At 35.7% G+C, this 70,152-nt stretch overlaps 8 protein-coding genes and 1 non-coding gene across 14 annotated transcripts; 7 read left to right on the top strand and 2 right to left on the bottom strand.

Annotated features, from left to right (window-relative positions):
• The first annotated feature begins 7,508 nt into the window (after positions 1-7,508).
• On the top strand, positions 7,509-11,217 carry LOC113733255 (protein ABIL1-like). Of its 2 annotated transcripts, none has more exons than XM_027259526.2 (9): positions 7,509-7,952; positions 8,876-8,958; positions 9,215-9,365; positions 9,478-9,577; positions 9,712-9,816; positions 9,895-9,979; positions 10,089-10,141; positions 10,235-10,341; positions 10,611-11,217. In XM_027259526.2, exons 1-9 carry the CDS (start codon positions 7,857-7,859, stop codon positions 10,767-10,769), a joined length of 939 nt encoding a protein of 312 aa, XP_027115327.1. In that variant the 5' UTR covers positions 7,509-7,856; the 3' UTR covers positions 10,770-11,217. The 2 variants fall into 2 exon arrangements, with proteins under 2 accessions (XP_027115327.1, XP_027115328.1); XM_027259527.2 differs by having other exon boundaries at positions 7,511-7,952; positions 9,712-9,801.
• Positions 11,218-12,875: 1,658 nt separating this feature from the next.
• Positions 12,876-16,122, top strand: LOC113733256 (UDP-D-xylose:L-fucose alpha-1,3-D-xylosyltransferase MGP4). Its single transcript, XM_027259528.2, has 4 exons — positions 12,876-13,536; positions 13,777-13,938; positions 14,703-14,918; positions 15,439-16,122. Exons 1-4 carry the CDS (start codon positions 13,027-13,029, stop codon positions 15,646-15,648), a joined length of 1,098 nt encoding a protein of 365 aa, XP_027115329.1. The 5' UTR covers positions 12,876-13,026; the 3' UTR covers positions 15,649-16,122.
• Positions 16,123-16,290: 168 nt separating this feature from the next.
• Positions 16,291-16,362, bottom strand: TRNAG-UCC (transfer RNA glycine (anticodon UCC)). The gene has a single exon. It is a non-coding gene; the product is annotated as a tRNA-Gly (tRNA).
• A 3,579-nt stretch (positions 16,363-19,941) lies between these two features.
• LOC113733257 (uncharacterized) lies at positions 19,942-31,690 on the top strand. Of its 4 annotated transcripts, XM_072081229.1 has the most exons (15): positions 20,923-20,950; positions 21,199-21,285; positions 22,439-22,521; positions 23,302-23,411; positions 23,741-23,791; positions 24,576-24,747; positions 25,305-25,622; positions 25,757-25,960; positions 26,747-27,232; positions 27,330-27,539; positions 28,157-28,345; positions 29,054-29,226; positions 29,859-30,011; positions 30,143-30,221; positions 30,849-31,690. In XM_072081229.1, exons 4-15 carry the CDS (start codon positions 23,386-23,388, stop codon positions 31,299-31,301), a joined length of 2,514 nt encoding a protein of 837 aa, XP_071937330.1. In that variant the 5' UTR covers positions 20,923-20,950; positions 21,199-21,285; positions 22,439-22,521; positions 23,302-23,385; the 3' UTR covers positions 31,302-31,690. The 4 variants fall into 4 exon arrangements, with proteins under 4 accessions (XP_027115331.1, XP_027115332.1, XP_071937330.1 ...); XM_027259530.2 differs by lacking the exon at positions 22,439-22,521 and having other exon boundaries at positions 19,942-20,950; XM_027259531.2 differs by lacking the exon at positions 22,439-22,521 and having other exon boundaries at positions 19,943-20,950; positions 29,063-29,226.
• A 919-nt stretch (positions 31,691-32,609) lies between these two features.
• Positions 32,610-33,763, top strand: LOC113729676 (mediator of RNA polymerase II transcription subunit 21-like). Its single transcript, XM_027253931.2, has one exon. It carries the CDS (start codon positions 33,085-33,087, stop codon positions 33,568-33,570), a length of 486 nt encoding a protein of 161 aa, XP_027109732.1. The 5' UTR covers positions 32,610-33,084; the 3' UTR covers positions 33,571-33,763.
• Positions 33,764-34,113: 350 nt separating this feature from the next.
• On the bottom strand, positions 34,114-39,953 carry LOC113733258 (uncharacterized). Its single transcript, XM_027259532.2, has 3 exons — positions 39,705-39,953; positions 36,653-38,718; positions 34,114-36,123 (listed from the first exon to the last, which is right to left on the bottom strand). Exons 2-3 carry the CDS (start codon positions 38,612-38,614, stop codon positions 34,315-34,317), a joined length of 3,771 nt encoding a protein of 1,256 aa, XP_027115333.1. The 5' UTR covers positions 38,615-38,718; positions 39,705-39,953; the 3' UTR covers positions 34,114-34,314.
• A 2,116-nt stretch (positions 39,954-42,069) lies between these two features.
• Positions 42,070-45,033, top strand: LOC113733259 (uncharacterized). Of its 2 annotated transcripts, XR_003458989.2 has the most exons (10): positions 42,127-42,372; positions 42,469-42,534; positions 42,654-42,759; positions 43,396-43,438; positions 43,601-43,673; positions 44,084-44,171; positions 44,424-44,480; positions 44,567-44,645; positions 44,748-44,865; positions 44,973-45,033. XR_003458989.2 is itself a non-coding variant. In XM_027259533.2 (9 exons), the coding sequence occupies exons 1-9, from the start codon at positions 42,302-42,304 to the stop codon at positions 44,759-44,761; spliced, it is 597 nt and encodes a 198-aa protein (XP_027115334.1). In that variant the 5' UTR covers positions 42,070-42,301; the 3' UTR covers positions 44,762-45,033. The 2 variants fall into 2 exon arrangements, 1 of the variants encoding a protein (XP_027115334.1); XM_027259533.2 differs by having other exon boundaries at positions 42,070-42,372; positions 44,748-45,033.
• A 3,569-nt stretch (positions 45,034-48,602) lies between these two features.
• Positions 48,603-50,296, top strand: LOC113733260 (uncharacterized). Its single transcript, XM_027259534.2, has one exon. It carries the CDS (start codon positions 48,907-48,909, stop codon positions 49,795-49,797), a length of 891 nt encoding a protein of 296 aa, XP_027115335.1. The 5' UTR covers positions 48,603-48,906; the 3' UTR covers positions 49,798-50,296.
• Positions 50,297-63,819: 13,523 nt separating this feature from the next.
• On the top strand, positions 63,820-66,814 carry LOC113733261 (F-box/kelch-repeat protein At3g61590-like). Its single transcript, XM_027259535.2, has 2 exons — positions 63,820-64,302; positions 65,386-66,814. Exon 2 carries the CDS (start codon positions 65,402-65,404, stop codon positions 66,614-66,616), a length of 1,215 nt encoding a protein of 404 aa, XP_027115336.1. The 5' UTR covers positions 63,820-64,302; positions 65,386-65,401; the 3' UTR covers positions 66,617-66,814.
• Positions 66,815-70,152: the final 3,338 nt, after the last annotated feature.

The raw sequence follows: 70,152 nt of genomic DNA on the forward strand, positions 1-70,152 counted from the left end.
CATTTAGAGAAGATATTCTACACCTAACTAGGCCCTTTTGGGTATGTTCCTTCATATTTACTGGGAGAGAATATAATTGCATTGGTTATGGTTTGGCGACATTTGCCGTTAACCAAGTTAATGATGCAGGTGGAAGTCATATTTTCCTGCGTGGCTTAGTTACGAAAGAAGCACATAGTTGATTCTCTGGCATTATATATATAAAATCTATATCCAAGAATCCAATGATCTTGCATTCACGTCATTCAGACAGATCACTAATCCTATGCTTCAACGTGGAATTCAAGTCTTATACCTTGCAACTGAAACATGACAAATTGCTATGCTCTGAAGCCCCGTGCCTACTTATACAAGTTGGCTTTGTACTAGCCTATTTTATCTTGACGCTGGAGATTTCATTTCACCCATCCCCCAAGATTCCAATTAGGAGGGCTGCATAGCTACGGCAACCATTGATATAAACCTTGAAAGAACCCACCTCAATAGTTAGATGACATCAAGAATTAGTCTTAATCGATTTGAGTGGCCTTCAAGCCAAACGTAAGACAACTTTTTTTTTCTTTTTGATTTTGGGGGAGGGGGTAGGGGTAGGGGTAGGGGTAGGTGGGAAGAAGACGAGGTAAAATGCATTTTCCAAATGAGAGGAAAAGAAAATGGGAAGAGGGTCAAATTTAAAATTGGTTGTGAGACTGACAAGTGATAACTGGGTCGCGGTCCTCGCGGAGGCACATGTCAGCCAGCAAATAATGAGGGACGGGACAAGTCGCCGTAGTTAGTTTAATATCCATCCTTCGCGGTCCACCGTCTTTCCACTGGTGGAGTCTGGGTGGCCTGCGGGTCTCTGCTCGGTTCAACCGTCTGCTCTGTGTTATCTTCCCACCGTAACAATAAATACTGCTGTACTACACATGCACAAAAATTTAAGGACAGGTGCATCATACGTGGTAAACTGATTCAAGTCCAGTTTTGATTATTTTGTGAATGAGTTTTAATTTATTTCTTTATACAATTATAAGATTATCTAGTGTAATTATAAGGAAAATGTGCCAAATTTTTCATGTCTATACATACTATTTGACAAACAACTATAATAATAATTTTATCACTATGATATGATACTTTTGATGGTATTTTATTATGGATTTAGATTTATGAGATAGAAAAAAAATGTTAAAATAATTAATTTAGAGTTTATAAATTTGTCAAGTAGTGAGATTATTATAATTTAGTAGTGGTTTTGGACTATTTCTTTTTTATTTATTATTAATTTTAATACCAAAAAATATAAACAAATATTAGCAAAAAATATTGGATTACATATAAAGTTAACTCACAAAAAAAATCACCAGCTCAACATTTTGTTACAATATAAACTAGAGGTAATAGCGGTAGTTCTATAATTTTATTGGCAAAAAATTAAAATAAAAATGAATAAGAAGGAAAAAGAATGAAAAAATAATTTTAAAAGTCATTCTAAGTACAAGTGTATTACACATGAGAATTTCATTAAAATATATAAGTGTAGTATTATCATTTTAAATGATATGAGAGGTATCTGTAATTTTAAAAATCTCAAGGAAACTAAATAAAATTGTTAAAAATATCAAGGGAGGTTTATGAAATTATCCCTTTGTGAAATTATATTTGCTTGTCTCTTGTTTAAGAAGTCTTGATGTTCGCACTAAGTTTGAAACTTCAAAAAATTAAAAATTGTCGATTCAATTCTCCTCTCCTCCTTTCTTATTGGTTTTTTAAATCTACCTTCCCCTTCTAAAAAAGAAATATATAAATTTCAAATCATATAGTATATATCAAATTCAAAGTTTAGAAGTTATCACACAAGAAATTCGACCCGTGCATCTTCATTTTGAAAGTTAAATAATAATGCTATTTTACAACAAAAAAAAAAGAAGCTATGTGAACATAAAATTTTAAAATATATAATACAATTTCGTATTAATATAAATTTGTATCAAAGTATTTTACGTTAAAACTCCTAAACAGATTGAAAGATACTAAAAAATGCACAAAAGTACTTTAAGAAACACCCAAAATTAAAGCACACTAAAAAAATACATAATCACCATTTCTCTAACTCCTTTGTATTCTCACCATTTTTCCCACCCTGCAGCTCTATCCGTAATTACCTCCTACACCACGTTTCCATTTATCCTGTATGATAACCTTATATTTCTTGTCATTAATTGGCTAATATCACTCTCGCCTACCCATTCCCGTAGCCTTATTCATGTCTTATTCTACCATTCTTTCTCTCATATATCTTGTAGCTAAAACTTTGTCTTGATTATAGTGTGCCCTTCCCCAATTTTATGGTCATACGTTTCAACCTTTTCGTTGTTCACAACTCGCTTTCTCATTTGCAAGCTTTTTTTTACCAAATCAAAAGATGGAATTTTGATTATAGAGAAAATTTGAATTTGAAGTGTAAATTTTGTGAAATTTTTACTACCTCTTGATATTTTTCTATGAACAAACATTCTGAAATGGTTTTTAAATAAATATTTGTAGTAAAAAAAAACTTTAAAAAAAAAGGCTTCTTCCAAAAAATAACCATCAAAGCACCCATTTCTTTATTTATATATGTATATGCACTTTTGTTTATATGTACTTTTTAATACATTTGTGTTATATGAATATCTAGTTTTTTGGATGATATTTATAATAAGTTTAGGTTAAGTGCAATTAAATGGTAAATATATATATATGTATCCAGATAAAATGTTTGATGAACATGTTTGGTCGAGTCACTTGAATTGCTTAGCATCGTGCATAACAAACTTGGAGTAATCCCGTATGTTAAAAGTAAAACATGCATTGGTATCTAGATAAGACAACGAAATCCGTGTTCAACCATGTTTTTTTTCCTCTGAAGGATGACATGTTCGACCATGTGAAGAGTCCGCGTTCAGCTAATTTCTTTACTGTCAATTGTAAAGGATAACATGCATATGCACAACAACTAACAATTTGAAATGAAATTATTTTAAGAAATAATTAACGATTTTAAGGGCTCATTTGGAGTTGCGGTAGCTGATTAAAAAATACTTCTCTAGTAAAATTTTTAATAAAAGCACATATCAACTGTTTAATGTTATGAAACAACTAAAATGTGGATGTCCTTTTGTATTCTCAAGAGAATTAATTCATGATTTATGGCTACATTATGTATAGAAGTTACAATCCATAAATCTATTCATGTAGTGGAGAAACCGTTTCATAGGTTTTTTCATATTCTTGTAGTAGTGGGTATTTAATAGGATTAATGTATCTTTAATCTTGTAGTACCTATATATAGAGGTACATTGACACCCTTTGTGAGAACTTTTGTATTAGTTGGAATAATAAGATAATCACTCTCTATTTCTCTACTTCTTTTTCTAATATCTCCAATATTTCACTTGATATTATAGTGGTTTATTTTATTAGTTTTACAATACGTTATCAGCACGAGTCTCTATTTTTGAGTAAAAGGTGAAAACGGAGGCTTTACTTTGAATAAAAGTGAAACACGAGATTCTGCCCATGTTTTTTTTTCGCCAACATTTGTTTATTTATTGAGGTAACCTATAAATTTATTTCAATTTATTTCAATTTATTATGGTTAACCTTTGAATGATTGCAAAATACAAGTGTCTACTACTGAGCAACTACTAAACAAGAACATATATTCTTTGACATCTTTGAGGTAATATTTCATTTTTTAATTCTACTTATTTATCTTTAGAATTATTTGTTATAAATACTTATATTCTGATGCATTGAGTTTTGGAGATGCTATTATAGAAAATCAATTATGCTTGAGGATCCACTTGTTCTTTGAAATACTAAAAGAAAAATATGGTCATTATTTTAAAGTCTGGTATGATAAATTTACTTATGGTTGCAAGTACATAATTCTGCTATGTTTAGAATTATTTCTTAGTTGAAAATAATATTCTCTACATATTTCTCAAATATGCTACTGTAGTAGCAATATTGAGAGAAAATTTGAGAAATATTTTGTACTTATTGCATACTAGTTCTAGTTCATTCCTAGAAGTGAATGCGACTAAATTTCAATTTATTAGTTATGGTTGTTGCCATGACTATGATTTTGGTAAATATATATTTTACCATGACAAGAGAAAAAATTATCACTTGAAATGGGATAATAATGATGAGGACAAGAAAGTAAAGATCCTGAAAATAAATGTCTCGAAATACATATGAGGAATCAAAATTGTAATAGCATCTTCACATGGCCAATTTCTTTAAACACCCTGAAAGTGTATGATGCTTGATTTAATTTATGATAGTAATTGACTTTTCTTCCTGAAGAAAAAATTGATGTTAAATATTTGAAAATCAAAGGATTATGGTGACGATATTTGTCCCATAAGAATTATGGTGACAATGATATGTGTCTCATTAATAAGTGCTACTATATACACTATATTCTAATGAGAGAGACAAACACAATCAGTTGTAGTGTTTAAGTGATTGAAAACTCCAGAAGAGCCACTACTATATTTCTCCCTGTAGGAGAAAAGTTTATCATAAATCAAGCACTACTTTTTACCATGTCTCGAAAAATTTATTGAATTTGAATATCCGTTGAAATGGATATCTAATTGAGACAATAATAGAGATCATGTTTAGAAATCAAATGAGATAAAGGTTAATTATATCATAATAACCATTCAAGAGAGAAATGGTTATCGATCTAGTTGTCTTCATTCTTATTTGATTTATAATTATCACCTGCAGTAAATCAGAAGTTTACTGATCCCAATGGATATATGATTTGACAAATGTGAGAATATTTGAGAGTCGACAAGTATTTATACATACCCCTTTATATTATATACGACTCTAAAAGAAATTTAAAATTTATGTCGGGTATGAATCATCTTTTACGATTAAATATCGTAAAATATTGATGAGTGATCAATTGAATGATTTATTTATTCTTATGAACTACGATTCCCGACATTAGGGGGAGGAAAAAATCAACCGAAAGGAAATCACCTGAAAAATTGAATTTCCTCGATTCTCATACAAAATAATGTGAATTAGAAATTCAAGAAATTCTTCATTTGTAGAAAGTTATATTTATCGACTCCAAAAGAGTCATTAAATCAACTATTCCTGCAGGAAATACTCTGGTTAAAATTGATGTCTCTGAAGGACATGCACAAGTGCTATAAATAAATTTAAGGCCGGCCTACCTAAATAAAGTATAAACTGATTTCGAATAACTCCGGAGATTAAATAAATGTCATGACAAAATTCAACCTCTTGAAGAGATCGCTCCCGAATAGCCAACTCCTGAAGAGAATGAAATCATAGAAAATTTAATTGGAGCATAATAAAATGTAGCATTTGATATTATAGAAGTTGATGAGAATTATGAATCTAAATCGATTGATGAATGTCGGTATAGAAATGATCGGCCAAAATGAAAAGATGTGATCCAATCTGAATTAGACTCACTGGTTAAAAGAAAAGTTTTGGACTTGTTGTCCAAACACTTGAAAGTGTAAAGCCAGTAGAATATAAATGGATATTTGTGATAAAGAAAAATGAGAAAAAAGAAATTGTGAGGTATAAAGCAAGACTTGTAGGTCAAGAATTTTCACAAAGGTCTGGATTTGATTATGATGAAACGTATTCACCTGTAGTGGATGCTATCACATTTATATATCTTATGAGTTTTGCAATACATGAAAAATTAGATATGCGTCTAATGGACGTCGTTACTGCATATTTATATGAAAATCTTGAAAATGATATTTATATGAGAATCCCCGAAAGATTCAACATGCCTGAAGCATGCAAATCAAATCCTAAAGATATTTATTCTATTAAATTACAAAGGTCTTTGTATGGTCTCAAACAATCTGGACGTATGTGGTATAACTGCCTCAATGAATGTCTAACTAAAGAAGATTATACCAATGATCCAATATGTCCATGTGTTTTTATCAAGAAAAATGGATCAAATTTTGTGATAATTGCTATATATGTTGATGATCTAAATTTGATTGGAACTCCCGAAGAGATTCAAAATAATATTGAATATTTGAAGAAGGATTTTGAGATCAAGAATTTTGGAAAAACAAAATTCTACCTTGATTTACAAATTGAGCATTTGAAAAGTGAAATTTTTGTCCACCAAACTGCTTATACCCGAAAGTTATTAAAACGGTTTTATATGGATAAAGCACATATATTAAGTACTCCAATGGTTGTCAGATCATTAGATCCTATTAAGGATCCTTTTAGACCGCGAGAGGAAAATGAAGAGATATTTGGTCCTAAATTACCATATCTCAGTGCAATTGACGAAAAATATTGGAATGCAACGATTAAAAGATCTCAAATGATATTTGCATCAGGGGAGAAATTAATATACAGGAATAGTGTACTCTTTTTCATTCACTAGGGTTTTTATCCCGATGGATTTTTTCCTTGTAAAGTTTTAACGAGGCATATTTTTTGTGTAATGGACATCCAAGGGGGAGTGTTATGAAACAATTAAAATGTGGATGTCCCTTTGTATTCCCAAGAGGATTAATTCATGATTTATGGCTACATTATGTATAGAAGTTACAATCCATAAATTTATTCATGTAGTGGAGAAACCGTTTCATAAGTTTCTTCATATTCTTGTAGTAGTGGGTGTTTAATAGAATTAATGTACCTTTAATCTTGTAGTACCTATATATAAAGGTACATTGATACCATTTGTGAGGACTTTTGTATTAGTTGGAATAATAAAATAATCACTCTCTATTTCTCTATTTCTTTCTCTAATATGTCCAATATTTCACTTGATATTATAGTGGTTTATTTTATTAGTTTTACAACATTTAAATACTTTTAAATATATTGTTTGGAGATATAGTTCAATAAGTACTTATAGTATTGAATAATATGTAATTTTAATTTTTTTTAAAAGTATTTATCTCTTCATTTGGTGCGTAATATATGATAAAATGATTAAATTTGATGTTTTATTTTTTAAATCACCAAAACTACTCTAAAAGCACTAAATTTGAGTTTTCGCTAATAGTACTTTTAACACCAAAAACTCTATTTCTAATTTTCTAAAATGATATTTACCAAATACTTTAAAAGTACTTTTAACACTTAAAAATGCATTTTTTTTTTATCAAAATAACCTCAATTTCAAACGGGTCTTAAATGTGAAGAGTAATGTGGGAGTCGAGAGGAATATATTTTATAAATTAAATTAAATGTAAAATGCTAAAGAAAAGAAATTGGGAGTTTGAAGTTGCGAGGAAACTTGTTCCGAAAACCTTCTAAAATTTACATAGATTTAGATAGATATCCACTTTACTTTGATCTATTAATAATAATCTAAGAAGATGGGTTAATTAGTTGAGCACCTGAGCTAATAGTAGTCTTTTTTCGGTTGGGATGGATACATTAGTAATATTACATAAATAAACACAGACGTCATTTTCACTTGGAAATAACTCCAAAGCTCATCATAACAACGAGACTAAGAGAGAAATTCGCACTTCCCGGGGGTTTGCTTCCGCTACACACACTCATAAATTCTTCCCACCACCAAAATCAAATGCTACCAAACCAACCTTAACCGAAAAATCTAACTATTAGTACAAACCAATCCACCGCCCTTTAAAAAAAAAAAAAGAAAGCCACACTGCTCTATATATACAGATACTTACATCATCGGCATTAATATTCAAATCTAAATGTTCTTAGGGTCTCTGCAGGAGTCCCATTTGATCTCTCACCTGAAATTCGTTACTTGCTGTGGCAGTGTTTGACTAAAAATTGAAAAAAAAAAAGAAATATAGAAGAAGATGGAACTGGAGCAAATTGGGGCGGAGAAGCCCCGGCCGATGACCTACGATGAGGCGTCAATGGAGCGTAGCAAGAGCTTCGTCAAGGCTTTACAGGTCCACGGATTTATGATTTTTCCTTTTTTATTTGGGATTATTTAGTATCATTGATTCTAGATAGTTCCCAAGCAGATCTGGTTTTATGCATGCACATTAAGTTGTTCGCAAAGACTTGGAGTTGATTCTTCTTGTAGGTAGTTGACTTTTACGTTTGATAATCTTTGTCTGGTTTTTTGATTGAAAGTAAGCTCAAATGGAGGTAATGCAACAAAGGCCGTTGGAGTTTTGAGCTTTCCACCTGCAATTTGTCGTTTTTAATTTAGAAATTTTGTTTTGGTTCTTTGGTTGATTATTTAGCCCCTGGGAATCAATTGGGTTATTTATTACGCGGCATTCTGATTGAACTATTAGATATTAAAGTGCGGATTTTGCTTTCAGGACTAGGTCTGTTGGTCTCAACCTTAAGTATAATGTGTCTTTGGCATCATGGGACATATTTGCTAAACTACGGAACTCTAAAGATGAGAACTATAGCTCAGTTAGTAGCATTTTGATAGAGCTGATTTCCCATGTCTTGATTACTAAAGCCCTGACAGGCCTTGGAAGTAGATGTTACGTAGTTGGAGTTTGGTTTAATAGCTTAACTGTATTTGGAGTATTTACCTGAAATCAAATAGTGCCATTTTGGAGTACTCTTTTTCTTTTTTCTTTTTTTTGGGTCGACATGTCTTTTTTTTTTTTTAATAAATAAAGAGCTTACTATGTCCAATGCTATATGGAGCAGTCACCAAATGATAACATGCGTTGGGTGCTTGTTTAGATCATACATTCATCATATGATTTGTCTTAATATAACTTCATTGGTTGTCTTGATATGTCCTTTTCAAGTTGATTCTTCTGCATAATTTGGCTGATCATGTTGTGTCTTTTTGCAAGGCATGTTATACCTGACTATGGTTTTGCTGTTCTGGCTATTGCAGGAACTCAAAAACCTGAGGCCTCAACTATATTCTGCTGCAGAATATTGTGAAAAGTCTTATTTTCATAGTGAGCAGAAGCAAATGTATGATACATTGCTGCTATCAAATTGCCATTGCAACTCCATTGCGGTTTATTTTAATTGAAGCCCTTCATGCTTTTCAGATTTCATGTATTTTGTAGTTCATATGTGAAAGTCTCTTTGAGCTTATGAAAAAAGGAAAAATAATAATCACTTGCTAGTGTAAGTTCTTTTCAAGATTTAGCCAAAGATTCTTCCTATGGCATCATCTCTGAGTGCTTTTTTTTTTTCTATGAAATAAATTTGACTTCTGCATCAGGGTACTGGATAACCTGAAAGATTATGCTGTACGAGCTCTTGTGAATGCTGTTGATCACTTGGGGACTGTTGCTTATAAATTGACTGACCTCCTTGATCAACATGCCATGGATATTTCATCAATGGAGCTAAAAATCACATGTATAAATCAGGTAAAATTTTATTCCCGTGCTTGTGAATTAGCTACTTTAAGAGAACTGTGATATCATAGCGGCTGATTTTAGTCTTCTTTTTTTTTAAAAAAAAATTAATTTATTCTGTAAGCAACTTCTTACATGCCAAACATTCACGGAGAAAGAAGGCCTCAGGCAGCAGCAGTTATTAGCAATCATTCCAAGGCATCACAAGCATTACACTTTGCCAAGTATGAATAGTCACAATTAAGTTTACCAAATAATGATCATGATTAAGTACTCAAGAAACACTTACCATTTCTACAATTTAAATCCATTCTGTTTGCTTGTTGTATGTTTGTTCTCCTGTTGGTTTCTTCGGTAGATGCTGTTAACAAAAAGGTACACTTCAGCCCACAAATTCAGATGGATCCGAGACAACAAGTTCATGTAAAACCGCGTCTTTATCCTTCAGGTAGCTGTTTTCTAGGTTAGCAATGTTCATTCTATCAGTCTCAGCTGGGCCTTTGAGAACAATTTTTTGGTTATTAATCACATTCAACTTCAGGTACACCTGCAGCAAAAACTCTTTCATGGCATTTAGCTTCAGAAACCAAGTCTTCGTTGAAAGGAACTCATCGAGCATCTTTAAGGTTAGTCTGTGGAGTTCATCTTGTAATCAGGCCAAAAATTGGCTACCGTGCATCAAATTTCCAACTGATGATTTCATTGGAGATTAAATGGTATTTGATTAATCTGCAGTTCTGAGGACTCAAAAAGTTCTGGGAAAAGTTCCATTGGGTTCAATTTGTTAGGTATGCGAAGCATCCAGTAAAAATTACTCTTTGCAGACATTACATCTTCCATTAGATAAATGCATTGCTATTGTTTCCTCTCTGTTTTAGCAGATGCTGAACAGAGTGGCAGGATAAAGTCCCCAAAACCTCATTCTCAATTGCCGAGTGTGGGACCTGCTTCAACTGTAGCTATAAAAACGCTAGGCATCTCACGGCTGGTAATTGAGGAAATCCATGGAGCTTAACACTTTTCTTTGAGTGGATATTTTATTATCTTATGGGATTGGAGCTTTTGAATTCCTGGCATGCTTGAACTTCTATGACTACTGCAGATGTTCTTGGTTATTGTTGAGCAAGTCCTTTTGCTTCATTCTTTCCATAAATCATAATTTTTGGGCTTAATATGCCTAAGCCCTGTGGCATGGGCAATTAGTAGCAATGTAGACAAATCTGTTTACTAATGGTTAATCTAATGACTCTATTGCAGGATGCCGTGGAAGGCTCAAAACCTATGACTCCATTTAGATCTTTTGGTAACACAACTCGGCAGGAGATTGTTCGGGTGCCTGCTCGGAGCAAGAGTGTACTATCGGCCTTCTTTGTCAAGCAGAAGACGCAGAAACTGAAGGCCAGTGCTATGTCATAAATTTGTACATAAGGAGTTAAAATGAAGTATACAAACCACAGGAAGTCGTGCATCATCTCCTATACTTCATGGTGATTGGGTTCTCCCCTGACCATTTATTGACTAACCAGACCATTTACCTTTTGTCGTCCAAACCTTTGTTTCAAGCTGAAAGGTGTATATTTTTAGGAGGGAAATGTTGATTTTCTGCTTAGCAAGCAAATGGCCCGGAACGATCGTTGTATACCTGATGCTTGCAGATTAATGAAGCTTGGTGCTGAATGCTGCACGGTGGCTTGCAAATAATCTCTGTTATCTTCTATATTCACACGCATTCATTTTGTCCCTTGTTAGTTGTCCTTGTTATTTTGAAGACTTACTAAAGATACCGATGTTACAGTGGATCATATCTTACGGGAAAAATATGAAAGGCTGCTTAAATACACTGAATGTCAAGCAAATTTGAACACTTCGAGGTCTTGTTTGGATTTCTGTATTTCGATTTTGCGAACTTGTCACAGGATTTAGGCCCCATTGTGTCATATGCTGAAGTTGTGTTGGGGTCGAACAGCCTCTGCTGGTTTAAAGATTTGCTTGGATGCAACTCATGTCTAGCATTTACAGTTCTTGTAGTGACTTGCTATTCGCTGATTAAAATAGAGAAAAAGGGAATGGCAAAAAGGTCAAATGTAGTCAAATAAATTCCAACTATTGCAGGTCAATAACGGTGGAAAAGGAAAAACTTCTGAACGAATAATCATGAATTCAAACCATTGCCCGCACAGTAGTCCCCCTTCCTTTGTCAAAGAGGATCATTTATTTCCAATCAGTCGTTAAATGTGGTTCGGTAGGTTTCAAATGAGCTAGGGTCCCAAAAGTCCGAGAAATAAGAGATTTTATGATCATTAATTCATGTTGAGTTCTTTTCTAATGGGATATTCGGAGACTGAGGAAGAGGAGGAACTTATCTTTATAGGGGACTTACAAAATGGAGATGCAGTTAAGGTTGATACTCGCTTCTGTAGTAATGTAACATGCTTGTCTTCTCATCCAAATTTTTTTTTTTTTTATAAGTGGAAGATTTTGAATTCAGGACCTTCTACTTATAATTTTTTTAAGTGTACTACTCAACTAAATACTCCCCCCTCTTGTTTTTCTGGGCATCCAAGTGCTTTGTTCATCAGGTATTACTATAGAACAGGTATTGGCGCATAATAAAATCCAAAGAAATCACCTGGCAGAAAGTAAGTAATTGCCATTTGGTCGTGTTATTAGACTTGGTTGAGCCAATTAGGGGTGCCAACGGGTTGGGTTTGAATTCGGACCCGACTCAGATCTGATAAATTTTTCTGAATTTGGGTTAAAAATAATTCTAATACCCGGATCCGGATCCGTTTACTCTAATAAAAAAAGGGGTGGAATACGGAATATAGGATTCGTTCTGTATTCGACTCGGATCCAAACAATATATTAATAATTATAAATATAAATATTTATGAATACATTATTTTACCAAATTAACAATTTAGTAATGACTTTGTAGATTGATTTGTGACTAGTTTCGGATTGACTATTGCAAGTTTTTTGTGATTTAGTTTTGTAATTTGATTTGTTTAAATTTGGAGATTGAATTTGTAATTGGTTTTGAATTTAATTTTAAATATTTAAATTTGGACCTTTTAGACCTGGAATCGATCTTGACCCGTCGGATCCGGATTCAGGGCTCTAAGGTTAAGACCCGTCGGATATACGGGTCTTGTCCGGATCTACTGCATAAAAATGGGTCTAAGTCCGGAATTTTCAATTCAGGCCCGAGCCCGACCCGTTGACACCCCTAGAGTCAATATAATTACGGGCTGTTCGGTATAAACCTAGATGAGAAGCATGTAGCCATTCCAATTTAGTATGAAGAGGCAAGCTTACAAAATAAGTACTAGTTGTGTCTGGAAGGAGACGAGGCTGGCCCAAGAGTTAGATGGACGGGCTACTACTAGTCGGGCCTTAAGATGCAGAGAGTTAAGAACAATTATCAAAGCCCTGTTTCTGTCGGAACCGGGACACGATTCCTCCCTCCCTTCCCAGCCCTTTTCCAGATTCTCCCAATCTCCACGTCCTTCATTGCTAGAGAATTGAGATCTGTCTTTTGATCATTGCATTCTTCAGAGAAATTATAAAGGAAAAAATAACAGAAAAACCTCAAATTCTTGGCCCTGTAATCCTTCTTCTGTCTATCAACAGAAACCAAAATAGAAATCAAGCATTGAAATCAAGCATAAAAATGTCATCTTTTCTGCACCAAAGGCCACTTCACAACATTCTCACAGACCAGTATCCATTATCCCCTCGATCTCCCCAAAATTCTCAAAAACCCAGCATTCTTTTCAACCGCACTTCTCTCGTCCTCCTCCTTTCTCTCCTCATAGTACTTGGTATCCTCTTCCCCTGGATTCAAATCCCACAAGGAGGCCTCTTTAGCAGCAGCATTAGTAGTTCCCGCAGCGGTAATCCTAACTTTTCTGAATCAAAGTGGCGTGCCTACACGCTCTCTGAGGCAGCTGCCAATGTGGCAAAGAACAATACTCTTATTGTTTGTGCCGTCAGTGAGGCTTATTTGCCATTCTTGAACAACTGGTTGATTAGTATTGTCAGGCAGAAGCACCATGATCAAGTGCTGGTGATTGCAGAGGATTATCCGACGTTGTTTAAGGTCAATCAGAAGTGGCCTGGCCATGCTGTGCTCATCCCTCCTGCACTGGAATCTCAAGCTGCTCATAAGTTTGGTTCTCAGGTTGTATACTTTATCCACTGTTGGGATGATTTTGACCTTAAATTTTTCCTCTTAATGTTGGGTTTTTTAGATTTTAGGATTTGGAAGTTGTTTTTGAAATTTGATCTTGAGGTGTTAAATTATACTAGTACTTCTTGAGATAGGAACTAATTTATTAGTAATCCCTATTGAATTAATTTGACACTGCACTGTCTAACTGATTTCCCATTTTGAATTAACCGTGTGAGTTCTACTTCACAGGGGTTCTTCAATTTTACATCGAGAAGGCCCCGCCATCTGCTGCAAATTTTGGAGCTTGGCTATAATGTTATGTACAATGATGTTGATATGGTTTGGTTAGCAGATCCATTTCCTCATCTGCAAGGGGAGCATGATGTGTACTTCACTGATGACATGGCTGCTGTAAGTGTCCTGAAAAGTGATGTTGTATCCCATTCCAATAAATTATTAGGTTTTGGTCAAAACCACGGGAATTGTACATCATTTGTCAACATTAATGGGTTTGGCAAGAATCTGCTGAAGAATGCATGATAATTTTCTCTAAATATCATCTCACTCTTAAGAAGTTTTTAGCACTTGGTAAGTATAATGGAACTGCTGCTCTATTTAAAGAAGTTCATTAATCCAAACTGTTTAACAATTTCCTGGAATTTGGAATTCCTTTGGATTCTAAATTCTCTTAGTTCGTTATAAGTCAATTAGATGTTATGTTTACAATGAATAAATGGCTCGTGTTGAAATTTTTATGATTTATCTTTATTTCCTCATTGCAAAGAACAACTTAAATTTCCTTGCTGAAGACTATATTTCCTAAAATGTTGTTTACTATCATAAAGTAAATGTTATGACTTCAAATTTATGTCAAAAGAACATATGCTAAAACAACGTAGGAATGGGTATATTTTAAGTCTGGAGAAGTACGTATGTATACCATAGTGAAGTTGGACATTTAATTATCTCTGATTGTGCATAACTCCTGACATTGTATGTTAACATTCCAGAGCATGATTATTAAATTTGTTTGGTCAAAATCTAGTCCTGCTTGCAGACGATCAAGAGCTATGCATAACTAATTCTTGCTTCTGCTTTTAGCAGGTTGTGTATTATGTTCTTGACAAGATATGACAAATTACAGTTTTCTGCTATTCTCTATGTTTCTTGAACAGGTGAAACCTCTGAACCATTCCCATGATTTGCCACCTCCAGGAAAAAAAGGTCGTACTTACATCTGTAGCTGTATGATTTTTCTGCGACCCACTGGTGGAGCAAAACTAGTCATGAAGAAGTGGATTGAAGAGCTTCAGGCTCAGCCATGGTCCAAGGCCAAAAAAGCCAACGACCAGCCTGCATTCAACTGGGCACTGAACAAAACTGCTGGACAGGTATGGGCTCCTTGTTGATTTTGGCCCCTCCTTGGATGACCTATTAGGCACTCATGTCCAGAATAAAAATAACATTTATGAGTCAAAATTACCAGCATTCCATTTTATTCAGTATCGGAAACCTTTGCACACCAGAAGCATATTGATCAAAATACAATTATAGTTGAATTATGCCTGAGTTAGACACATGCACACGCATATTGTCTGGCCAGGAGATTTCAGCTTGAACCCCTTGCCTGGACCAGTTGAGGTACGAAAGTGCCTCTTTGACATGTTCTTTGATGTTTTGGCCTTAGCTTACTCCCGTTTTGGACTCGTTTTTGTTTTAGCTTTATTTACATAGTTCATTGTACTTTGACGATGATGTTTGCTGCACCTTTAATCTATGAAAGCTTCGATTTTTAAATATTTGCAGTGGATGGTTTTCATTGGACGTGTTATATTGACGTTAATAACTCGGGCTTTGTCACTGCTTATCGGCTGGGGAAACAACTGACTCTCTGTTTTAAAATAACTGCAGGTAGACTTGTATTTGCTTCCTCAGGCTGCATTCCCAACGGGCGGTTTGTACTTCAAGAACCCGACATGGGTACAGGAAACTAAGGGAAGGCATGTCATTATTCACAATAACTATATTACTGGTTTTGAAAAGAAGATAAAGCGATTTCGTGATTATGGTCTCTGGTTGGTAGATGATCATTCCTTGGAGTCACCGCTTGGGAGATTATGATGTGATTTGAGGATTGTGCTTGTTGGCAAGGGATAAGCTCAAATTGTTTATACCCATCTCCTTCAACAACAACCCGGATGGTACATTTCAGCTAACTTGCAGTTAGCCCTTTATTGAGTCTAAGCGACTAATATGAAAGAGAAAAGCCCTTTATTGCAGTTAGCCCTTTACTGCAGCCAACTTGCAGTAAACAGCACCGGCGGCTCTCAGATTGTCTTCCATGCAAGTTTGAGAATTACTGCTATGAAGCACAGGCGCTCACCTAATGTTTCCTAGCGGGTCGATGATTCTTAATTTCTTGTCCAGAGGAATTCTTTGCAGTTTTGTTTTCTATTAGTCATGACTCAGATTAACTCGCTCGTGCTATATACCTGTAACTTTCAAAGATGATGCTGTATCCAAAAAGGATGACTTAATTACAGCAATATGTTAAAGGTACTGTGAAATACAGCAATTACTGGCAATTTTTTCTTATTTGATGACTTAATTTTCTAGTACGATAACTAAATTCTGTCCGTTTCATATATCCTTACGTTTCTCGAAATTATAAAAAAAAATCCATCAATTCGAATTTCAATTTCAATGAGAAGGGAATGGAATGATATAAAATTAAAAACTAAACGAAAGAAAAAATACTTCAACTGCGTTTGCCGGGAGTCGAACCCGGGTCTATTGCTTGGAAGGCAATTATCCTAACCGTTGGACTACAAACGCTAGTTGGGAAAGGCGCTGAACATTTGTTTCCTACTATTAAGGCAGATAGTGTCGGCACGTCCACTACACCAAAATATCCTTCCATCACAGTATTTATTCTGACCGACTGCACTCCCAGATGATGATGAATGTCTTTTGCTAACAAAACCAGTAAGAATTTTTTTTTTTTAAAAAAGACAATAAGAAGGTAAATAATCCAGAAAAAAAAACAATACATTTATTAAAAAAAAAAAAAAGAAGGTCCACTATATTCTAGTAAACAGATTCATCTCTAACTAATAGTTTCCCTCTTTTACCTTGACAGAAGAGTGAAATTGTTAGTAATTGATTCTTGAACACGGAATAGATAAATATCCTTGTGAATCTTGCTTTGACCAAAATGCTTTTCGTGACCGTATTAAAGAATCAAGCTCCTCACGGGGAGCGTGAGCCCACATATATTTATTGCTGATTGATATGCGCAAACGTCTGACTAATATCATCATGGAGGAGAAAGAATAAACATTTAGCTTCCAGGAAGTAGAAAATTTTGATTGGATTAACTTTATTCTCCATTATTAGCATACTGACTTGATTGGAAAAACTTTTCACTCTCTCCTCTTCTTCTTCTTTTTTATTTTTTCAATTTCTATCTGCTTCTTATTTTGGATAAAAAATCTCAGTAGCCATTAAACTATATTTCGCATCTACTTTGGAAGATCAAACTATTTATCCTTTCAATTCAGCCACTCATCTAACTAATTAGTAAAATAGAATAGGAGTAGTACGTAGTGTACCCGTCTGATCCGATGGTGATTCAGTCCCTTGACCCAGTTGAGTCCTCCTTCTTAGTATAGAATAGAGTAGGAGTAGGCGTAAAATAGATAAGTGCTCGTTGATAAAAAAAAAAACACTAATTAATTAGTACACCTGTGGCTATTTGTCAAATTTACCAAACTATTTATCGTTTCAATTCAGCCACTCATCTAACTAATTAGTAAAATAGAATAGGAGTAGTACGTAATGTACCCGTCTGGTCCGATGGTGATTCAATCCCTTGACCCAGTTGAGTCATCCTCCTTAGTATAGAATAGAGTAGGAGTAGGCGTAAAATAGACAAGTACTAATTGATAAAAAAAAAACACTAATTAATTAGTACACCTGTGGCTATTTGTCAAATTTTGCTCTTAATCTAAAGAATAAATCAAGTGTAAATCACCTGTCAAGATCTAAGGGTAAATATGTCACTAAATAGGGATATTTTGGTGAAGATATCAAGCATGAGATTTCTGTTCTAAGTAATGCGAAATGCAATTATTAATTGACCGACAACTTTCTATGCCAAGCCATCCGTTTTTTTTTTTTTTTTTTTCCTCGATGGCTTCTATTTCTAGTTATCTAGTAAAGCATTATTATTCTCATATTATCAATCACGGACGAAATTGAATAATCAAACAATTTTAGGCATACTGCTGATTTAAACCATCTTTCAAGATATTTTACTCCTGATTTAATGCTTGACTTGTTTGGTATACTAGAGGATTGTTTATTTGTCCCACGCAAAATCTCAGCACTTTCATTGGTGATATTGCAACAAAAAGAGGAAATAAAATTAAAAAAAAAAAAAGAGAAGGAAGAAACATGGAAATAGCCGAAGCCTCCAATGCGTATTTGGCTGGGCACCAAAGTCAAAACCCTTTAAGCCAAGGTTACCTAAATCACCATCAACCTTCAAAATTGTCGCGAGATAAACATTCAAAATTTACTAGACAAATTTTGACAAACAAACCCTTTTGACATTAACGAGGAAATCCATTCATTAATTAGATTTTCACGAGGGAAGATCATTCAAAATGTTCTTCATATTTTGTAAAATGATTTTATTTTTTATTTCTTATTTTTAAAAGTGTAATTTTACGTTTTTTATAAATTCATATATAGTCAAATTTGGTTTCTACTTAGATTTTCAATTAGTTTTTTATCGGAATCCACCACGTGCCCTACCCGAAATTATTTTTTATGAGCAAATTTGTCCAATTATATTTCACATAATTCGATCCATAATCCCTTACATTTCACGAAATGAATTTTTTCATTACTCATTGATCAGGTGTACGAAAAAAACTATTTATATACATAATCAATGAGGGATGAAAAAATTTATTTTATGAGATATGAGGGATAAAAAAAATTATTTTGTGAGATGCGGGGGATAAAAAAAATTATTTTGTAAAATATGAGAACTAGGGGTACTATCAAGTCAAATCACTCGCGAGTAGTTTGCGAGCGACTTGGATCGAACTTGATTTGATCGAGTTCAAATTCGAGTTGCTTGTTATATGTAACGATTCAAGTTTGAGTATCAGAAGTAAATACTAGAGTATTCGACGAGGTTAATCGAATATTTATATATATTTATATATTATATATTTTGTGTCATAAAAAATGATCATGTTCAACGCATGTGATGGATTTCAACAAAAAAAAACTAATCGAAAACTAGATAGGGATTAAATTTGATCAATATAAATTTGTAAGAGACGTAAAATTACATTTTTAAAAATGAAAAATAAAAAAAGTTATTTTGTAAAATGCGAGAGATTTTTTGAACGATTTTCCCTCTCTCTTCTCTCATAGTCTCATAACTCCCAATATCTCACGATCCCACACCAAAATTGTCACAAGATAAAACATTCAAACTTTAATTTTGACAAACAAACCCTTTTTGACATTAATGAGGAAATCCATTCATTAATTAGATTCTCATGAGGAAAAATCGTTCGAAACGTCTCTCACATTTTGTAAATAATTTTTTTTCATCTCTTATATTTTAAATGTGTAATTTTATGTTTCTTACAAATTTATATTAGTTAAATTTGATTCCTATCTAGATTTTCGACTAATTTTTTTTATCGAAATCTACGACATGCCTTACATGTGATCATTTTTTAGGAGCAAATTTGTCAAATTATATTTCACATAATTCGATCCATAATCTCTCACATTTCACAAAATAAAATTTTTTATCCCATATTGATCATGTGTACGAATAAGACATTCATACACATGATCAATGAGGGATGAAAAGATTCATTTTGTAAGATGTTAGGGATGAAAAAAATTAATTTGATCACGTTCAACGCACGTGATGGATTCCAATGAAAAACTAGTCAAAAAATTAGAAAGAAACTAAATTTGATCAATGTAAATCTGTAAGAGACATAAAATTATACTTTTCAAAGTGGGAGATGAAAAAATTTACTTTATAAAATGTGAAAAATCTTTGAACGATTTTCCTACTCTCGTAGTCTCATAAGTCCCAATATCTCACGATCCCCCACCAAAAATCTCGCGTCTTTTCAAGTCTGACTCCTTTTCACACACAACACATAGTAGTTTGTATTTTTTTTTTTCGAAACTATTTGCAGTATTTTGTAAGTAGTAGCAGTAAATAATACACTGTAGATGTCGTTGACTCATCATACTGGATGACGACCATTGCTACCTTATTGACGAAAGAGGACACCTCGCGGCATGCTCTGCCGCTGGCATCTCTCCATAGTCCATCCCCTCTAATTATTCAAATTTTCTTTTTTTTTTTCCCCTTTTTTAAGCTCTTTCCAATTCCTCCTCTCTTACCTTTTTAGCTGCGTACGGAATATTGAGCTGTCTTGAGCAGCTTATAAATAAAAGGAGAAACGTCTCACAAGCCATCTTATCCTGCTGCTAATTGATTTCTTTAATGGTGTAAGAACCAGACAAACTCTGTTAATCTTATCAATCCACTTGTTCCATCATCATCACCTTTGCTCTCTTTCTCTCGTCTGGTACTTACATTCAAGTATTAGATACCAGTAAATCCCTCTACTCCGGCCAGACTCCTCAAGATAGCTTTCTTTTTTGTTATTTTTTCTTTTTCTATCGATCAGTGCTTAGTTTAATGGATATTTGAAGTGCGGAAAACTATTGTTTTAAGTACTTTTCGGGCTTGGATTTTTGGGATTCGAAAAGGGTTCCCTTGATCATAAGTAAGTATATTAAAGAATCGCATTGCTCCAGGCATCTCAAGAAACCCATCCTTTTTCTCTTTCTTAATGCTTGTACGGGATTGAAGGGTCGAAACTAGTGGTTGAAGTACCTTTTTGGCATTGAATTGATGGGATTGTAAATGGGTTCTCTTGAAAGTGGGCTTCAATTGAAGAGAGATCAGCATTTACTTCGGTCTTCATCTACTACAGGGAGGAGCTTTAATCAGAGGCAGCAGGCTGCTAGATCAAGATTTGCAAGATTGTTTTTCTTCAAGAAGTTTGATTATCTAATATGGATTTGTACGGTAGCTGTGTTTCTTTTCTTTCTTGTACTTTTCCAAATGTTCTTGCCCGGCTCAATTATGGAGAAATCTGAGACTTTCTTGAGAGTGAATGACGGAGTTGGTGATGTAGATTTGGCATTGTTGAAAGGGTTTGGTGGATTGGATTTTGGTGAAGATATCAAGTTTGAGCCATCAAAGCTATTGGCCAAGTTTCGGAATGATGCTATACTGGCTAATCGAACTGTTGTTTCAAGGAATCATCTGACATTTGGTTATAGAAAACCCAAGCTTGCTGTGGTGAGAGCTCTTTCTTGTATTGTTTTAACTTCTGAAGAATTTAAGTTATAATCTCAACGTTCTTTACAATAGATTCAATTATTTAGTTAGTTGTTATCAGCTGCAGATCGTTACACACTTTAAGGATTTTCCTGTTTCAAGTGTTTTTTTTTGGGGGGATAAATAGCTCGTTAGTTGTTGCTCCTTCTGTCTTGGGGCCTTCTCTTAGTTGCATAATACTCTTTTCTTATTTTGACTTGTCCACATAGGTCTTTGCCAATCTTTTGGTTGATCCCTATCAAATACAAATGGTTACTATTGCAGCTGTATTGCGGAGAGTAGGATATGAAATTGAGGTAAATATGCTGACTTCGCAAATGAAATGTATAGCATGTTCTGAATTTCATTTCGTCCATGATGCACAGATAACCAGTTTGGTTAATTCATGTAACAAGTTCAGGGTTTAGCTTTCCTGTTGCTTGAATTTCTGAATGTCATTTTATATTATCATTTTGGTTCATCTAAACAATCTGCTCATCTTCTACTTCAAAGCATGGATTTTCCCTGGGAAATTGAGCACCATTTACTACCTTACTCTTGGTACGGTAGCAGCAGAAACTCCTGCATCATGGTTTACTTTGTTTAACTTCAGTTTGTCAGTCACTTTCTAAGCTAGGGGCAGCCTTATGAAATAATAATTTGTTACCCACCGACAGTATGAGACAAATTTAATCTTAACAATTGTAAGTTGTTTTTATTTGGCACGGTCTAACAGAATGATTTGCTAATTGTCCCCAGGACCCAGCTTAGCTGGTAGGGACATTAGCCAGTGACCATGGTCCCTAGTTCGACATTTGCTAATTGCTAATCGCCCATTCTCCCTTGTAAGGTTTTCAATGTCCTCTTGAACCCCAAAAAAAAAAAAAGAATGGTTTGCTAATCTCTCTTGCAAGCTATCTTGGTGTGGCGGAAGATTGGACATGGACTCTACCAGTTTTAACAATAGAAATTTAATTGACTAGAAAGACTGAAAACTTTACCAGTGTAAATTTGAAAGACAAAGACTTCTTACATTTCTTGGCAGTTCTATAATACTAGGTTATGCCTGAGTTTTGCCATCCCTCCAGCCATCTATGGACCAAGCATCAACACGTTAAATTTTCTTCTCTAAAATCACTGTGTAAATTTGTGATAGTCATTATCCTCTCCCAAGGGTGGCTGTTACTAACTTGTAAATGGAGACCAGACTTCAAGAGTTAGGCTGAATAATAAGTTTTTGAAAGCCCTCGGAATGATGGATGGATCCAATACTTGAGTGCTTTTATTTCAGCTCTCAAGCCTGTAAGTTCGTAAAAAAACATGAAAAGCTGTGCTCATTCCCTTTACTGTTGCTTAAATATTCTCTCTAACTGAAACCTGGATTCCATTTTGAGTAGTTATCCACTTGTTATTACCAGTCAACTTTAGACAACAAAAATGCTGACATTGTGCACCTCTACAATCATGCAGAACCCCAATGCTACAGGAGAACCTAAATGGGAATGAGTGCTAGTGTGGTCTTTATGATGAGCAATCCTTTTCAAGACCTTTGAGTTTGAACCTTTTCTCAGAATGCATAACTAATCTCCTGTAGTTGACTGCTTTCCTGGGGCTTAATTCATTATATTTGGCTCTCTTTCCATGCTTATATGACTAATTTCCTTTAGTAGACTGCTTTTTCCTGAAGCTTTATTCATTATATTTGGGCACTTTTTTCCAACAACCTGTCTATTAGCCTGTACAGAGACTGATTCTCTATCACCTTAACCCCATTGCCAACATAGTTCAACAAAATGAGAGCATAAAGTACTTCCATTCCTTATGTTCTCTTTCCTTAAATTTTTCCATCGTCCTTTGCTATTAAGCTTCGGTATGTTATTTGAGAATCTTTCTCAACTAACCTACTACAGAATCCGAATATCAGTTGAGCAACACAACTGCATGTACGGTAGGATGTGAGTGGAAGTTTAGATGCAGGCTTCAACATTTCAATTTTGTCTTGATTTTCCAAGCCCGAATGTGCATTTGAAGCTATCCTAAAAGGACACTCCCCTATACCCACTTGTAGGCTTCAGTATTTCAATTCCATCTTGATTTTCTAAGCCCAAATGCGTGCATTTGAAGCAATCTCAAATGGACCCACTCCCCCTCCCCCCCCCCCCCCCTCCACACACACAAAAAAAAAGAAAAAATTTCGGGCAGGCATTAGTTTTCTTCTTGTTAGATGTCAATTTTAAACTTTCTTCTGAAAAATAAGGAGTGTCTTATTTGAAGCTTTACCTTTTAATCACATGTCTGATGGCCTTACCGGTGTTTGTCTTAAACATTTGCAGGTGTTCTCCCTTGATGATGGTCCTGTACATGCTATTTGGAGAGATTATGGCTTTCCACTCCATGTCATTGAAGTCAATGAGACCATGAAGATAGCTGTTGATTGGTTGAAGTATGCTTGTTATTTCAATTTCTTTGAGATTATGTGAAATTTAAGTGATTATAAGACTTGAGCTGGTGTAAGTTATTTGTTAGGTGATGATTTTCCCTGTGGTTAGTGCAAAAAATACCTTTTATTTTCTGATTTTTACCTTATTTACTACATGGGATGTGGTTTTGATTAGTTGAGGTCAATTTTTTTCATGGCTTTTGTTCAGCTGGCTTGCAGATTCCTTCCTAATAAAGATAAAACAATTCTCCAACTTTGTCAAACACTTGGATGTACTAGTAAATGATGAAATATCGAAATTTCTTTGATTTTGGCTCTGTGTTTGGCTGCAGCTACGATGGGATACTTTTGAACTCTCTTGAATCTTTGGGGATTTTCTCTTGGTAAGCATCATAATCTTGTAAAGCACAAATTCTCAATTTCTATATCTTCTGTTCTCTTTTGTTCTTTTGCTCTGCGGTTGCGTACTTTGCTGGCTGTCACAGATGAAGAATCAATTTCATGATGCTCAAAAATTTACTCTTCAAAGTCCTATAAAGATTTATCAATAATAACATCTGTTGATCAGTAGCTTTGATACACTTTTGGAACTTTTTGATGATTATTACGATTTTGCCGTGGTTCATAAATCGATTGGGATCAGTTGAAAATTGCTATAGACATGTTTTGCAACTTCAATAAGACATAATCTTGAACCTTGTTTGAGCTCCTGCTTGTAGAAATATATGTTATATGTTTGTTATCCTTTACTTTTATGTTTTCTCCAGTCAAGAAAGAAAGCATCCGGTTCTACTGTCGTGTAATTACTTTTAGTGTAGATCCTAGACTAGAAGCTATTTTTGGCATTCCATTAATAGTTGAATCAAATATTTAATGTTTTAGTTGACCTAAGGGTACATAAAGTGCACCTTAGAATCTTGAATCTCATGTATAAGTTTAAATTACAACATTCTGGTTAATTTTCATTTTCTTGCCTCTCCTGATGTTTTTTTTTTTTTTTGAATTTTCATGGGAGATGCATCTTTAAATGCATTTAATTCATGAAACAAAGATACAAATAGACATGATTTATATTTCTTGAATACATCTTGTTCCCCTCGAGTGCTGGCCCATTATTACATCTTATGATTATTCTCAAAGAGAAATGAATGATTTTACTTGTGTCAGCCTAATGCAGGAACCTTTTAAATATGTTCCCCTTATATGGACCATCCATGAACAAACACTTGCTGATCGTTTGAGAAACTATGCTCTTACTGGGCAGAATGAGATTGTTGAAAGTTGGAGAAAAGTCTTCAGCCGTGCGACAGTGGTTGTCTTCCATAACTATGCTCTGCCGGTATTTTTTCTTTGCTTCTTGACTCACCAAACCCCCTGGTCAAATCAAAGTTATCTGTCTTATCTTATATGAACTTGCTAAAGAGACTTGGGAAATGGTTTCTAGTTCTTCCTAAGTATTCGAATCTATATTGCAATTAAAGTTGGGTATAGCCTCCACAAATTTAATTCCAACCCACACAGATTTTAGTAGCTCTTTTTGGAGTAATTTGTGGATTGTGCATATGATTTTGCTGTACAAATGTGTATTGTTGTGCTATCCCTTTGATTTCTTTTCCTTGAGGAATAATTGGAAAATCATGAAGTAAAACAATGATGTTGCTTTCAATTCTTAATCCTAACATTTTTTATCTGATAACCTTGAGTCTACCTTCTTCACTTTTTCTTTCTATGCTTCTGCTCCTAAAGAATACTGAGAGTTGAAATTATCTTGTCTATAGAGATTTTGACTTGTTTAAACTCTGATTGACATTTTAAATGCCATGTTTAAACCATATGTATGGCTAAAGATTAATAGACTTTCCTAAAGGCTAGTTTTCTTATGGATTCATCTTGTAGATGATTTATTCGGCATGTGATGCTGGAAACTACTTCGTCATTCCGGGTACTCCTGAAGAAGCATGGGATGCAGCTAATATGCTTACTGTTGACAAAAGTAACATGCATGTAAAGATCGAAAAGAGGTCCAGTGACTTCAATATTTTGATTGTGGGATGTCAACTTTTGTATAAAGGTCTATGGCTGGAACATGCCCTGGTATTAAAGGCATTACTACCAGTCGTTAAGGAATTTCGCAGTAATAGCAGTATAGATACTCATTTTAAGATCATTTTCGTAGTTGGGGATTCGAATAGCAACTACAGTGCGGTTGTGGAGGTAATGGGCCTGGTATCCCATATTTGTTCTTAGTAATTTTGTAAAGTAAGACAAATTTATCAAGATTATTATTAAAAGTTCGTGATGCTTGTAGTTTCTCTACAAATACATTTTTGATACTGTTTGTTTTACAGACCATTGCTGCAAATTTGACTTACCCAGATGGAATGGTGAAGCACGTGGCATTTGATGAAAATGCAGACAAAATTCTTAGTACAGCTGATCTTGTCATATATGCATCCTTCCGTGATGAGCCATCTTTTCCAAACATATTGCTAAGAGCCATGTGCTTTGAGAAACCAGTAATAGCACCAGATATATTTATCATCAGGAAATATGTAGGCATTCAAACTCTACAATCTATTCAAAGCTTCCATGTCCTGCATTTACATTCTCAACTTATATCATGATTTATGTTGTAAAGCTTCCTTTATTCTTTGATTGGTTCAGCTTACCTAATACTAATCTCATTTGTTCACCATACTGGTTGAATATCCCAGACTAATGGGCTTAGGAAAGGATGTGAGTTCTCATGTTTGCGTGCTTGATGTCTCTGCTGATTTCAAATTATTGAAAGTCATGGTTTTGAAACTTTTTTCAGTGATAAAATTTGCGGCCTTTATCCTTTTCTTTGACAGTAGGGTATGTAATTGGAAGATATGAACTAATGACGTAGATGATTTATGCAGAAATTTAGTTTTTGGGTAGAACATTACTTAGTTTAAATCAAGCGTAATTTTTCCTACTTAATTTACATTTAGTTTAAATCAACATTAATTTTTCCTACTTAATTTACATAATTCAAGCTTAAGAATAAGCTCATATGGAGATCTAAATGCTTTAATGCTACATAAGCTTGTGGAACTGGAAAATTTTCAAAGAAAAATATTGTAGTTCATAAAAGTGGAAGGAAAACTAGAACTTGTTAATCTGTCTGGTATCCTTGAAATTTGAGCCTTTACCAAAAATTTGTTCATTAGAAGTCTCAATGGTAGATTAGGTAAGTGGAGATGTCTTATATGAGGTTATAAATTTCCTTTGATGACTTCTAAAGCTACCTTTATTTCTTGTTAATTCTGTTTTCCTCTGTGTTTACTGCTTGCTGGCTTTTGAAAACTTGTTAGGTTGATGACAGAGTGAATGGCTTTTTGTTTCCAAAAGAGAATATCAGAGTGCTGTCACAAATAGTAATGCAAGTGGTCTCAAATGGGAAATTATCTCTTCTAGCTTTAAATGCTGCTGCGATTGGAAGACAAACTGCAAAGAACCTTATGGTTTCAGAAAGCATTGACGGCTATGTTTCACTATTGGAAAATGTTCTCAAATTTCCATCTGAGGTTGCAAGTGTACAGTCTGTTCTTGAGATACCTTCCAATCTGAAAGCTTCATGGCTATGGCATCCTTTTGAACATATCAGAAATTTAAGTGAGCACAATAAAACAAAGAGGATTAATAGATTCTTAGACAAGTTTGAAAGGCAGTGGAATCATACTCAAAGAGATGGTTCTCTACCTGCAGCTCTGACAGGTGAAAATTTTGTTTACAGTATCTGGGAAGAAGAAAAATCTATTCAGGTTGCTTACATGAGGAAGAGGAGAGAAGACGCTGAGGTAAGCAACATGTTTAACATAGTCTTGCTTTTGCATTTTCTGAAATCTAGCCAGCTACTTCTCGAAGGATCCTTACACCCTTTGGAATTTGATACAGTTAAAGGATAGAACTGATCAACCTCGGGGGACTTGGGAGGATGTATATCGTAATGCTAGAAAGGCTGATCGCATTAAGAATGAATTGCATGAAAGGGATGAAGGAGAGCTTGAAAGGACAGGACAGCCATTAACTATCTATGAACCATATTTTGGGGAAGGAACTTGGCCTTTTCTGCATCGCACTTCACTCTATCGGGGCGTTGGAATGGTAATTTTTTGTGATTACACATTAAAATGACATATTTTTTCCATTTTTTACCGTCTATTTTATTTGAGCTGAAAACTTACTCAATGTTAGTAAATCCCAAGAACATTTTTCTTTTTATTCTTAATTATAGTAACTTCCTGACTTGTGGTTTCTGTCCAAAGTGCAGAATGTTAACTGCATATGCCAATGAGTTCATATGCTCGTGGGATTTAGATTTTTAATCTGTATACAGCCATGTACATTGTCTGCTGTTGTTGTTTTTTTTTTCTTTTGTTTTAATGTTGTTGTTCTAATAAGTGAAAGCTAATTATTGCTAGGAGAATCCTGGTGTGGGTAGAATGGAGGGTGATATTACAGCCTAGTTCACAAAAATTTGTTTCCCTTGTTGGCTAGAAGTTAGTTGATCCAGCTGCATTTGAGAAGTCTTAGGCTTTATTTTAGTTGCCTGATTCTAGAATTACATGCCAGCATAAGGTGTGACTGTCAATTTGTTAATCAGCTTTAGGTTAAATGTTTTAGAACTTGGGAGGTATTGTGAGTAGTATGCTGCCTAATTTGTTATATAATGGACACTAATTTTTCATATCTGATTTGACACATGGAATTGATGATTGTAGTCTACTAGAGGTCGGCGAAGCGGGGCTGATGATGTTGATGCACCTTCTCGGCTTCCTCTTCTACATAACCCGTATTATCGAGATGTGCTTGGTGAATATGGAGCCTATTTTGCAATTGCAAACCGGATTGATCGCCTACATAAAAATGCTTGGATAGGCTTCCAGTCTTGGAGAGTAACTGCAAGGAAGGTACTTTCTTGATTCTGATTCTGTCTTCTTGATGATAGTCCATTTGAATGTCTCATGGTGTCTTATTTCGTCAATCTTTTAGGAAAGGGGTTCATTTGCTTGCTGATGGAACAGTTTTGGATACTAATTCTTCAAAAGTGATCTCTACAGTCCTCTCTGTTTCTTGACGTGCAACTATATCTTAACATGGTGAATGAAATTAATTTGGTTGTTAAAATGTTGAAGAAGTCTGTTCCACTATAGCTGCAATCAGGATTTGATTATATCTTAACATGGTGGATGAAATTTGATTATTCAATATCTGGTAGGCAGCTATAGCTTTCCGAAACTACTCTTATCTTCTTTTCTTTAGATACATGAAATGAAGTTGATTCGATCGCCTTACAGTGCTTCAGTAACTTGTTGGAGCTTGCATCTCAATAATTACAATCTACTCATCTAGTGTCGGACATGCAAAAACCCTTAAATTTCACCGAAATTGATTTCTGTTCTTTGGTTGCATCTTATTTCTGTTACTAAGTTCAAAATTGAATTTGTATATCTTTGTTAGTGTGTTCGGTAATGTATTAATGAAATTCCAAAAACAAAAATAGAAAAGAAAAGAAAATCTGAATTCTGCAGTCAACCTGATTTCCTGTCATTGTTTTCCTATACTATAATGAGTACAATATATGGTCTTTCCATCTTGTGCTTGAGTACTTAGAACAGGCTTCACAGGAATCTCTGTCAAGGACTGCAGAAATTTCACTGTTAGATGCCATCCAAACTCGAAGACATGGTGATGCACTGTACTTTTGGGCTTGCATGGACATGGATCCGAGAAACCCTCTGAAACATGATTTTTGGACATTTTGTGATGCTATAAATGCTGGGAATTGCCGGTAAGGCTGCTTCTTAGTAGCTTCTCTTCCATGAATATATATATATATATATATATATTCACGTTACATAAACACGTGCATATAGACGTGCAAACTGACTACACATAATACATACTACGCACATAGATATTGAAACACGTCAAGTGGTAAGCATCTTAAGTCTATGCAGCCTTTCCTTCTATTTTGTCTTTAAAAATTAAGGTTGATGATTTAGCATAGGGTTAAATCTACATATATAAGGTTGATAATTTTTCTCTTCCACATCCTTTGAACGTCAATTGCTGATTTTATAGCACAAATTGTTCTCTTGAATGCACAAGGCTGGTTTCCAATTACTGGACCTGTATTCTCCAACAAATAGACCCTTATATCATCATAAAGATATGAAGAAAGATAATTTAAGCGTGGAAGGGTCAATAGCCAATCAGTTCCTATTACTAGTTTTAGGACTTTTCTGGCTATTTGAAAGATATAGTATGTAATTGTCATAATGAAAGGAAAAGAAAAATGTTTTATGGGACTTGATGTTCCCTAATACTCCAATAGGACTCATAGCCAATTTTCTTATGTACTTTTGTTCTAGATTCTCTCCATGGACTTGAATTTTCTCTTACTTCTGTACCAATTTGAAGGTTTGCATTCTCTGAGGCTCTAAAGAAGATGTACGGCGTAAAGCATAACTTGAGTTCTCTACCTCCAATGCCTACAGATGGAGATACATGGTCTGTCATGCATAGTTGGATTTTGCCAACTAGGTCCTTTTTGGAGTTTGTTATGTTCTCAAGGTTTGAACAATTATTTTCTATGATTAATATGCACCCAATATTCAATATCTTTCTTATTTTCCATTTTCCTGCTATTCCCTTTCCTGAGTATGGGAATTGATATACCAATGTAATTGCTTTTGTAAATGCAGGATGTTTGTAGATGCGCTTGATGAACAATTTTATGAGGAGCACCATCGAAATGGACATTGTTATTTGAGTTTAACAAAAGTAAGTCTTGCAGTCATTAATTTCCAACCTGCTTGTGATAGGAACTGGTTCGTGCACAACATTATTTCCAACCTAATTTCAGTAGGGCTTGAAATTGAAGCATATACATTAATTTTTTGGTGTACATTGACTTCTGTAACTGTTTGAATTGGGTGACCAGTTGGCGCATCTTCCTTGACGAAACAATGAGTTGGTCATGTGTAGTCAATATTGTCACCAAAGGTTTTATTTTGCCGAAATTGTGCATCAGGACAATTTGGCACATATTTCGTCGAACAAAGACTCGACATTTAAATGGTTTCTAACCATCAAGAAGGGTGAGGGGCAATGAGACCAGATATCCAAATATCTATAAATATCCCAGCACGTATAAGATGCTATCATCTTTCCTTATGCATCAAGAGAAAATAAAGGCTTTTGGGTGATGTACATATGGACCAGGGCAATTTAGATATCATGCCCTGGGGGTATTAAAAAAGGAAAGGAAGGAAGCAAAACCTAGCCCAGGTCTTAAGTAAATCTGCCAACATGTAGAATTACATCTTTTTCATTGGATTTCATTCAATCATTGGTCTTTCCTTTGGGATGAGGTGATTGACCGTTTCTTCACTCTTTCCATCTTGGCAGGACAAACATTGCTATTCACGGGTGCTTGAGTTACTTGTAAATGTTTGGGCCTATCATAGTGCAAGGCGAATGGTTTATGTGAATCCAGAGACCGGCATGATGCAAGAGCTGCACAGGCTTAAGAACCGAAGAGGTCAAATGTGGGTCAAGTGGTTCCAATATAACACTCTCAAGAGCATGGATGAGGACCTAGCTGAGGAGGCAGATTCAGACCACCCAAAAAGACGATGGCTGTGGCCATTGACAGGTGAGGTTTTCTGGCAAGGTGTATATGAAAAGGAGAGGAATCTAAGAAATCGAGAGAAAGAAAAGAGGAGGCAACAAAGTAAGGATAAAATTTCTCGAATTCGGAGAAGGACTCGTCAGAAGACAATAGGAAAATATGTAAAGCCTCCACCAGAAGAAATGGAGAAGTCAAACTCAACAACAATGAAAACCAAGCTCTTAAGGTAGCATTCTCTTAGTGTACTTAGTGTCTGTAAGAGTAGTTTAGTTTGGTATATTACAATTATTTTGCCTCAAAATTCACCCTACCATTGTTTCATTTTTGTTTAGAAAGGGTGCCTAGGTTTCATGTATTTCATTTGAGGTCTTGTATGTATATGGCATCCTTCTGATATTTGCCGCCCAGGTCCTGAAAATGTATACAAATTCATTTGTTTTCGTACTTCCCCCACCTTTTTGGTGTCTTGTCTTCCTGACTTCTTTCTTTGAGACATTGATCAGGGAAGCAGGCACATTTCCTTGTAATCTAACTGGCAACAATGTGCTGAGCATCTGTGAATGATGATATCATTGTAACTTCAGAAGTGATCTATAGAGAGAGTACTTTGTTATAGAAAGCGCGGCGAGTTGAGTACAAAATTGCAATGACAGATAAATATGCTGTTGCTTCTTTGCAGAACGGATGTCTTATGGAGGAATAAATCTCTCATTTATCACTTTTTGTTTGGTTTGTATGTGATTGCATTATCTATCACGGAATCGCAGCATTCCCACTTTTACAGTAAAACAACCGAGCACTTTTCTTCAGTTGCTATTCAATTCATTCCGACATCAGAAAGTTGGTTTTGATGATAACTGGAATGAAATTCCTCGGACAACATATAAGACTGGTTGAATTCCTGAAGTTGGTTTTGATACTTGTATCTCATTTGATCTACCCTTTTCATGGATTCAAATAGGAAAGTTGAGCCATTTTCACCACTATCATAAATTAAAACTTCAAATTCGAAGTCACAATGCACTATGGCTCATCAAACATCGCTGATACTGTCCGTCTTCACGAGCTTCTTCCTTCTTGCCATACCAAAGGGCTCACATGGTGATGAAGAAGGTAGTCTTCTTGAAACTTGCAAAACCAGCCCAGTATGGAATTATAAGGCTCGCGTTTTTGTCTCATTAAAGTTTACGAGTTAGTAGGTGTTAAGGTGCTACTTTCAATTGGCGGCCCTGGAGATGGCTACCATCTTTACTCTGCTGACAATGCCAGGCAAGCTTGAATCAACTTTAAACCACAACACGTACTACGATACCACTAATTACACCAACTATTTGCCACCATTTTACTTCTGAAACTTTATCAAGATGGAGTTTAAAGAAGATACACTAGCAAACTAGTTAAGGGTTGAATCTATTTCGTTTCTCATGTCTCATTCAAATTTTATATTGCTTTTCCATGGCCAGATCAATGGCTGAGTGCCACTCTTCAAAATGTTTACTTTGATTATGTTTGGGGTTCGATTTTACAACGATAAATCTTGTGAGTATTTTGAGAACTGGGAAAATATAAGGAAATTGTAGCGATTGTGGGCGGCAAACATATTCGTCCCCAAGATGTATTTGGGATTGCCTGCATCGCCTCTGTCAGCTGAGAGTGGCTTTGTTGAACCCAATGATCTAAATTTCTTTTCTTCCATCCATCAAAGATTCTGCAGAATATGGGGGTCTGATGCTCTGGTCTAGATATTATGCCCAAGCCTAAGTGCATGTGTTTATGTAGTCGAATGGATCAAATAATGAAGCGAACTCAGCCTAAGTGCCGAGTCTGGGCTCTTTCTTTAGTTTAAGCTTCTTTAACCTCCTACTTTAATTTTTTTAAAAAAAAATTTATTTTGCTTGTCCACCATATGTCCTTCTGTGTACTGCATTTCTCCATGAGATGACATGTAAAAGCAGCTAAAAATACTAAAAGTGGGATAATACAACTGGAATTAGCATCCAGCCATACAGAATTATGGGTAATCATCATCCTGTTGCAAGTTGCAACTCTTCTAGCACCGTTAACAAGGACCTGGTCATTCTTGTGGATATAATATCCCAACTGCAAGAACAGGTGAATACAATTGCAGGTCTTGCCTTTAATACCTTTGGGTTGCTTCAGACTCAGAGGGATGCTCCTCCAGTTAGGTTGTCTACTAATTTTCCAGAACCTCCTGCTACTCCTGCTAGTAATGCAGAGGATGCTACTAATCTTGCTGAGCAGCCAAAGAACACGAGTGCAGGACTTGTCAAGGCTGCCAAGCAGTTTGATTCGTTGGTAGCTGCCCTTCCGGTGGCTGAGGGAGGCAAAGAAGCTCAGCTGAAAAGAATTGCCAAACTTCTGGCTGAAAATGATGTCTTAGGCCAAGAACTACTAAAACAACTGGAAGCTGCGGAAAAGGAATTAAAGCAAGTGCAGGAGTTGTTCAGGCAAGCAACAGACGACTGCTTGAACTTTTAAGAAACCGGATTGAAGGCTAGGCAATTTTTTAGCATAATTTTGATGAGTATGTTGCCGTAATATGTTTGGTAACGTGCTCAAATAGATGCTTTTCGCACTGCAAAATCTCGTCCGAGAAGCCGTTTCCTAGTATCTTGCTGATAATTTTGAGGTTCAGTATATGAAGGAATGGAAGATGGGTTATTTACAGATATTTCAATACGTAATTTCATTGCTTCATAAGCGATTTATTTCAGCTTTTAGATCTTATCCGTTGTCTCTGTTACTTTAATTAAATTTGATATGAGGAACTTAAGGCAATTGCATGCCAAATTTGATAATATTCTTTTTCTTCAATCATGAGCTTAAGGAATATTATCCCAGAATCTTCCTCCTCCTTAACCAGCCCCAACGCGCTGAGTTACTAATTTGTTTCTTAAGGTGTTTCTGTTTCCCATGGCAGTAGAAATTGCAAGTAAAATTACAATTCGATTTCTACTGTGTGTGTGAATTAGAACTAGAATTGAACTGGGAAAAAACTTGCTACTAAGAGAACCTGAAAACTTCAGCACCAGGGAATTGGGTGGTATCATAGTATAGACTTCAAGATTAGTAGAAAAAGCAAAACACAGGCTTTGTTGTACTTGATATATGAACTTTTACACACAATTCAAATACAGTGATTGCCACTCTACTGACTTGGCATGAACCACATCTACATTGCAAGCGGGACAGCTTTCTCATTCAAAGGATCATTATATGGTTTCAAACAAGACGGTCCAGATGTATATCGAGTTGTACATGTCGTCTCATCTTCAATTTCTTTTTCCTAGACAATTTCTTCTCCAGATCTTTGACTCTTCCAGAAAGGTTGGAAATTGCAGTCAATTGCTGTTGTCCTGCTTCAATTAGTTTCTGCATCATCTCCCGCAGCTTGTCATTTTCTTCAACCAGCTTTCTTTCATGTTCTGTGGATCCATTACTCCCAAGAGAAATCTGGCTGGCAGTTGGCGATGATGGAGGAACCTCTCCTTCCTCTGTTTCCTTTGCATCCGGTGGAACAGACATCATCTGATCTACAAGATCTTGTTCCAAAACAGCAGAGTCACAATCCTGCGCAAAGAATTTGTTATCTACCATACCTAATCCAGATGCCTCCACACCAATTCTCTCATCTAGCAGCTTCTGTTCAGTACTTACATCATTCCATGATTTGGTAAGTACCTTAGGAGCATCACACGCTTGAGCTACAGCTATTGCATCTTCGCAACTTGAAGAGTAGTAGTTTTCAGCAACCCCATTTTCCTTTGAAGACTCATTTTCAGTTTCAGCTTCAGTTTCCATGGCAGCAAGCTCCTGCAGAACCTCTTCCTCAGCTTTATAAACTTCTACAGGCTTAGTTGAAGTAGTGAGCTCTTCCCTTTCCATCTCTGCAGAGCACGTGTGCAAGTCATTCATGTAACTACCTAAAACATTGGCATCCATCTCTAGTACAACTTGATCATGCATCTCAGAGATATCCCCCAGTTCAGAAACACAGCTCTTGTCCTCTTCTAGAGCTTGCACTGGAAATTCCTGTGATTTCAAATCCACCTTCTTACAGAGCTCCATGTTGTTGTCCAGATTTTCATGACATGCCAAAGTTACATTAGATTTGGAAGTGACCGTCTTCTTGACCATAGGCTCCTGCCACTGCTCTGCTTGATCCATATTTAGAACCTCCTCATCAGGTACCTCTGCATTAATATCCCTGGTCACGTCATCTTTCACGAATTTGTCATCCTCCTTGTCAAGAATCACGTGCTTTCGGGACTTGTCAACGTCATCATCAGGCACTGCTTGTGGCAACTCTGTTAACTCCTTTAAATGTAAATTATCCTCCATTACCTCTCCATCTTGCAGAGCTTTGTCATCCACTGCTTCGGACAGCAGAAGACTATCGTCTTGTGACATAGTATCAGACTCGAGTACTCCTTTCGGCAACTCTGCTAGTTGCTTGATATTGGGAACCTCATCTGTCACGAAGGCTCCTCCTCCTCCAACCCAAGGATGGTTCACCTCTTCGGAAAAAGGTTGAGGTTGAAACTCAGAGGACCATCTTTCACCGTCATTGCATACCAGATTCAGCGAATCATCTCTAGCCCTATTGTCAGGTAGGCATCCTGTTTCACTTTTTTGTGTTGTATCAATCTTTAATAAATCTGTAATGGGTACCTGCGCACCATTGTTCAAATCCTCCTTATTCATTACCGTCTCTGGGATCTCCAAATTTCTAGTGTCGGATGCAATGTCCAGCACTGGAGGGGCCACACCTTTACAGAGCTCTTCTGGATAAATCTCATGCACATCTTCAGCTTTGGATAGACTACTTTCGAGGAAAGCTTTTTCTGCTTCTTCTCCTTCTTGGAAGCATCGATTATCAATTAATTGCATATCTTCATGAGGCTGAGCACTTGAACTTAGCTTATGTGCACTTTCAGATCTCTCGAGGCTTACATGATCAAGCTTCTCCTGTAGGCTCACAAGTTCTCGCACCACTGATTTCCTAACATCTCTAATGCTTGGGTGCAAGCCCTGAAATAGAAAGATTAAGTGAGTTACTGATTTACAAAATTCAACCACATTAATAACTAATGGACAACCAGGAAACAAGGTGTGAGTAGCAAGGTAAAATGGTGTGAAATGGATGAATCTCCAAGGAGAACTAAAAATTACCTAACCAAAAAGTCTAGACTCGTTCACTTATTCCTACAACTTTTCACAAAGCAATCATGTCAGCATACATTTCTTGACACACATATCCAATGACAGTGCTTATGTAACCATAAAGCTTATTATCTTATCAAGGATTTGCCTCACCCCTTCTGTACCAGCTTAAGGCGGCCTGGGCCCCTTTATACTTGTGCAAAACATGCAGCATTACGAATAAAAATCAGCGCCAATACCTTAAGAAAATGTCAATGAAACTTCAACATATAGACATTTCTGGAAAATGTCCAAGACGTCACAAAATGACATTTAGACAGAAAACCCGATATAAATTGCACAGCAAGCAAATGTTGTAAACCTATTAATATATAACTTGCACAGTTTTTATGCTTACCTGAATTGCATCCAGCTTTAGCAGAAGGTTCATTATAGTCTCTCTAAGCATGGTTCTCAACTTGTCATTTTCCCCAGTATAAGAACACGACTCCAAGGCCTTTATGAGATTGTTCAAAGTAAAAACCTCCTCCTTGATATTGGCAATTTGTTTCAACTTTTTTAATGGTTCCCGTCTACGCACTTCATACCCACGATAAGCTGACTGTATAATAAGAGCTGCTTCAACTTCTGACAACCTAATTTTTGCAAACCCCTTTGGTTCGTCAGCAGAACTCTCATGCACCTTGGAGTTTTCTTTATCCTCATCCGACTGACATATGGAATCAAATGATTTAACCTGTACTGCTCCTAGATCATTTTTGCTCTCAGCTGAACTCTTCAAATCCACCTCACTGGCAGCCACATCAGGGAATAGTTCTTCAGAATTATCATTGGTTTGGTGTACCAGTTCTGCATCATGGGAATTATCTGACAAACTTCTCCCATGAGGATCAGAGATGCTCAAATATTCAGCCGGTTCTTGTCTGTTTTGTCTGTCAGTTACTTCAATCATTTTCACTTTCTGCTTACCTTGCTCCAGCTTCTTGGCTGTTTCTGGCATACTCTTTCCGACTGTCATGTCTTTTTCAGTACTTTCCTTCGTAGTGGATGAGCTAGGTAGCTGAGTGCTGTCCTTAGACAACTTGCGCAATTTCCCTTCGTCACCAGGAGGACTAGGGGACCCTGAACCTCCATTATTTTTATTCTTCTTACGCAAAGGATCGACTCTCAGACAAATAGGAGGTAATTTTGATGACTTCATCGGAGAAGATGACTCGCTTGTAGGAGAAGTTTGAGACGATATTCTTTCATCAGTAACATTCAGATTTTTTGCCAATGAACTTTTTACTTTCTCCTTATTGTTTTCCAGGTTTTTCTTTTCCTCAGTAGGTTCTGCTGACTTGACCGGAACCGTCTTTTGACCACTGTTTTTCTCTGGAGCTTTTGAGCATTCGCGATTATGAATCTCCTTAGTGACATCCGGTTTACTTGCCTTCTCATCAGCATCAGGAATCATCACTGGAGTGACCTCCAACCGGGGTGATACTCCCTCTGCAGATTCTTCACCAAAATTGGTTTTGCCACTGTCCTTCCTTTTCATTTCTTCTGGACTCCAAGGCATCCAGAATAAAGGAAAAGACAATTGACGCTTACTTTCATCTTGATGTTGTTGCTTCCAGGTTGAGTCATTGCCTTGCTTTGCCAATTTAGAGTTTTCCATGTCAAAAGGGAACCATCCATTTAGCCACTTTAGCTGCTGGTCTGAAGGTTTTGATGACTCATCAGCTCTAGCAACACCAGAATACTTTTCCTTCACTTCAGGTTGTGCTTCATTTGCCTTATTAATTGCTTCATTCATCATATAACTTGGTGGAATCCACATAACTGGATATGGATAACTCTTCAAGTCAAAAGGAACCACGGCATTATTTGCCATCTTTTCTATATCAGGATCTTCTTCCTCAATCTTGACATTCTTTCCTGGTGTTGAATTGTGTGTATGATTTGGACAACCGCAGCAACGACTCTCTCCAGGCATCTCACTATGGTACTTATAACGTGGTGGTTCCATTGTATTATTAGGAGGAGGAATGTAGTGAACAGGATAGGACGCTGGAGGTATAGTATAATTGCCATGGCAGTAAAGAGGTGGAGCATGGGCATAAGGAGGCCTCAGAGCACAGTAGGCTGGAAAGTAGTTATGGTCACAGCAGCTATGACATTGTGCAGGATATGGGTACGCATAGTTTCCCCCAGAAAGCCAAGATTGATAGTGTGGAGGACAATTTTCAAAATCTGCTTTCATGTGACCAGGAATAGGCTCAAATCTTGGGTGATGATGATGACTACGATGGGGTGGAGAAGGCATTTGATTCGTCAGATAAGGGTAACAGTCCATGAACGGATAAACAGGATACATACTTATCCAAGAAAAACAACCTGGTCGCCTAGTTCCGAAATCTCTTAATCCCAGAATGAACAACCAGATTTGGTTGCAAATAATGCACTTGGCCCCGATAAACCCTACAAGGTTGGCAGCTCTAATCAGGAATCAATTAAGAAGAAGAAGCAAAGACAGAAAGTGCTTCCAGAAAAGAAATGTAAGACAGCGCCATTACATATCAACTGACGCAAACTTAAAATGAAACAAGATCAGTCTACCAAAGAGACAGAAGGTTTACTCCTTAAAAAAACTGAAAAATAAAGCTGCGAGGCCTCAAGGGTAAAGCCACTACTTAAAGCATCAATCAAGTCAAGCAGAAATAATCAAATATCCTGTTCTGTAATTATCACTTACTTCATCCCTCTGTCAAGTATTTAGTGAACATACGGTGACTACATAATTCAAGATATGGGTACAACAACTGTATCTTGAAAGTCTGTGTTCCGTCAATAGCAAGCTGTGAACTGTTGTAAATCTTCTCTGGTCTAAAAGGGTTTAATTAGGTGTATAGTAGAGGCCATATCTAAAATAATGGGGAATGCCACTTCCATCAGCAAACAATAAGACGTTGTAATCCAAGTAAGATCAACATTAAATGCTTCATATAACAAAACATACTAAATTCGATACCACTAATCACAGGTCTGCAACTAGTATTCTTTGTTCCCTACTTAATGCTGATCACCAAGAACGTGAAAATTAATCTAGAGCTAGAAGAACTAAAGTAAAAACACCAGAAAAAAAATCCGAAACCCAGGTGACAAAAGATTTTAAACTTGAAAAGAAAATAATCGGGTTCAGAAAGTTCTAGACTGAAAACAACCGCAGCGCCCCGTGCGGCCAAATGTCATTGTTTTACAAAAGCAAGGCAGCAGCAACGCAGCAGGTAAAGAATTTGCTTATACTAGCAATGGATTCACAAGCATTTCTGCAGAAGCCTATTTCAATGCCAACCAAGAACAGGGAAATATCAATAACTAGAACCCACTACCAGAAACTACCAAATTCAAACAAGATGCATTTCATATACTAAAGATATGACAGAGGCTTTGGAAATGGCACTTACAATTTTTAGACGAAAATACAGAAGAAAAAGACACTCTCCAAAGGGAGCAGATCGATCCACCAGCCCAATAAGAAACGATAATTAAAGCTTAGAGAGCGGAGATCTCTTGATGAACGCTTATCAGTCTAGTCTTTTGAGTGGATAGTGTCTTTAAATTCCATGAGTATTTATAGTCCCAACGATTTAGGTAAGACTTGAAAAACTAAAATTCTACGGCTTTCGAGAGGTTTCGCGCGTTTCCTCAACGGTTGGCTTTGTCGGAACTTCCGGATGTTTCTCTGCCACGTGTTTTAATAGATGCATGGTCAAGGGACAGGAGTAATGATCGGATGTGGGAGAGCTTAGACCAGCTTAGTCATGTACCTGAGGTTGACCTTCATTCATCTAGGGATAGCTTAATAATGACAGATGATTTTTTTTTCCCTAAATTTGTGACACAAAGCAAATTTATTTTGTAGTGACACAGATTTGAATTTATTAGAAAATTTTTTTTAATAGATGCTTCGACCCAGATTATCGAAGTATAGACTCATATTATTTTTCCTGGGGAATTTTTTTTAACGGACGACTAGATTGGATTATTCATGAATCAGATCCATGATATAAATTCATAGATAGATCCCTTTGAATCCGCTCACGGATAGTTAAGGCAAGAATACATGTTTTCTCGAATTTTTTGCTTTTGCATGTAGTTTGTCATCTCAGTTGAAGACTTATTATTTATAAATAAAAATAGGACCAAACGACGTGCATGGACTAATTTTTTGTGTCTAATTAACTTTTTTTGTGTAAGTAAAAATATAATAGAATTGGTAGAAAGAATGAGAAAAAGTAACAGAATTGAAGGCTGTCAATAGCCTGACTGAAAAAAAATTTGTTTTGTTGGCGCCGCCACAAATTCTTTAAAAAAAAAAAAAAAAAACTGGTTTTGGCGACTGACAGAATTTACATAGTCGCCAATGCGGTGACTTTAAGTAGGGATAATCCACAAACACTCTTTATTTTGTGACAAATTTTTTTTGCGGTGTCACTTGAAGAAATTTTGCCTATGCTGCATGGAATATTTTGTGCAAAATGACATTTCATCAAGAAAAAATCATTCAAAACATCCCTCATATTTTACAAAACGACTTTTTTTGTCCCTCGCTTTTAAAAATGTAATTTTACGTCTCTTACAAATTCACATTAATCAAATTTGATCCATATTTGGGTTTTTGACTAGTTTTTTGCCGAAATTCACCATGTGCCGTGCACGTGATCATTTTTAAGGGGGCAAAATTATCAAATTACATTTACATAATTTGATCCATAGTACCTCACATTTCACAAAATGAATTTTTTTTGTCCATCGTATTTCATAAAATGAATTTTTTTATCCCTCATATTTTACAAAATAAAAAATTTCATTTCTTATTGATCGTGTGTACAAATAGCTTTTTCTTGTTTTTGAAAATCCATATACATGTTTATTTGGTTTCATCTGAACAGTATAATAACAAGTAATATATCTCTACTTGATTTCACTTGAACAAGTTAATTGTAGTTGTAGGTGAATTAAATAGAGATATATTATATGTTATTCATACTGTTCAGGTGAAATCAAATAAATATATACATGAGTTTAGAAAAAAAATTACTCGTACATAAATGAAAAATTTATTTTGTGTCATGCGAGTGAATATGCTTTTTCTCATTTTATGAAAACTCATATAAATATCTATTTGATTTCACCTGAATAATACAAATAGCATGTAATATATCTCTATTTGATTTCATTTGAATAAACTGGTTGGGTGGTACAGAAGAGATAATGTAAGTGAAAGGTTTCAGGTTACACTAAAAAAATAAAAATATATTATATGCTATTCGTACTGTTCAAGTGAAATTAAATAGATATATACATGGATTTAAAAAATGCTATTCATACACATGATTAATGAAGAATGAAAAAATTCATTTTATGAAATGTGAGAGATAAAAAATTCATTTTGTGAAAATGTGAAAAATTATGAATCGAATTATGTAAAATTTGATTTGAGAAATTTGCCCCTAAAAAATGATCACATATTAGGCACATAGAGGATTTTGACAAAAAAAATAGTTTAAAATTTAGGTAGGGATCAAATTTAACTAATGCAAATTTATAAGGGATATAAAATTATACTTTTAAAAATGAGGAACGAAAAAAATTATTTTATAAAATATGAGGGCCGTTTTGATTTGAACGATTTTTCCTTTCACCAAATCTTATATTCCTAGTTTCCTACACACACTAGGCCCATGTGACGGACAAGGAGCCCGTCAAGAGGCATACTGTATCATACGGGCCGCTAATAAGCCCACAAGAGCCTATCATGGGAAACCCGATTACGCAACTGGTATGGAGTAATATATTCCCAACGCGGCGCGACCGCCTCTTTCCGAATGTGGCAGAGGAGCGGTCTTCATCTTCACCGTCCTAAAATTGTCAAATATTGGAAGGGTTTATACAAGGGTTTTAGTTAATTTCCAGGTTCCGTAGGTGAAGAATTTGGATTCCATACATCCTCTGCTACTTAATTGTTCCCTTGTACAATCAATCCCCGATCGAAAGCACAATGGGTAAAGCCAAAAAAGCTCCTAAATTCGCAGTAATGAAGAAAATGGTCACTTCCAAAGCCATTAAACAGTATGGCCCCTCTTCTCTTCTTGTTCCCACCTGTTAGTTCATTAATTTATACACTCTTCATTGTGTTGATTTTTTTTTTCCTTGGGGTACTTTCAGGCATAAAGAGGAGGTTTTGAATCCTAACAAAAAAGATTTAACTAAAGAGAAGCTCCCTAGAAACGTGTATGTTACTAATCACTGTATTCTTGTATTGTTCTACATGAATTTGTCTGTAACTCGTGAAGTGTTTTATTCACATAATTCTGTGCCTTTTGTCTTTTTTCCCTCCTAACTGATTTCAGGCCAAATGTATCGTCTGCACTTTTCTTCAAGCACAATACTGCTTTGGGTCCGCCATATATGATATTGGTTGATACTAACTTTATCAACTTCTCTATTCAAAATAAGGTGTGCTCTTGTAAATTAGTTGCTTGGTGTTTTCATTTATCCTTCTGAACTTGTCTACCCCTTTTTCTCATGGTTTTTTGAATGATCAGACACAGACTAGTGAGTAAGGCTTTTTCTTCTTCCTAGTCTTAGAATGGAGTTTAATTCTAATTGTCCCCAACCCCATGCCTACTTCTTCCTTCCCGTTTCTAACCTTTGGAAAGTTATCATCATTAGGATGTGGTTGAATCAGATAGATGAAACTCAAGTAGCTGGTTGTTGTGGAACCTTATTCCCTTCTCTCCTTTGAGACCTTCTATACTAGTCATAATTGGTTGCTAAATCGGCACAATGTGTACCAGACGTTTCAAAATTTGTCTTTAGAAATAGGTCAATTTTCTGCCACATTTTGATCCACATTCTTTGGTTTTCATTCTTATTGGAAGATGATTACTCTTTCTGGCTTTATTTTGTCATATCAGAAGAGATACGATCATCTCCCTTTTTTGACGACATATCAAGTTGACGACATATCAAGATGATTACTTTTTCTGGCTTTATTTTGTCATATCAGAAGAGATACGATCATCTCCTTTTTTTGACGACATATCAAGTAGGATACTGACTTTTGTCTATGTTTTGAAACTTTGTTTGTAGTTGGATTTGCAGAAAGGAATGATGGATTGCTTGTATGCAAAATGTAAGTCGAAGTAAATTACTGCCGCTTCAGCCATTTTGCCGTTTTATTAAGTTGGTTGGATCTGTGCTGCACATCTATGACTGCTCTCTTATGCCATATGTTGTATCAATTACTAGCCACAACTCATCCTGCTTATGATTTTGCTTGTTTACCTTTGTACAGGTACTCCTTGTGTCACAGACTGTGTAATGGCTGAGCTTGAGAAATTGGGTCAAAAATATCGGGTCGCTTTAAGGTATAGTTCTTCCTTTTTTAGTTTTTACTGGACTTACGTTCTGATAACTTTCTCTGTTCTTTTGTTGTTTGAATAGGCTGAAAGGGAACAAAAAGTCATTACATATGTTTTTGGGCAAGAACGTCATAGATTGTAGTACAACTTATATGGTTTTCACGAAAGGAAGTCTTAAATGAATAATACCATTTATTTTGTGTAATCTGGTTTAATGCAAGTTGTATAGTCCCGATAGTCTGTTTGCCACTACAGTAAGGGTAATAATTAGGTCCTTGCTGATTTTGTAAAGGTAACAGAAGAGTATGCAAACTTTCTAAGTAAGATATGCTCACTTTGAGATTCCTGCTTGTTTTATGCATAATTAGATTTTCATACTTCAGCACCTGTTCTTTTTTCCTTTTCCCTTTAACCAGAATTGCTAAGGATGCTCGATTTGAAAGGCTGCCATGTACACATAAAGGAACCTATGCTGATGATTGCATCGTAGACAGGGTCACCCAGGTATCTTCTGGATATATGTTGCATTTTGTCATTTATGGAGCTTCCCAAGTAAGAATAGTCTGATTTTTTTTTTTTAATTTCCTCAAAAAAATTTTGTCGCACAATGAATAACTTCCTAAGCATAGATTTATCTCCAAAATGGTCATGCTGTCTGATACGTACTTCGTGTAAGTGGAATATTGTGCATAATCTGGCGATTAAGCTGTTGGCTTATTTCTCATTGTTCTTGGTTATAAATTCTCTTAATAACAGCACAAGTGTTACATTGTTGCAACATGTGATCGAGATTTAAAGCGAAGGATACGAAAGGTGTGATACGCCTGATCATTCAATTTCAATTCATTTTTGTACATTTCATAATTGGAATGTGACTGATGGATTTGGTTTACAAGTAGGTCCCTGGTGTTCCGATCATGTATATTACACAGCACAAGTACTCCATTGAACGGCTGCCTGAAGCTACAATTGGTGGAGGTAAGCTAATTATATTGCTGAAATTAGTCCCAGGCTAATTATAATTTGTTTTTTGTGATTGCCTTCTGTCCTAATATTTGAATCTGTTGAATGGCAATGCAGCTCCACGAATTTGATGCAACAGTTGAGTTAATTGGAACTTGCTCCCAGAATGTGGAGTTTCTCGTCCATGGCATTGGGACAAGGTTCTGTTGAAGTCATTCTGTAATCTCTCTCTGAGGTGGTCCTGTTTGTGGCTGATCCAAGTTATTTATGTCGCCTGTCAGAACTTTTGTAAATGTTTCTCCTTTTATGTTGCTTAATTTACTTTTGAAATGTTGTTTTTAGGTTTCCATGTACTTGCAAAACAAATTTTATATCAGTGATGCAAGGATATTTGAGGAGCGAACTTGAAGAACAGCTACGGTGATGTTAACAATAACGTAGCTTCTATAGCTTAAATTCCATACTAGATGTTGCCAGTGTGTTTGAAGGTTGAACAGTAAGCTAATGAAAAGGCGTTCTCTTCTTCTGAGCCATCGAAGAAGTGAATTTTAGTACATCCTTGGTTGAGATTTTCATGAAGTCAATTCTGATAGAATGCATGACACTGGAAAGATAAAAGAAACTGACACTAAGGGGAGCCATCTTTCAGTTATTACCAGAGAAAGTTGACGATGGGATCCGCTAAATATTACCTAAAGCATTTTATTGGCTGCGGGGTAGACGTTACACTCTGGGGAGAAACCACAACCAAAGAGCAATGAAACCCAGGGATGGGGTCAAACATAACGTTTGATGGCGGAGCTCTGTGAAGTCTCTGCTTCGTACTTCCTGTTCCAGAGCATGGCATTTGATAAAATTGAAATATGAAATCTGAAGCCTGATTTCATTAAATACGGGTACTGTTGTTAGGGTGACAATGGTTGTCAAAGTCCACCCTCAACCTTTCTGTGCCTCCAAATTGAGCAATGTTGATATATATGTGTAGTTGTCGGACTGGCAAGCTTCCAACAAGGTCCCTTCATCGGAATCTCGCCAGTTTGTAAGTTTCTGGGCACCCTAAGAAGAAATCTTAAATTCTACAACCTGCAATTCTACCGTTGATTGGCAACTTGTGAGTTCAAGCTAAACCAGCGTTTCCCAATTTCAGTACACCTTGATATTGAATTCAATCAGCTAGGTATTTCATCCTTGATCACATTAACAACTGAGAGAAAGGTCACACAACACCTATTATTGATAGCTGGAAGAAAGAATCAGAGGCATCCTCATAAGCATATTTGATTTGAAGTAGAAACTTGAAAGAAAACAAAAAGGACATAAATAGATTGGCAGATACCAGCAAATTACCACAGATTGGCGGATCAATCAATTTGATCGCACTCCCTCTACAACATGATTTAACAGAACAACGCAAATCCATCACTATGGCAGCTCTTATTTACCGCCATAATTTGCCACCACTAGAGAAGGTTTTCAGCAGAGCACACGACGATTCCATGTTTTCCCATTCCCTCTTCCTTTTTTTTTTTTTTTCCACTTACATATTAAGCTTCTTCATCTAAGTTCCAAGACCATGAAAACCCTGAATTGAGAAAACAACAATCTTTACTAACAATTATACAATGGCAAGAACGATCCATATAAGAAAGGGAAAATCACGAAAAGTTCCCCTAAGTTTTGTGGTGTTTTGTACTTTACCTCCTAATGTTTTTTTTTTTTTTTTTTGCACTTTTTCTCCTCTGTTAGTCCACCTCAACAAATGATCCGTTGAAACATTAAATAAATTAGACGAATATGCCTCTCATTTAAACTGTTAAAATTTCAGATGAAAATGCCCCCATGTATTATTTATAAAGAAACGTTTCCCTTCAAATCCAAAAATATTTTGTTATCATTTCATTCATCAAAACCTTTAAACTTCCAAGTCCTACATTTGCAGCCCAAATAGGAAAAAAATGTCCCAAACTTTATCAAATTCATTTCATTACTCTTCCTTCAAACGTTGTCCATCACAGCATCTAAAAGAACTAAATCAAGAAACCTATGGATGTAATAAAATAGCACCCTCAAGAAGATCATGAACATTGAAAAATCTCAAAAGGAGATTTATTGGGTGTTCAAATTATAAGATAAGATTTGTACGATAAATCAATATCTTTTTAACTTTTGGACAAAATAATTTGAAAAAATAATATTTTTTTCCTAGAATCGTTAAGCATATGATTTTCTTGTTTTCTCTTTGCAAAATACATTAGCAAGAGCAGGTCTTTCTCTCCAAGAAAGGTATTTTTGGAAAAAAATATATATATATTGCCCCATCCAAACCCATAAGCACAGTTTTGTCTATCCATTATTTTACTAGGGATACCATTGTCCTTTAAAGATAAACGGTCATCACAATTACTACTTGAATGGCTGTTACGTCTACGAATATTAATATGTTGTATTTTGAGCATGTGATAATTGTTAGGTCCGAGCTATGATTTAAATTTAAGCTACATCAATTCGATCCAATCTAAACTAGGAGTATTAAATTTGTATTTTTCTATATAATTTTTTTTTCGAGTTAAGCGCGGTGATAATGTGGCCCTAATCAGCTTGGCCCAATCATTAAGGCGATGCATGCATTAGATTGATCGTATCATGGCATCTTCGTCAGGAAAAAATTCTAGGATTATAGAAGTAGAAGTCAAATCCGCTAAGCTAAGTTCCATTAAGGCAGGGATCAGCCTGTACGACGTTCGTGTATCGATCAGCGAAAGCCAAGAGCTTCGAACAAGGTTGGTCAAGTTCACCAAGGGTTTTCTTACTACTGCAAATTCGTTTTTTCGGTTCCACAGCACTTCGTCTTCGATGACAAGTCCACCGTTTCCTTCACCGTCTTCAAAGCCCGCAAATATTTACCGGACGTCCCAATTGGAAAGGCCACTGGCGAGATGAGGGCTCTTTTCCCGGTTGATGAGTGCGAGGAAGAAAACCATGATGACCTTGAGGACATCGTCGATTATTACATTGATACGGATGATGATGATGATGATGGAGCAGAGGCTGAACTACGAGTAAAGGAGACCTACGAATTAAAAGCGTCGGCCGGTATCCCGATTCTCAAAGACTCGTCCGTGGTTGGAACGCTGAATGTCTCTATAGTTGCATGGGAAAAGTACTACCCGCATCAGGTGAACCTCTGTGGGAGAGCGAGCAAGTCTTATTCGATTCGTAGAGATTCCAAGAAAGTTGGAAGTATGATTTTGCAGAAAGCCAAGCAGGAAAAGTGTGTAACATTCGTTGGTAAGGTTAAGTGGCGAAATTTAGCTATGGAATTGAAGAATTCAGGATGCAGCTGCGAGAAGGTGAGAAGCCGCCAAAAAGGATCACTGGGGATGTGTTTTGCCTGTGCCTCCCACAGTACCCTGGATTAGGAAGAAAGAAACACATCATCATTACAGAGCAAGTTCCCTTAGATCATCCCTGACTTTTGATTCAAGCCATATATGGTAAACTTTGCCCCACCATGACCAATGAGATTTCCTTGTCTACTAACTAACATATGCAAAAACCATCCCTCAACCTAACAAATATCATGTAAGAATACATGTGCATTCGAAGATAACTTTTTTATCTTTTTAATCATCTTTGTATCTGATACACGCTGTATCAAAGACAATGCTACAATAATATTTTTTTAAATATTCTTTCAAATAATCTTCTACCCAAACACACTCGTACTTATTAGTTGAGATTTACTGTACAGAGAAGAAAAACAATATTGTGTATTGGTGTACGAGCATATCCACTATTTATTTGAAGGGCTGAATTGTTGATCCTCCCAATATGTGAAGGAACAGACCTTTTCTTTTTTTCTTTCTTTTTTTTAATTTAGTAGCTAAAGCAGGGAAAGAAATAAATAAAAGTTCAGCGGCCCTCTTCATCTTTTTAACCTAATTGAGAGGAAGTCCAAGAACGCTACAATTCCAAGCCCTAACCATTCCCGTTTCCCACACACTAGAAACTGGCCCATAACCAAATTGGCCCAGATGGAGAGCCTAAAACCAGCTTGATTCTTATAAGGTTACGATGGTCTTTTTATAAACGCCACTGGATCGTTCGTTCGTTCCAAGAAATTTAGAAACCCTCTCTCACGATCGATCTCCCTCCCCCTTCTTCTTGCTTGGGTTTTGAGTTTCTGAGATGATTTATTTCCAGTAAAAGTTAATCAAAATAGTAAAGACGAATTCCTGACAGCCGAGCCAATCGATTGTAGAGAGAGAAACAAGCAATGTATAGAGAGAGAGAAAAGAGGAATTCATCTATGGAGGGGGAGGACCAAGAGGGGGATCAGATTCTGGAGATTAACTTGATCTCGGCCCAAGGTTTAAAGACGCCGTCCGGAAGTCGTCGCCGGATGCACACCTACGCACTCGCTTGGGTTGACCCGACAGCCAAGCTCCGGACCCGAACCGACCGTGTCGGAGCCGAAAACCCTACTTGGAATGATAAGTTCCTGTTTCGCGTTTCTTCCCACTTCCTTGCCTGCGAAACCTCCGGCGTCACTGTCGAGATCTACGCCGTCGGCTATATCAGAGATTATCTCATCGGCACCGTGCGTTTTCTGCTGAGTAGTTGCCTCGGCAAATTCCCCTCTTCAGCCGACGCAATCGCAATTGGTACTCCGGCGTTCACTGCGGTCCAAATCCAGCGTCCTTCCGGTAGGTTTCACGGAGTCCTCAACATCGCCGCTTCGGTTTGCAGCAGCGCCTGTTCCGATTTTGAAATATTCAGCGGCGCGTCGGCAATTAGTTTCCGTGATCTCGTGGGTGCTGAGCTTGAGAAAGAAAAGGAGGTTGACCGCCGGCAGCGGCGAAGGCTGAGCCGCATAGGGTCGAGTAATAGCGTGCGGTCATCCGGCGGAGAATCTTGTGACTTTGACTTTTCTTCGTTGGACTTGTCGTCGGACGGTGCTGAATCAACGACGTCGTCTTCATCGACGGCTTCTAATGCTTTGAAAGAATGGAATGGAGTGAGGACGGAGGTGGCCCAGAAAGTCAAGGAAATGAAAAATAAGGGTGGTGGAGAAGGATTACTATGTGGACTTGTGCTTCAGAGGAGGGTTCGTTTTTGCCAGTCGGATCAAAATTTGCGTTTCTGGGAAGAGTCGTTGGAAAGTTAGGAAGCCTGATGATGCGGTGGATTTCTGGTGGGCTGTTGGTTTTGAATTTTGATGGCTACGATTTTGCAGAAGATCCCCTTTCTTTTTTTGGCAGATAAATCAACTTGAGCTTTTGCTAGTTCTTTTTCCACAAAAAAAAAAAAAAAAAAAAAAAGCTCTTGCCAGTTCTCACCTCCTGTTGGCGATTTGTTGGGGAAATTTTGATAGGTGGGTGGTCTGGAGTTTTCCTGGGAGCAGTATTAAGCGGGATAATGGCGAAATTAGGGAACTTTTTTGACTGGAACTATAATTTTTTTCCTTGGCATAAAGAAAATTAGTAGCAATAGTAGTAGTAGCAGTGTTGTTTAGTTCATCTCGTTTGGACATTCGCATTAGAGTTCAGAAAGATACACCGCAGACGAATTTTCCATGGGAGGAGCTTAGATGTCAGACCTGCAATTTTCGATTCACCTGATATGCTATAGTATAATTGAGATGCCATGCTGATCTTGGCTTTATCTGTCTCTTTGTTCATTTTTCAGCTTTTTGGGAGGCCGTGGGGAGGGATTGAGATTAAAGTTCTTGGGCTTTTGTGCCTGTATACGGGGATCTTTAATAGGTGTGACCTTAAAATTAGTCCAGGGATTTGTTATGGGCTTGATGCAGGATTACTTCTTACAAGGCTCTTATTACTTCTTGACCCATGGCCACAAGAAGAAGAAGCTCTCTTCTAATTAGATTGTGGTAGTTGCTACCCGAACTCGTGCTGCAGCTTTGCATGTGATATGATGCCCCAAGAGAAGAGAATGTAGCCGCAGCCTTAGAGTGGACATTAATTACTCTGAGAACAGCATGCATCACTTTTAACAATCCAATTTAGCCACAGTTAATTTACAGCATCTGCTGCTATGCCATAAGCTTTGTGTGGTTTTAGAAATGGCCGAATGGGCACATCCATTCAGAATACGCTGATCTAAGGAGCTCAATTACATTAGCAATTTTAGAAACTTAACCGCTAATGAAAAGACAGTAGTCATGCTTGCCCCTTTTTACGTACTTAGTAGTAATAAATGTTTGCCAAAAGCCGCTTCAAAAATAGTCAGTAATAGAATATTAGACGTGCCATCGCTGCAGCATTTCTTTCACGAGGATCACAGTTTTGAAAGTGTCATTTTTTCAATGCCCTGGTCTAGTCAATTGACAAAGTCAAATTTTGTTGAAGGTTATAATTTATTAAAACTGTTGGACTATGCCGCAAGATTTCAACAATTACACAGTATAAGCCACACTAAAGTGATGTTTGGATCGCTAGTTATCTAAGGGTGCAGTGATTAAATTTGAAATAAGTGATTGACAGGAGAAAGATTTGTTGATTAATAACAGCTGAAAATTACAGGTGTTTGTATACAATTCACCGTGTGAAGGCATGCATGACATTTTCTCTTCATTTGTTGAGCGGTCGAGGTCTTTGGTTTGTCGTTATATTTTTTCTTTGGTTCTCATGAATAGGGAATTTTGCCGTTTTGGTCCCTAAATAATTTCATCAAAACCAATCTTGTTTTTCATGATTTATTTTGATCAATTTAGACCTCGAACAAGTTCTTTACTTCCAATATAGGACTTATGTGGTGGCGCCACCACAGTTTATACATTTCGTGGCGTGGCCGGGCAAGGGCATAATCATCATAAGAGGCTAAACTTGTGCAATTAAGAGATGCAACAGATCAAAACTTCCGCAAATTTGGTTGGATGAGAGGGTGGTTCCCCTGGATCACCAGGATATCAATTATAAACTTGCCTGGGATGGATTTCTTTCAAAGGTGACTTCCTTATGAATTTCTTCTGTCATTCTCTTTCGAAGGTGAATTCCGAAACTTGAAAAGTTGAAGCCATATTTGGCACCTAATTTGTGAATTCTGCTCGCGATGATCTCTGTGACTGATCTCTATCTATAATTCTTTTTATTCAGTTGAAAATGGCAAAGAGGAACTGAAAACCTACGTTGAAAGTGGAAAACTTATTCGGAGGAGGGTTAAATTGTTTAAAATAAATCATGACGAATGAACAAATATGATTTTAGCGAAAATGTTTATGGAGCGAAATGGTGAAATTCCCCTCATGAGTATGTGAAAGACATATTCTTCTTGTTTTTTTTTTTTTTTCCTGTCTATCTAATAATCTTTATCAAATCACCATGACCTAACGCTATATGCCGGTGGCACGGCGGTCTATTTGTTTCCCCCCACCCCATAGCATCCTTTTAGTATGCATGCACTGTGGACTGGAGCCGAGTTCCAACCTTTAATCTAATGCTGCGGCTTTACTACTCCTGCTACTGCTAGTGGCTCGTCTTTGACATTTGACATGACCTTTATCACAAAACTGAAAATCCGAAATTCCAAATGTGCTCGAGCAAAAGTAGATATGATGATGAGTCTTCGGCACATGTCCAGACCCTAGGGGTCAAAATTTCAGGACTTCAATGGAATTCAGACACGTCTGTGATAGAGTACTGTGTGACGCAGATGGAGCAAACGTTAAACACAATACAAAAGGAAACCAATCCCGACAACTCCCATCCATCCATCAAGAATCAAGGGGCGGGGCGCGAATTATACACTACATCTAAGACTTCTAGGAAGTAGCACAACAATGGAGAGGGGTCAATTCTTTAGTCTATTCAAGACTTTGAAGCCTGCTGTTGTGATTTAAATCTGGATCAGATCAAATGCAAGTCTGCATCTGTTTGACCTGAACCCTGCTGTTGTGATTTGGATTTTATGTCTGATCGGATCAAATGCAAATCTGCATCTGTTTTATTTGCTGGTTACTGCTTCGATCCTCGAATTGGCAGTTGGCAGTTGGCACAGGCTCCACTTCCCATATTATCATCCAGGATTGGCTATCCACTTATTTGCCTTTCCTGCCAAGTAAATACTCCTTCCACCTTAGTAGGAAGTTAGTAGTACTGCAGGTTACTGCTGCCGACTCTTTTATTTAACTCGACACTTTTTAAGCACAAAGGTCTACAATTTTATTAACCCCTCAAACTTTTTATTGGCTTTACATTTATCTGAATTGGCTACAGTTATCTGCTCTGGTATTTTATGATACGATGTACTTTTCTTGTATCGTCAATTACCCTCGAATACCTTTAGAATCGAAAACATGTAGGCCTGGAAAGATGCAGGGCTGTTAGATAAAAAGAAAAAAGCAAGATGAGGACTAAAGATGGGAAAGTTGCTTGTTATTCGTTCTAATGATAAAGGCCCTTGTGAAATCTGCTACCAGAAGTCTGTGTTTGGATAGTAAATTATTTGAGACAATTTTGTAAAAAAAATACCGTAACATTTTTTTGATGTGATATATGTAAAATAAAAAGGTAATTAAAAAACAAGATAAAAATAATATGTAATCCAAACGCACATCCAAATAAGGCAATAACTAAAAATTTCTATAATCAATATCCAGACGGAAAGAACCATATGGATACTCTTCTTCTTCTTCCTCCTCCTTTTTTCCCCTTTCTTTTAACCAAGTGGTTAAATTGACAGTAGTATCATTTTGATACAAATCGGTAAACTTTTGGTGTAATCATGATTTTTGTACCAACTCAATTCTAAATTTGCTTTCACACCAATATTGTATTAGTTTATAATGAATGTTATAGTACATGGATTATACAACTGGAAAGGCCATGAATCAAAGCTTATTTTCTTGCGGCAAATAGAAACGGAACCTCAAAACACAAATCAGTGAAGTGTCCACCTACAAGGTTTCGTTTCGTATCGCTCCTCTAATAATAATCCTTTTTATTTGTCGAGATCCATCCATCATTCTTTAAAACTACTTCAACTAGAAGCAACTTGTCGAATCCAAGAAAATATAACTTTTGAGAAGGGGAAAAAGAAAAGTGAAGCAACAGGAGACAAACCACATCAGGAACAAGTACAGAGACGAGGCACAAATGCTTGTGGAGCATCATCTGAAGAAGAAAGAAACGAATTGATTCGAATGGGTACCAAAAAGCACAAATTGTGATAATACTCTAATTTGGATGTGGTGAATCTTTACATAGACCCCGCAAATCGCAACCACCGTCTGCTACCTTTTTTATCCTTTGGTATATTGCCATGACAATTGTTTTGTACAGCATTAGCCTACACTTTGTACACAAGTACTCGTATTTTCGCTATGATTCCCGTTCGACAAATGAATTTTTTGGATATTTGTTTAAAACATTACTGTAACTTACTGTAGAAGTTGTAAAAAAAAATTTTAAGAAGTGTTTTGAGATTACTGTGGCGGCTAAAGTTGTTGAAAAACGTATAGTAAACAAACTTAGTCAAAAGCTTGTTTGCCAAACTAACCCATATTTAGGTTTGTATTTTCTCTACATTTTTTTTTTTTTTGGTCTCTTTCCACTCTTTCACAGATGCTGCTCAAAATTATACAAACATTTGGGTTCTCCAGATACTTGCTGACTTAATTTGTGTTCGGATAAATAATAAATGCAATTATGTATCTTAGGGGAGGATGAGAAGTGATTTCTTTCAATCAGTTGTTTAAATTCTCATTTGGGAAAAGACTCTCCCGTGGCAAGGTTCTGCACATATATATCTATCCAATAACAACTCATAATACCATCTGATTGTGTAATCAAATTAAAAATGGCTTCTGTCTTCAGGTATTCAGCCATTGCATTGTCCGTCCGTCCGTCTCCCCATGATTGCCGTCGACACTAATTATAAACTAATCTCGTCATTTTCAATTAGGATGGAGATGGAGTGGATTAATTTACGACTATATACGAAGCCATATTCAAGGTTTTTTGTCTACAAAATCTTGACAGCTGCATGCAAAATATTTAAAAGACTACACCGATAAGCAATTTTACTTGGACTTGGACAGGTATTAGTTAAAGAATAAGCAGACATGAGAGGTCCATTCTAATTGAAGTTTCAGATTTTTGTCTAAGAACAAATGTATTTGTTTTTTTTTTCAATCGCTCTGGCAATTAGTAGGACCTTCTGACAAGTCGTGACAGAAAATTATCGAGGGACCTTGCCCGGTAAGCATTTTGGTCCGTTTTAAGAACATCATCAATGTCAGTTTGGGTCAGATTTTTTTTTTTTCCAAAATTTTTGAAAATTAGTACAACTAGGGGAAAAGAGGCTAATTAACCAACGACACAGAATTTTATATGTGCAATTTGTTTGATGGCACCGTCACTCGACTTAAGACCCCCTGTCTAGTTTTGTATGAGGTGCTAGAATTGTTTTGCTTGGGCTCTGTCTTTCAACCCAGTTCAGCACTTAAATTTAATGGATTCAAATCTTAATATATCCAAATCATTGGATAATCAAAAATTGAACATCTGAATTAATTAAGTGTCACTGAATTTTCTAGGCAAAACTTGTTTCCAGAATTTAGTGATAAGTGTAAATGTAATATGCGCCCAAATGTATTAGATTTAATACTTAATAATTCAATAACTTAATATATTCAAATTTCAGATTTTAGATTTCAGTTTTATCAAACGCACCCTTAGTTATTAAGGGAAAATAAGTAATTAATGGAACCCTTTTAAGTGATGGAGCACATGGCAAAACATGGTTTAGGTTCAACATTTATGCTTAACAAAAGCTTAATCATGTATTATTGTCAAACATCCCGAGAAAAACCATCTTGAAAGTTAAAACCCGAAATTGAGAGTTCATCTAAACCTAGCCAAGCTGTTGAACCAATCCAACCCTGGACCGGGGGAGAATAATTAAAGGGTTCATCAAGTGTGTCACCTTCAACTTCTAAGTCAAAACCAACCAATAGTAAAGTATATATATATATATATATATATATATATATATATATATATATCAGCAAGCACTACTGTATCATCAAGAAAAGAGAAATGTGTGAGTAGTAGACCTTCTGTAGCAAAGACTTGTTATTAGTTAGTACATACTATAACAAGACAAGGCGTGATGCAATATTTTGAAGTTGCTTGGGAGGGAACAACACTTTACAACACTTGAATTTATAAACAAAATATTTAGAAGTGACACATGAGTCATGACTGGCTGGAAAGAGAGGGGTTTTAGTGTTGTGGCTGCCTAGTGGCTTTTCCACTCACTACCAAGCTCTTCCTTTTTGTGCATAAATAAGGGTTAATTCCACTTTGTCCCCCCAAACTTTGGACGATTATCCACTTAAGTCCCTAAACTTCAAAATTGGACACTTAAGTCTCTAAACTTATAAATACCTCCCACTTAAGTCCCTGAACTTATAAAATGGGACACTTAAATCCCTAAACCCTTATAAAATGGGACACTTCGACCACCAACAGCATTCAGGATTTGTTAACAATTTTCCTTAAGTGGGAGGTATTTATAAGTTTAGAGACTTAAGTGTCCCATTTTGAAGTTTAGGGACTTAAGTGGATAATCGTCCAAAGTTTGGGGGGACAAAGTGGAATTAACCCCATAAATAATTACACATTGATGCAAAAGTAAAGCTTGTAAGGTCAATGCCCCGTGAATATGATCGTTCGACCTTTATTTAATGGGCGTCTCATGTGATGTGTTGCCTCAACTGTTTAGCTGTTGTTGGGCACAAATTACTCTTGCAAATAAATTACACTTCTTTTAATATCTTATAGACTATTACACGGAAAAATGGTGAGATTTAAGAAGTGACGAGAGAAAAGTGAGAATTGAAATTGAAATCTTCAATTTTTAAAATTTCAACCATAACCACCGCCAGACGAAAATTAGTTCGACGGGTTACAAAATAATAATTAATTCACCTAAAGTAAAATTGCAATTTGCACTTCACGTTTTCTAGACGACGTCCACAGGTTTTTTTTTTTTTTGTCGACCACACAACCACAAGTCATACGCCATATTCTCAATTCCACTAGCGACAAGCAAGAAAGTAGAAACCATAGTAGTGTATTTTACTTGCTTTTCTGGTAATGCATGATTCAAATCGATTAAACATTGTCGTCTTTTGATTGCACATAGGAAAGCATGTAATTACGTCATGGCTTCTATGTATATTATATTGGTGATACGTGTGCTTATCAAGACTGGCATTGGATCGCATATTCCAGCCAAAAACCGTACCGTATGTTCTATTCCTTCCTTGTTTTGTTGCCCAGAGGGGGTTCTTTTTTTTCCCTTTCTTTCTTGTTTCTTTTTTCCCCTTTCATCCGACCTTCCAAGAAAGAGAAACAGAGAAGACAGAAACAAGGAGACGCCGGGTAAAGTAAACATAGGGGAGAAAGGGATACTGCAAACAACAAAAGAAGAAGAACTACTAACGGGGAAAAAGAAAAAAGAAAAAGGAATAAGTAATGTTGCATTGCGTGGACATTACTTTTGAACTTTGTGATGTTGAGCATCATGATTTGTGCCTATCTAATGATGGTCGACATATCACTAGTCTTAAATGGGAAGGAAATGTTTGAAGTCGGCACTGACTTACACACTACATAGTTCTCTGTATTAAATTTTATAAGCACTTGTATCTCCTCCCCTTCTACTTTGCCCGAACACCAAATAGCGTATTTGTGATGTTACATGAGATTCTTTTCTAATTAATTTTTTCTACATTGATACAGTTTATATGCTAATAGCTCTGTCATATGCTCAAAATTTTAAAGTTTAAGGTCAAATTTAAATTTTCCTATCTAAACCACATGATGGTATGGATGGCTAAATATTTTCTCATACTAGAACTTGCAAACCTGCATGCGTATCAATGCAGACCTTAAATCCAACAAGCCATACACACAGTGATTGTGGAATTGATGTGAAAATTTTCCACCAAATCGATATGGCTTCACATGCATACCCCGGTGTTTAAAATCCTTAAAATCAAGTAGGTGAGTCCACATTACTCACTTTCTAACATGTAGCATGTTGAAACAAAAACACACCCTATGTGCCTTGCCTCAGTCACATTTAGGGACGGACCCAAAATTTTACCTTAAGGAAGAGGACGATGTAGGGGAGGGGGAGCTCGAAGCGGCTTGTACGAGAACTGGACTCCCCCTCCCCTGTAGTGTAGGTTAGTGGAAGAGTATGATAGATTGTTACCGTTGTTGAAAAAAAAAATGATGTAGGTCCAATGGAGTTAAAGAATAGTTGATGTTTGAAATAAGTTTAATGGAATTAGGGAAGGTTCAGTGTTTGATCAAATAAACAACAACAGTTGATGATTGTAATAGTTGTTGTTAACTAAATACTTGTATATGTTTTCTTAATTGTTATTTTAAAGTTACATTACTGACTAATCATAACTAATACAGAGGAAGATAAGAGTTAGTTTGTCATACAACACTTCCACAGATATTTCTTAATTGCTATTTAAAAGTTCATTTTTTCTAATTTTTCACACTCATTAACACACCTAAATTACACCTGAGTTTTTATATAAATACGCACTTACATTTATTGTAGCCCTGAATTATGATACTGTCTCGAATTAACTAAGGCTCCGTTTGGATTAGCTGTTTTTGGGGTTGTTTTTCAAAAACACCACTGTAGCATTTCGAATCTGAAAAACAAGTCCGTTTGGATTAGTTGTTTTTGGGGTTGTTTTTCAAAAACTATATGAAAAACTTTTACTGTAGATTTTTTTGGATTATTTTTAGAGGTATTTTTGAAACATATTTTTGAGTATTTTTAGAATATTATAATTTTTATATTTTTATATAAATATACATTTATTCATTTATAATACATTTATATTTACAAATGTATAAATGTATATTATTACAAATGTATAAATGTATATTATTATAAATGTATAAATTATAAATGAATATTATATAAATGTATAAATTATAAATTATAATTTTTATATAAATATACATTTATGCATTTATAATACATTTATAGATATTTATAAAAAAATATATTTATATATTCATATAAAAATATATAAATGTATTATATTATATATAATACATAATATAAATATATTTATAAATGTATAAGTGTATATTATTATAAATGTATAAATTATAAATGAATATTATAAATATATTATAAATTATAAGTGTATATTATTATAAATGTATAAATTATAAATGAATATTATAAATGTATCAATTAATATATTATAAATATATATTAATATTATGTAGAAATATGTTTATATAAATAATATAAATGTATATATGTATTAATATTATGTATAAATGTAAAATTAATATTATGTATATTAATATAAATGTATAAATGTATTATATTATGTATAATACATAATATAAATGTATATTTAAATGTATAAGTGTATATTATTAAAAATGTATAAATTATAAATAAATATTATATAAATGTATAAATTAATATATTATAAATATGTATTAATATTATGTTGAAATGTATTAATATAATTAATATAAATGTATAAATGTATTAATATTATGTATAAATGTACATTTATATAAATGTATAATATATTATATATTATATTATGTACAATTTATATAACATATAATATTTATGCAAATATATTATAAATATATAAAATATATTATAAATAAAATAAATATTTATAATATGTATGTATAAATATATAATATTAGAAATGTATAATATATATAATATAATTTATATATAATATACATAATTGAAATATACACATTAATATATATTATAAAACAAAATTGCATAAATATATTTATAAATTTAAATATAAATAAATGTATTTATATAAATATATAATATTATACATAATTGAAATAAATATATTTATATTAATATAATATATATATATATATATATAATATACATATTAAAATATATAATTAAAATATATTAAAATATAATTGAAATATACATATTAAAATACATAATTAAAATATACAAATTGAAATATACTTATTAAAATATACAAATTAAATATGCATAATTGAAATATATTTGGAGTTGTTTTTGATATATTGTTTGGATATAGTGTTTTTGAAGTTGTTTTTGAAATACACATTTACTGTAGCATTTGGAATGTGAAAAACAGTTTTTCAAAAACAGGCACAAAAACACTCAATCCAAACGGACCCACACTTTTTCAAAAAAAAATCAATATTTGAACCCCCGTCTTATTGAGTGCCCAATGAGCACCAGTTAACCAAGTTGTTAAAAGTTATATACAACATGAGAGTTATACTAATTGTGTAGTGTAATGATATACGAAAACCAAGCATTAGTTTATTGTAGGATACTTTTATAGGGAGAAATTAAAGGGATAATAAAATAACCAATAATAATTTTGCGAGGGGAAAGTGACATATATGGGGTGGGTGGGGGAGCAAAGTGATTAATTTTAGTTATAAACTATACACGTATGGAGTTTTCAGAAGAATTTTGGGAGGGGTTGGGGGTAATTAATGTGAGATTTGTACACAGGTCTGTAACGTAAAATTCAATGCTTTTGTATCGTGATATGCCGTTACAAAGTTTACTCTTGATTCGGACCGGGTTCAACACGATTGGAATCTATGCGGTTGGTATAGTTGTTGTACATATTTAAATTTGTGATGTATAACTACATAATAATATTGTATTGAATATAAGTTAAATATTTTATTTATGTATATCGCTTTTTTCACGGGTACAATAATATAATATGATTATCTACTAAATAATGTAAAAAGTACAATAATCGGACCAAATTGAATGGAACTCCAACCACCCCTGCTCCTTTTCCCTCTTTATGACAATGTTTAATTTTTATTTAATAATACCAAAAGTCTTACCATTCTCTCTTTTAGCAATTCCAATTCACACCTAACTTAGAAAACCTTTTATTATATTTCCCACAAAAAAGAAAGAAAAATCATCCCCCACAACATCTTAACCTTGAACTCCTACCGGTCCATTACACAATACTGAATCGTTTTTTTTTTTGGGTCTAACGTCAACAATCTACTCTACTTCTATGCTATGGGGTGAATTTTTTTACGATAAGAAGTACTATATTTCCCCTTAATAATGCATCAGGAGGCGGGATTTAAAACTCCGATCTGGTGCACAAAAAAGCTCTTAGAGGCTGCCATGCCATTAGATCAAATACCCAATGGTTTCCAATACCGAATCTTTCTGCAGTAGCTTTAGCTTGCAATTAGGCATTGAACTGCATAAAATTATGTTTAAGCAGCAGCCAGCCAGCCAGCCAGCCAGATGATCAGAGAGGACCTTCTTTTAAGATGGCTGTGCTGCTGACTATCGTACTTGTGCATCTATGGGATTCAGAAGGGGGAAAACAACCGCACAATCCCCAGTACTAGTACTGTCACTTTTATGTAAGCTAGTTGCAGCATCATCAAGTGCACAATTTCACCTGCACTTGGACATTTTCTATTGCTGTCCAACCCTAGAGGACTATAACTTAACATGCCCTCACCTTGAGGCCCTCCCATTAATTGTTGCTTTCAATGAGACTGCTGCTACTGCTATTCTTTGCTCTGAAACTGCAGACAATATGATGCATCAGCGAGTTTAATAAAGAGCTAATTTCTACATTAAATATAATCTAGCAAAGTCAATTCAAGTGAGGTAGACATATTGAAAGATTTTACAGATACGTAATATGTCGATCCATTTTGATGTAATATGTGTGTTTGGACGGGAAATTATTTGAAATAATCACTGTAGTATTTTCTGTAATGTGACGTCGTGAGATAAAAAGATAATAAAAAAAATGAAAAATTAGGATTTATGGTAAAAAATTCAATAAGCTTAATTGCATGTATATCTTGCTTAAAATATGATCGAATATTGAAGGCGAATTTTTTTTTTTAAAAAAAAAAAGAAGAAGAAGAAGAAGAGCTTGGGCAAGTTAAGACATCACATCAAAAGTTAGAAAGATCAAAAAACACCCCGATTAAACTACACATCTTTGTGCTGTGCACTTGGTGTCTAAGAAAAGGCAAAAGTCGATATGAAACAGTTGTTGAAAATGATTTTTCGTCCTTCTTTTCAGAGAGCTTTGGATATGTGATTGAAGATTAATTGATTTTGCCTATTATTGTCTTATAAATATGTAGAAGGTTTCAAGACCTCATTGTACGTCACTTAATATAAAATGCAAAACGTGCTTTTCAGCTGTTATACGTATAATAATAATAATAATAAAAAGATTAAAATAAAACCCACAAACACAACATATAGTATAAGTTAGGTAAAGCAGCCCTATTGGAGGAGGAAATGCCTTTTTAACCAACCAAAAAAATAAAAAAATAAAAAGACCCCATTATTCCATTCTAAATTCCACAAACAAAAGCAGCTTTGTGTCTTAAAAGCAAAAATTAGAAAAAGCCTAAGAATATGCGTTAAGACTCAAGAATCAAAAATTGAAATGAAAACATTTTAAAACGGCTTTCCTGTCATTAATTTGGATTTGAATTGAACAATGAAAGGAATACCTTGAAAATGTAGCCATAGAAGATATAATAAATTCTTTTTTGAGTTAGTGCAAATGAGTAAGCAAAGTCACTAAGAGGGCACAAACAAGAATCACTTTTGACATATTAACAGCTTGCATTTCCCCACACTTTAGGACAAAAAAATTATTCATACGACATAGGATAGATTATATAGTAGAAGATGAAGCATGTTTCTACATGGATCACAGAAAACTGCCACCTCCCTCTTCCAAGCTCAGCCCAAAGCAACCTTTTTTTCCCTGCATTTATTTTAGACCAAGGAAAAGAATGGCAGGGAAACAAAAAAAGAGAAAGGAAAAGAAACACCAATTGAAAGCTCAGTCTGATGAGCAAGACAGCATTATATCCTTTTGGAAAATTTGACAAATTGGTCCCTAACATTTTCACAAAAAACTTTTTTAGTCCCTAATATTTAAAATCAGCCAGAATAGTTTCTAACATATAAATTATGAGTCAGTTTGGTCCTAATGCTCGTATTTGCTCTTTTTTTTTTGGCTAAAAATGGCACACCGGCATAATTTCAAGGGTAAAATTGGAAACATCCGTTAATCCATAATTTTCCACCATTCTCTTTCTTTCTAATGGTTTTCGCCATTTAGCAGCCTAATCAATGTCTCCGCACACAGACATCGTGGCTGCCTATTTTGGCTTGGGAAACACATCAGCAGTGTCGAAAAAGCTTCTACGGTGTGGCGATGCTTTCCATGGCGATGGAACCATCCCTACTCTGTTCAATGCCTTGGGCTGTTGGGACATGGCATTGGCGTTATTACTTGGGAATGTTGAATACCAGTTTATGTTGTGATCCACTGGCCTTGCAGCCTTAGAATATGGACATTTATTTCCAATTGCCGCCGCATTCGCATTTTGTGAAATAGAATGCTGCTGTTGATTAGGCTGCTTTACTTGGAAGAAGTTGTTATTGCTGTTACCATCAATGCACCGATACTGAAATAGATCCCGGGAAACTCTCGACTCCGATGCCAATCTCCTTAGCTCGACCTTTTTGGTAGGCTCTGGGTCCGAGTTGGAATCCAGCAGTCGTTCTAGTCCCATGAGCCTCGCAATGACGGTGGGGGATCGTCGTTGTTTGTCATCTCCATCGTCGGTGGCATTGGCACTTAAGATGACAGAGCTGGTTTTGATCTCTCTCAAATGAAGGCTTCCCTTGGCGTCTGATTACTATATGGCGAAAACCATCAAAAAGAAAGAGAATGGTGGAAAATTATGAATTAACGAATGTTTCCAATTTTGCCATTGAAATTATGCCGGTATGCTATTTTTAGTTGGAAAAAAGAGCAAATACGATCATTAGGACCAAACTTGTTCATAATTTATATGTTAGTAACTATGCTGGCTGATTTTAAATGTTAGGGACTAAAAAATTTTTTTATGAAAATATTAGGAACCAATTTGACAAATTTCCCTATCCTTTTTTATTGTGGCCAAAATCCCATGTTTTTTCCTTCACCACGATAAAAATCTCTCAATTAAAAACCTCTTCCTTTTATCTTTGTGGGGGAAGAATAGTAGTACCAACTACCAAGTACCAACTAGTAGTGGTATATTAGTAGTAGCAGTATTCTAACAAAGCCCTGTTCATATTAAAAAAGCGCCTTCTCCTCCCTTTCATTCTTCTCTTGCCTGTCGTTTCTTCCTGGCATCGAGAGAACGTCAAGCTAAAGAAACCCCCCCAAAAGCTAAAAAACATAAAAGAAAAAAGAAAAAAAAAAGGGGGGAAGGAAACCACCCCTCCAAATTCCAATTCATCCATCCCCCACCTGTCACTCTCTTCTTCCTCTTCTTTTTCTTAGTTCTTAGGCTCTCCGTCTTTGTAACATGCGCCTTATTTATTCGTAGTAGTAGTTTTAAGTCACCCAATAATCCCATACCCAAAAGCCAATTTTTCCCCCTTCCCATCAAGCAACAATAACCCTGTTTCAACAATCCATTTTTATAAATTATGTCCGTTTCCTTGGACATTTTCTCTGCTAAATCTTGCGGATTCTGAGCAATCTGGGAAAGGCCCTTTTGTTCACTGTTTCAGTGAAGAAGGGGTTTTTGTAATAAAGGTATGATGTTTTTCTATTTGAGATATGAATTTTGACGTTGAAGATCTACTTTCTGTTTGTGTTGCTATTGATTTCTGTCAGCCGTTGGGCTTGTTTGATGTTTGATTGATGGCTATATCTGGTCTTTTTTGTGTATTTTTTAATGGGTTTTTACCTAACATTTGAGTTTTATAAATCTCTCCTCTGATGGTTCATTTAAGGCTTGATGTGCCAATGTTTGCAATTGGTTATTGTCCAAGTAAAAACCAAAAAAAAAAGAAGGAAAAGAATGGTTTTTGTTCTTCATTTTTCCTACTCTCGATTTACTCCAATACCTTGATGCATACATTTCCCTTGGTTAGAAATGCCATATTTTTATGCATTTTCTGTAAAAGCCTTTTGTGGTAAGAGCTAGCTTATTTGCATTTTGCTCTTTGCTATATTGCTTTGAATGGTAGTCCAATGTTCTTTGTATACAGAATGAAGGTCTCGAATGCATAAAAGGGTATGTTGATGCTTATTTGGCTAGTCTCGTATATTTTTTTTTTTAGTTTCCGCTTCTCCTCCTGGTCATTGATTTCTTTTTTTGAATTCTGAAGCTTTAATTTTTTTAATTCAATTCTACTTTGAGATTTACAGGTACTATCTTTCGAATGGTATGAATTGCTGAAGGTTATTCTTTAACAGAATTGTCAAGGGCTTTATTTCTTCTTGGTAACTGATCTCACAAGTCATGTATTCATCGTTGTCCAAAGATATAGTTTTGAACATTCCTTTTGGAAACATAAATGGGACAGCAGAATGTACACAACTTCAATAATATTGAAAACCAAGCACCCCAGTAGCATGATAAGATTAGAATGGTTATGTTACGTGCAGATGTATAAAAATTCTTGCTTTTCCCCCATTTCTTTCATGTTCAATTTCTGCTGGTAATATTGTCTGATTATATGCATTTTTTAGTTTATTTTTTTTCCTCGGTTGCTATAATTTATATTTAGATTAATCAGCTTTCTTCTGATGTTTCCTAAAGATTCTGTTTGATGAGATGGATAGGAAATTTTGTACCTCTAGTCTGATATGATTTATCTGTTTTAAATCCAGGTTTGGGCAACTCTTCATGGAAGGGGAAACATCATGGGTCAGTCACGGCCTCAACAACGTCCACCGAGGATTCGAGTTTGATGCATTTTTTGAGGTCGCTGATGAAGGCAATAAGGAAGCAGCTTCTGTTTCTCTGGACCTGATACTCCCCGATGATCTGTTAGAACGAATATTGTCCTACCTACCAATTGCTAGCATTTTCAGGGCAGGGTCCGTGTGTAGAAGGTGGCACGAGATTGTAAGTTCAAGAAGGTTTATATGGAACTTGTCACACGTCCTGACACAAAAGCCTTGGTATTTCATGTTTACAAGCTCTGATGAACCTGTTGGGTATGCTTTTGATCCTATTCTTCGCAAGTGGTATGGCATTGAACTCCCATACATTGAGACATCCAATTGGTTTATTGCTTCATCATGTGGCTTGGTTTGCTTCATGGACAACGACAGTAGAAGTCAGTTATATGTTTGCAATCCTATTATGAAGGAATGCAAGAAGCTTTTAGAGCCCTCAGGGCTGAAATTCTCTGATTATAGTGCACTGGCTATTTCTGTAAACCGGGTTTCTCACAATTACAGTGTTTCGATTGTCAAATCCAAACAAGTGCCGGGAAACTTCTTCCAGTGGGATCTCTCAGTCCACATCTATGATTCAGAGACAATGATGTGGGCTACCCCATTGACAGAGGTTTTGACTGGTTGGAGAGGTGGTGATGAGAGTATAATTTGCGATGGGATTCTGTACTTCTTGATATACTCTACTGGGGGTGGTGCTTCTGAAAGTCGTCATGGCTTAATCACCTATAACCTCTGTAGCCGATCGTCTCATGGTTTGTTAATGAGGAGTTTCATCCCAGCTCCATGTTCTCTTACGTGTGGACGCCTCATGAACATTAAGGAAAAGTTAATAATGGTGGGTGGAATCGGGAAACAAGATCGATCTGATATTATTAAAGGGATTGGAATTTGGGCTCTTGAGGGAAAGGGTTGGCATGAAATTGCGCGTATGCCACACAAGTTCTTTCAAGGTTTTGGTGAGTTTGATGATGTTTTTGCCAGCAGTGGTACGGATGACCTCATATATATCCAGAGTTATGGAGCCCCTGCTCTTCTTGTCTTTGATGTGAACCAGAAACAATGGAGATGGGCACAGAAATGCCCTGTGACAAAAAGGTTTCCGCTCCAGCTCTTTACTGGTTTTTGTTTTGAACCAAGGCTTGAAATTGTGCCCTGATTTTGTTATCCTGATAGGAATTGCCTAGCTTCAAGGGCAATCTTTTGTTCATGTGCCATTTATATTGGTTTTCCCTACTTTTTTTGTTTCAATCTTTGGGCATTTCTCTAAATTCTGCAGATCTCTGTATGCAGAAAGGTTTATAGATGCACGAGCGAGAGAGGCTGTTCACTGAAATGGAATTATCCTTATTCTTTATCCTGCTAGTTAGTACAGTCATAATACTTCTGTTTTCACTGAGTTATGCCTCAATCATCACTGCCTTTTGCATTTGGTCACTGGAACAGAACATGTTTTACAACTTTGATCCTGTTAGGGATTATTGGTTAAAAGACTACTTAAGCATGAAAATTGATCTCTGCAAGTTGCACCACTCTTTGTATGTAGCGCTCTATATTTATTAGCTTTAGGATGAGTGGCCTTCTGCTTAAAGATTTCCTTTCTCTGGCTTAATAGCTTTAATAATACCTCACTGCTTCAGAACTTTTTGTGGTTTCCAAAAAAATTGTTGGGAGTCAGTCGTTGGATTGAAGTACACTGGTTTTCGACACAACTATGTGGTCGTCGTGTACATCATGTATGTGTATCCCTTTAGGAACTTTAAATTTGTTACTGATCCAAGTCGAAGGTCCCAGGTTTAACTACTGGTTGTGTAATGTATCTTTAGTCTGAGATCACTCAACTCCAGATGAATGAGTCTGACCGATTCCGCAATTGGGCTAGATGTCTCTTTCAATTTTCTTCAGGGTAAGGCGTGGGATGATATATTTCCTGTTCGCTTTCTTGATTTAGCAACCCTTGCTGTCATTGAATACCAAAATGTGGATTACGGTTGCTGTTCTCTTTCCCTAGACAGGGATATGCTTTTGTAAATTAGGACCTGGAGTCAAAAGTTAGAGGATGGGGTTCGATGCCCGGGGGGGGGGGGGGGGGGGGGGAAGACATGCTAATGCTAATGCTAATGCTAATCCCTTTTCTTTGAAAAGCATGTGTCCCTTTTCTTTGAAGAGTGGCTTGGTTTGGACCGCAGCTATAATTAAACTGAGATTGTTTTATATGCCAGCACACATTCCACATAGAGAATTGAATGGTCTGAGTTGTTGCCGTAGCTTTACGCCAAGATTGCATTAGTTCCCATTGGATAGTCAGGTTCTTGGGCTGTACGTGTTTAATGCCTACACTGGCTTTGCTAATTGCAGTAATGCAGACTCAGTAGCCTGAGTTCCCCACTCTAATGTCTTATTTGCTACACCAGATGAGCACGGATTTAATTACACTACTCTCTTTTTTCTTTTTCTTTTTTTTCAGTTCCGGGATTACCTTATTAGACCCAAATGATAATAATAATTATAATAAGAGTAATAAAATAATAAAAATGAGACAAGACAGAAAGAGAGGTCATTGTAGATAAAAACTATTAGTTTCACTTTGAAACTGCTTCATGAATAGAAAAGATTCTTTTCACATGTTGTTTGCCTGCTAATACAAGTATCTGAGAATACAAGTTGGGTATTCCATTGCATTAAAACCAAGAATTTTGGAAGGTAATCTATAGGACACTCATTTTCTCACTTTGCACTTTAAACTTTAATTTTGGACGCTTTATATTCTAAACTTTCTAATTTGTCCCATTTAAATCCATTCAATGATAACTTTAGCAAAGTTAACAACATTGATGACCCAATGACAATATGGCTAATGTGGTCAAAAGATGTCGAGATTTCATAGCAAAAATAAAACAATACATTGCCATTATTTTGCATCATCTTTTATCTTGTTAATTTTGTTAATAATATCAGTAATTGAAACTATATAAATAAATAAATAATAATGTGCTAAAAAGTGGTCAAAAAAGCTAAGGATGTGTAGTTAGAACAAAACGGTACTTTGTTATTAATTTTCACCACCCTTTATTTAGTGGATAAAGTTGTGGTTCTGTCCCAGTAAACTTCGGCAGCCGTGCTTTGAGAATATGATTCTCTATTTGTTTCTACCTACTTTTCGCAAATTATTGGGAAATGACTTGTGTAACAATGAAGTACTTCATATATCTTCCATTACTTTAATGAAAATACCAAAGGCAAAACAACCTCAATTTTAGATTGATGCAGATTTCGTTAATGAAACTATCCTGTGTTTTATCAATAAAAGAAAAAAAAAATGACATGCCAAAAATGACATTGAGTTGCGCAGTTTTACTGGACTTTGCTTTACTGTTTCCCACAAATTGTAGATTAATGCTCCCAACAGGGAGTTCGGCTGGTAATCACATGCAGTAATATCCCATAAATCACCGGTTCGAATCCCGCTATGATATTGTACTTGCAAGCTCGGAGCTAGATTAATGTAGCTAAACTGGGATACCATCTTTTGTTGGAAAAAGAAAAACTAATTGCAGAATAATTTTAAGTATATAGTTGCAGCAACACTGGGGAAGGATGAATTGGATACCTCGGTGAACGAAATATAAGTAAGAAGTTTCGGGTTAAAGTTCTTCTACTTACATTAAAAAAAAAAAAATTTGTAACTACATTAAGATATCAAGAGAAATGGGCCATCGTTGGGTCCAATGTTTACAATGAAAAAAGGCAATACCATTATGCGCAGCGGTTTGTATTACGACAATTTGTTTCCTTTAAGGAGGGCCTATGGGCCTCGAGCCCTCAGCTACAACAGGTAGGTACTGTTGCAAACCCAAAGATCTCAACGCTGTTGCATTTCCAAACATCCCTATCCAAAATTCTCCACCTTAAACGCAAAAAATTCAAAAGCAAAAGGTTAGCGGAGATGTTTTTCCCCCCAAGGGACGCTCCGGATAGGAAAAGGGAAAGGTTTGAGTATCGTATTAAAGACCTTACAACTACTCGACTAATAATCTTTTTTTTTTATCATCCTTGATTAATATTCTTAAGAGCTCAATTGGAACTGAGACGTGGTCGGAGTTAAGGTTGCAAACATGTCGAACTCAATCCAGTCGCTCACGAGTTTGGTTCGTCAAAATTAACTAAGTTTGAACAGCTCGAGTTGTTTAAAGAGTTCGAAACTTAAGTATAATATGTGAAGCTCGAACTTCACGTATACATACACATATAATTTGTTTATTTATTAGTATGAAATATCTATATTGTCCGTTATTTAAAATTATATAAAATACAAATTTATATTTATTAAATTCGATTAAGCTCAGTTGATCTCGATTTACACGAGTTCGAGTAAGACAAAATAAAATCGAACTCGAGCTTGACTTTTAAGAGTTCGATAAGTTCGAGGCCAAGTTTTTTAACATACTACTCGAGCTCAATTTGACTGGATTTCACCCCTAGTTAGAGCTTTATTTTTTAACGTACAATGTACTGAAAAGTAGTAGGTGTACATGGAATGCAATTTTGTGGACTGTGATTGTCTTGACAAATATGCCCAGGTGACCACCAACACTTTTTTTTTCTTTTTTGATAGTAAATAAACTTTTTTTTCAAAAAATTATCTTTTTTGTGAAGGGGGGAGGGATGGGTTGGGTGGTATGGAGGGAGGGAGTG

This window comes from Coffea arabica, chromosome 2e (genome assembly GCF_036785885.1).
Source record: "Coffea arabica cultivar ET-39 chromosome 2e, Coffea Arabica ET-39 HiFi, whole genome shotgun sequence".
In the NCBI taxonomy this organism is placed as follows: Eukaryota; Viridiplantae; Streptophyta; class Magnoliopsida; order Gentianales; family Rubiaceae; genus Coffea; species Coffea arabica.

Excerpts from the sequence above, each read along its gene's own strand:
- LOC113733258 (XM_027259532.2), bottom strand. The coding sequence starts at position 38,614 with ATGTATCCTGTTTATCCGTTCATGGACTGTTACCCTTATCTGACGAAT. Across the intron at positions 36,124-36,652 it reads TAAAGCTGGATGCAATTCAG|GGCTTGCACCCAAGCATTAG; the intron begins GTAAGCATAAAA and ends TTTCTATTTCAG.
- LOC113733259 (XM_027259533.2), top strand. The coding sequence starts at position 42,302 with ATGGGTAAAGCCAAAAAAGCTCCTAAATTCGCAGTAATGAAGAAAATG. Across the intron at positions 42,760-43,395 it reads ACTTCTCTATTCAAAATAAG|TTGGATTTGCAGAAAGGAAT; the intron begins GTGTGCTCTTGT and ends CTTTGTTTGTAG. Across the intron at positions 43,439-43,600 it reads GGATTGCTTGTATGCAAAAT|GTACTCCTTGTGTCACAGAC; the intron begins GTAAGTCGAAGT and ends ACCTTTGTACAG.
- LOC113733257 (XM_027259530.2), top strand. The coding sequence starts at position 20,510 with ATGGGTTCTCTTGAAAGTGGGCTTCAATTGAAGAGAGATCAGCATTTA. Across the intron at positions 27,540-28,156 it reads TCTATCGGGGCGTTGGAATG|TCTACTAGAGGTCGGCGAAG; the intron begins GTAATTTTTTGT and ends TGATGATTGTAG. Across the intron at positions 30,222-30,848 it reads GTTATTTGAGTTTAACAAAA|GACAAACATTGCTATTCACG; the intron begins GTAAGTCTTGCA and ends CCATCTTGGCAG.
- LOC113733261 (XM_027259535.2), top strand. The coding sequence starts at position 65,402 with ATGGAAGGGGAAACATCATGGGTCAGTCACGGCCTCAACAACGTCCAC.
- LOC113733260 (XM_027259534.2), top strand. The coding sequence starts at position 48,907 with ATGTATAGAGAGAGAGAAAAGAGGAATTCATCTATGGAGGGGGAGGAC.
- LOC113733255 (XM_027259526.2), top strand. The coding sequence starts at position 7,857 with ATGGAACTGGAGCAAATTGGGGCGGAGAAGCCCCGGCCGATGACCTAC. Across the intron at positions 7,953-8,875 it reads GCTTCGTCAAGGCTTTACAG|GAACTCAAAAACCTGAGGCC; the intron begins GTCCACGGATTT and ends TGGCTATTGCAG. Across the intron at positions 10,142-10,234 it reads CATTGGGTTCAATTTGTTAG|ATGCTGAACAGAGTGGCAGG; the intron begins GTATGCGAAGCA and ends CTGTTTTAGCAG.
- LOC113729676 (XM_027253931.2), top strand. The coding sequence starts at position 33,085 with ATGGGTAATCATCATCCTGTTGCAAGTTGCAACTCTTCTAGCACCGTT.
- LOC113733256 (XM_027259528.2), top strand. The coding sequence starts at position 13,027 with ATGTCATCTTTTCTGCACCAAAGGCCACTTCACAACATTCTCACAGAC. Across the intron at positions 13,939-14,702 it reads TCACTGATGACATGGCTGCT|GTGAAACCTCTGAACCATTC; the intron begins GTAAGTGTCCTG and ends TTTCTTGAACAG. Across the intron at positions 14,919-15,438 it reads TGAACAAAACTGCTGGACAG|GTAGACTTGTATTTGCTTCC; the intron begins GTATGGGCTCCT and ends AAATAACTGCAG.